At 52.2% G+C, this 69,836-nt stretch overlaps 1 protein-coding gene and 1 long non-coding RNA gene across 2 annotated transcripts in view; both read left to right on the forward strand.

Moving 5' to 3' along the window:
* SLC39A11 (solute carrier family 39 member 11) overlaps positions 1 to 3,116 on the forward strand; it is a 60,051-nt gene extending 56,935 nt beyond the window's left edge. Inside the window, exons 8-10 of the mRNA XM_042832800.1 lie at positions 239 to 337; positions 1,463 to 1,621; positions 1,832 to 3,116. Of these exons, the coding sequence (XP_042688734.1) occupies positions 239 to 337; positions 1,463 to 1,621; positions 1,832 to 1,910 (337 nt within the window). The 3' untranslated portion in view covers positions 1,911 to 3,116. The remainder of the gene's footprint in view (positions 1 to 238; positions 338 to 1,462; positions 1,622 to 1,831) is intronic.
* A 10,338-nt stretch (positions 3,117 to 13,454) lies between these two features.
* LOC122168066 lies at positions 13,455 to 51,571 on the forward strand. The gene is made up of 3 exons (XR_006171151.1): positions 13,455 to 13,693; positions 18,536 to 19,046; positions 50,766 to 51,571. It is a non-coding gene; the product is annotated as an uncharacterized LOC122168066 (long non-coding RNA).
* Positions 51,572 to 69,836: the final 18,265 nt, after the last annotated feature.

Raw genomic sequence — 69,836 nt, forward strand, 5'->3', positions numbered from 1 at the left:
CTGTTATAACCCCCTTAAGCCTTTTATCTTTTGGGCCTGAAGAAATGGTCCTTACAGCAGTCTGCATTCTCCTGCATTACTTTACCAATGGACAGACCAATCCTCTCCTCTCCTCTCCTCTCCTCTCCTCTCCTCTCCTCTCCTCTCCTCTCCTCTTCCTTTCTCTTTTTCTCTTTCCCAGTCTGTCCTTTCCACCCAATATAGGTATAGATATCTACATGTTCTTTTCTCTTTGTAGGAACTTAGCTATTGGGATTGGCATTCAGAACTTCCCTGAAGGCCTTGCTGTCAGCCTGCCTTTGCGTGGTGCAGGATTCTCCACGTGGAAAGCGTTCTGGTAAGCAAAGCTCTGCCAGAGCAGGGACCCCTGACCTACAGCTCCTATAAGCAGGTTCCTGTGACTTGCTGCCCTGCACCCATTTGCATTGCCTGCCCAGGACACTGGTGGGGTCACCGTTCCCAGAGCTGTGGCCCTGAAGGACATAGTTTAACAGGCACAGTGGGGATAGGTTGGGATGAGACTTGGTGATCTTGGAGGTCATTTCCAACCTTAATGATTCTTCGATTCAGTTGTTCTATTTGTGATTCTACTGGGCTGCCTTTGGGATGGACTTGTATTGGCCACGGACTCCATGGAATGCTCAGCCTGCAGGCTGTAGACCAGCAGCTCCTGCAGCCAGCACTGCCCACGGCTGAGCCTGGGGCTGCTTTCCAGCTCCCTGCAGTGGGTGCTGCCCCAGTGCCCTGAGCTCAGAGCAGGGCTCAGCCCCGATCCCTGCGGTTCGCCCCATCGTGGCTCAGTGCCTGTGGTTAGCTCCCAGATCCTGCACCAAAAGGGGATTTTTACTTTGTTTTCCATTTTTTTTTTTTTTTTTTTTTAAATTCTCTCACTTCACTCTGGGCTGCATTTCAAACCCACTTTGTTTTTTTCCTTTTCCCTGAGGTGAAAAAGCCAAGGCCGTGAACTCTGCAGGCACAGGGCTGCGTTCCTGCCTGTGCACGTGTGCTGCGCTTGGGTGATGGATGGGAGGGTGGGGGGGCTCACAGGCTGCTCCCTCCAAAGCTTTGTTTTCTTATCCTCCCACCCATCTCCATTGCAGCGAGTGCTGGGGCTGCACCAGGGCTGCTGAGGAATGAGTTCCCATGGTCGCATTCAAACGATCTCAGAAGGAAAGAGAACTGGGGAAAAGAGTGGGGAGGTTGTGGCCAGATGCCCCTTTTTGAGACTGAGCTACACTGGTTGGAAATATTTCCTCTCTTAGCTGCTCCTGGATTCCCAGATCTCACAAGGGGAAGGCATTGGATCATGTCTGAATTCCCTTCCTGGACAAATCGACATGGTTTGATCATATTTCCTTTGCTGCTCAGTGATTGCTGTGTGTGGAGTGAGCTGTGCGGCCCTGGCCTCAACCCTGGGGGAATCAGGGGATGCCCAGTGACTTTCAGTCCCACTGTCCCACAGGTATGGGCAGCTGAGCGGCATGGTGGAGCCCCTGGCTGGCATCCTAGGAGCCTTCGCCGTGGTGATGGCAGAGCCTCTCCTCCCCTATGCCTTGAGCTTTGCTGCTGGAGCCATGGTCTACGTGGTCATGGATGATATCATCCCAGAGGCACAGACCAGGTGAGACCCCCAACTGGCCCTAAATTCAAGTGAAATATTACCAGTCTGTTCTCAGAAAGAGCAATCAGGCACTGGCACAGGCTGCCTAGTGTGAAGTGGTGGAGTCACCATCCCTGGAGGTGTTTGAGAATGGTGGAGACATAGCACTGAGGTCAGTGGGCACGGTGGGATGGGTTGGCAGAACTCACGGCCTCCCCTTTCTCCCTGCAGTGGCAATGGGAAGCTGGCTTCCTGGACCTCAATACTTGGATTCGTGGTGATGATGTCCTTGGATGTTGGCCTTGGGTAGGCAGCTCACTGCTCCCCAGGAGAAGACTTCACAGCAATTCCCATGGTGGCATTTGGAACTGGACATGTGTTATGCTTTAGACTTTTTTGGTATATATATATTTTTTTGATCTGGTTGGTGTTGATTTCCTATAATTTTATATATCTCTTCCTCATAACATCAAGCCGATGGTTTTCAAAGCACAAATACGGATGGTTCCTTGCAGGTCCTGGTTTCCTTTCGCCACCAGATTTTTTTTCTCCAAGGTTACTGCGAGACGTGCTGGCCAGGCTGCAGATTTTGCTGCAGTTCTGGGGTGGTTCCTCTGATTCAGGTCTCTCTTGGTTTTGATCATCCCTGTAGATGATTAGAAATTCAGCGTCGCGTGCTTAAGCTGGTCTGAGGTTAAGGACCAAAGTATTTGAATGCAGTAAACTCCTTAAGAGTCTCAGTTTCCACTCCAGGCTTTGAATGGTGGAGGTGTTAGGACTGGGATGACACGTGCAGCACCCTGGGGGCAGCAGGTCTGGTGGATCCTGCAGTGCTAGGAGTGTGTCACAGTGTTGTTGGTTGTTCGAGAAGGCAACGCGTGTTCATCCACGTTGCTACATGATGGTTGTATGGCACAATGCATTTCCACCTGGGCTCATGGCTGTGCTCAGCACTACCAAGCAGCTGCCATTCTCCAGCTGCTGTGCTGGGTTGTTTGTCACTCTGAGCACAGTGCTGTGTTACCTTGAGCCAGCTCTCGTCCTGCTGAGCAGCACTGGGATGAAATAACTCATCAGTGTGCATTAATTACCCCCCCATGCACCACGTTTATCTGCCTCTTCATCCTCTTCCTTTCAAGCATCTCCTATCCAACAACCACGGGGTGGTTGAACCCATGCTTAAGGGGGGAGCAGAATGCAGGTGTGGGGAGGTCCACACTTTAGGGCTGCTCTGTTTTTCAGGAAGGCTAATGAGGCTAATGAGGCCCTCCAGAAGGAGTAACTGGATGGCCTGGCAGCATCTCAGCTGTACCTGCACCCAACAGAGCTGCAGAAAGGCAGCAGGGAGATGGGTTGGGTGAGCTAAGAGAGAGCCACGCACTTTTGTTTGGTTTGTTATTTCGGTTGGATTCCATTTGTACTTCATTTGTATGTCACTCTGGATGATACAAAACTACTGTTTGCCAATGGATTTGACCTTTTAACTGTGATTGGTTTCAATAAATGGGAAATTCAGCGTTTGCACTGATTTATTTTAAGGCAGTAAATCCGTACCTTTTCTTCTCCTCCCTCCGTTTCACTGCATTTCTTTTTTAATGGTTTGGTGGTTCTCAGCTTGCCAAATGTCCTGCCTCTCAACCAGGAAGGCAGCGAGCTTGGGGAAGAGAAATAACAAAACAAGAGCCAAGGAAAGGCATCTGCAGTGCATGGCACCCATGGGTTTGTTTCACTGGGTGTACCGCAGCTCGCCCTGGCTCCAACCCCTGACACTGGCTCATGCTTTATGACTCATTAAAAACTAACCACAACAAATCGCTCAGGAAGAAGAAAGCAGCCCTTGGGGACTCCTTCTCTTCAGCTGAGCTGTGATGGCCATGTCCCTGGGGCCACAAGGAGCTGGGACAATGGCCCTTTGTCCATGAGCTGCAGGTAGGTGAGCCCACCTCAACCCTGTTGGGCTTCAAAGCCTTCCCCTGGAATGTGGGATCCAAATCCTTCCTATGGAACATGGCAGCCCTGGAGGTGCCCACAGGTTGGGTTTTCTCGTGGGCTGCAAGTCGTGTTTTCTTGTTTGATTTCTGGCGTGCGGTGTAAGTTGGTACAAAAAAACACATTATGCATTTAAAGGCAACCTCGTAATCAGATTGCTGAGAGATAATATCACATAATGCACTTAATCCTGCTTAGATGTAGCCAGCCGAGATAATCATGTACATTGGACCTGGAGGGGAGGGCAGGAAGGTGATGCAGAAAACACAGATGAAAATCCTTCTTTTCTGTTTCTACCCTGGAGGTGAATGAAATTATACATCTGTGTCTTGCCACGACTGAAGAGCTGGCTGGGGGCCAAGCCTGGAGTGACGTGTGGGAACAATAGCTGCCAATTAAAAGGTGGAGCCGGGAGCAGCAAGCAAGCAGCCAAGCGTGGGGCAGTGCTGGGCTGCAGGCACTGGGCAGGGGAGACAGGAGCACTGGGGGAATTGTCCCACCTTGGTTCTGCCCCGCATCACGCAGCTGGGGATGGAGAGCAGTGGGATGGTCCCTGCCCACCGTAGGGTTGCTGTGGTCAATGGCTGCATCCTCTGCTTCATACCAGTGTGAGATAGCAGCATCAGGGCTGGGGATTTCCCCCTCTCTAGTTCTTCAGTAAAGCTCCACACGGACAGAAATGCTGGATTGCTGAGTTTTATCCTAAAGTAATAAAGGCTTCTTGTGCTGGCTGCAGATAAACTTCAGATGTGGCCCCAGTCCATCCAAGAAGCCTCAAAGCCCGAAAGGCAAAGATCTGTTCCTAAACAGCACGTGCTCTTGCTGTCTGATTTAACAGTAACCCCCAATACAGCTCTGTGGACTGCTTTCTGATAGCATTATGTGTAGTTTTGGGTTTTGTAAACTGTGCTGAAGAAGGAGAGGTGTGATAACACCTGAATTCTTCCCAGCCCAAGGGGAATGTGTTTATCAGCAGGTGAGCTCCCAGTGTTAGGAGGGTGGGGGTGTGAGCCCAGCTGAAGCCCAGGTGCCCCATTGGGAGCTCTGGTACCTCTGCTGAGCAGTGCTGCTGCAGAAAAGCAATGTTGCATAGTGTATTTTGCTGCTTTTCTTTCAACCAAGAGCAGATGCTGCCTGCAGGATGCCCATGGCACGGTGTACAATGATGCCAGTGAGCAGCTTGCAAGAAGATGGTCTGGGAGTTTGTGTGGAAGCTCTCCTGCAAAGAGGAGCTGTGCTGGGGGTATTGCTTGGGGCACAGATGGGCTGCTGGTGTTCAGGTGTATGGCATTACACGTGCCTTGGGATTGGGGCTTTGAGGTGGTGGTGTATGGGGTTGTGAGTGCAAATCTGCTGCTGCAGGCACTCAGAGCTGTGCCAAATATCGCTGGCAATTTGTCCTGCGGTGGCAGCAGCTACTGTGGAAATTTATGGAGTTTGGCATGGCAGAGCCTTCCCACCTGCTGCCTGTTGGGCTGTGCGTGGCGTTGGGCTTCTCCTCTTTGCTCCAGCTGCTCCACAGCCGTCCCGAAGTTGGGGTGCTCAGGGGGATCCCACCTTGTGCTGCTCCGAGCAGCTTGGGGGGGGGGGGCGCTTTCCCCAGCAGTGAGCAATAGGGAAAGCTGTGGGAAACACGAGTTTGCCCCCTCTCGCTGGTCTTCAGATGGGATACGGGGATGATTGTGTAAGAGGGGCAGGCACTGCTACGCTCACCCGGTGCCGTGTGGCTGAGTCAGGGAGCAGGAATGCTGCGCTGGGCGCTCGCCGGGCGCTGGGGACGTTGAAGGCGATGGCGGCTGCGGTTTGCAGGGCTGGGCGGGGACAGCAAAACCCCGAGCCGAGAGCTTTGCACGCAACCGAACAATAATCCCATTATTAGAGCCCCGTGCCGTAAAACAAAACACGGTGCAAAAACGCTCTTCGGGCTTGCAGGGATGCGCGCCCAGGGGAGATGGCAGCACCTGAGTCATTGCTTAGAAAGGAATGGATTTCACCTCCCTCCTCCCCACCCCTGAGGAGAGAAACAATTCAACCCTTAAAACAAAACGACTTCTATTCTTTGTGTGTGCGCTTTGTTGTACTTGGCAACGGGGCTGCAATTAAAACTGAGACTCCCTCATATGCGCACACATGCAGCTGCCATCCCAGAGCTCCAGAGTGCACACGCAGCCATTCCTGTGCTTCCATCAGCTCAGGTGCTCTGATCCATCCAACCACATCCACCCCGGAGCCCCAGGAGCCGGTTTGTTTGGAGGAGATGAGGGAAAAGGAGAAATTCCAGCCCGGCTGCCCCTTTCCTGGGGGAGATGCTATGGGGCCATTGAGTTTCTCGCTGAGATTTAATGCCGGTCCCTTTTTTAATGCATATATTGGTGCTCTAAGCGTGCATTTAGTCTTGCATGGTCAGCCAACTCTTGAGAACTGTGCCATCGAGTGCTGGGCTGTGACTCCTGAATGTTCCCATGGCTGCAATGCAACAGCTGCAAGCAGTGATGGGGGGTGTGGGGCAATGGTCCCTGTGCCACCTATGCTCCCCATGCTGCTGTGTGTCCTGTGAAGTGCCAAGGGTTGGGGTTAGGGTAAAGCAATGTCAATCCAGCGTTGTTTCTATTGTAAATTCTTCTGACTGAAGAGCAATTCCAAACGGGGAAGGAGAGGAAATGGAGCAGTGTGGGCTCTGTGCGTGGCACCGCTCTGTTCTTAGGGCCTCTTTCCTTATTTCAGGGCTCTCATAGCAGTGAGGGGAATGCAGTTGTGAAGGGACAGGGAGAGGGTATCCCTTAGGCTCTCAAATGTCCTGAGTTAAGATGTCTGGGATGCATTTCTATGCTTTGTAATCCAATGAGAGGGGTTCGTGAGAGCAGGAAACTGAGCCTGTGGGTTTATTTTAATACAATCTTACAAATTGCTGATGATAACTGAAAAGCTTTTGTGTCCAGAGCTGGTTTGCATGCGGGAATTGCTTAAATCTCTCTCGGCCTATTGCATTCTCATGTTCTTATGCAAACAATGAAACCATTACAGAGCCCAACACATGCTCTCTCCCCATCTCATCCTGTACAATCCTTCTGCTGTGCCTGAAGCAGAAAAGAGAACCTCTGCTCCATGTGAAAATCTTGGGGAAGAGAATGGCCTGGATCTGCTTTCCTTTTCCTGCAAAATAATTTCTCTGCCATAAATTTGTCATTGAGAGCCAAGGGAAGATTAGCTCATCTGGAAAAATGCGTGCAGGGAAACAGTGGAGGGAGAGACTGGAAAGGGCTGAGGGGACAGAAGGACCAATAGATGGACAGATGGATGGATGGACAGTTGGCTGGACAGGTAGACAGATGAGTGATGGATGGATGAACAGTTGGATGGATAGATGTGCCAGGTAGATGAATGGTTGGATGGACAGACAGATGTGTGGATGGAGGGAAAGCTGGCTGGATGGACGGACAGACAGACAAACAGACCTACATCAGGAGCTGGGGTCTTTCCCATGGAACAGCCTTGGGACAAAGGAGGAGCTTTGGGAGTGATGCTGATCACCTGCCTGCTGTTCCTGGGCAGTGGCTGCTGTGCTGCTGTGAAAAAACCTTTCTGAGAGCAAGGAAATGTATCCAGACACCAAGGGGGCTCCAGGGCTTCTCAAGTCATTAAACAAATTAAGTTATTTAGAACATGGAGGCCCCAGATGACTGGGTGTGAAAGCCCTGCAGGCCTCTGTAATTGCTGTGTGGAGGCAGCCCTGGTGGGTGGGAGGGTGTCAGGGGATTTTGCCTTCTTCTGGAGTAGTCCCAGCCAGGTTTGGCTCCCTGGGGCTCTTTGGGTCTTGGTGGCAGCAGCACCCTATGCTGGGAGGCCTGAAGCGATGCTGTGGTCCAGCAGGTGCTGCTGTCCCTGCCCTCCTGGTGTGCTGTGCCTTCAGCTGGGCTCCAGTCCCACGGGGGCTCGCTCCCTCTGACACCTGACAGCAGCTTTCCAAGGAAAGATGCAGAATTCCTGAACTTAGCTGCCTCTTCCTTTACAGCGTCAGACGTGCTCTGTGTTTAGACAAGATGACAAGCTGATAAGGCACCGCTGCAATCTCCTTTGGTGAGCTGTGAGCAGGAGCTTCCTCTGGGCTGGGATTGCACAGCGTCCTCTGGACATGTTCTGGATGGACAGAAGCATCCCCAAATGTGTCCCCAGATGTGTCCCCACACTGTGCCACCGCGCTTTGATGGCACCTTCACCTCTCCTATCTTCTGCCCCCAGGATTTTGGGCAGATGCTTCTCGCACCGCCGCAGCCCATTGATCTCACTGGTTCTCAGCAGGTGACTGAAGGTGCTCTGAGAAGTGCCACCATCTCCTAGAAGCCATCAGCCCTTCGTGTCCTGCTGGTCACGACATCTCCCGGTTGCGTGCGCTCATTTTTCCTATGGGGCAGCAGTGCTGTGGGAGCTCAGCACCCGAAGTGCAACCCAGCAACGTGTCCTGCGAGTTGTGCTTTGCCAAGGGTTAAGGGCCAGGGGATGGGGTTTGGCAGCATCTTGGCCACAGCATTCTGCCCACACCCTGGGCAGCGTGGAAAAAGCCGGTGAGAGCAGAGAAGTGGCCGAGGTTCCTCCTCCACGGGGGTGGCTTCTCTCTTTTTCTTTCTCCCTCCCCCTCTCCTCGAAGCTCTCAGAAACAAGTGCTGTTTTATGGCAGATAGTTTACCAGCTGCACAAAGGCGGCCTTGTGAGGCTGAGCTCCAGATGTTTAGCATTTCACAAAAATCTCATCGTCAGGAACCTGCTTCGCCGGCGCACCAGCTGAGCTGCCTGGGAAGAGCCGAATCGCAGAACCACAGCAGCCTTCTCCTCTCCTTCCTCTGCAGCTGTTGGCAGATCCTGGCCTCGTGGTCCAAGATGGACCGGGCGCATCCTTGCTGATGGGCAGCCTTGGGTGGGAGATGATGCAGGAGATAAGGGTTCACATGTGGGGGTGAGGGGTGCAGGTCTGGGTGCTGGGCTGAGTGCTGTAGAAGAGCGATTGGCACTGCTCCATCCCCACCCCATTCCTTTCACTGCAATCCCTTAATTGTTTTGGGGAGAGAGGAAAAAAAAAAAAAAAAATCACATGACAAAATACAGGGAGATAATTACAGTCAATTGCCTTCCTCTTATCTCCAGGGAGAGCACGTATGGCAAATAAAGCCCAGGGAATTAATGCTGGTGTTGACCGAGGCTCCCCGGTCCAGGCAGTGAATGGCAGGAGGGGCTGATTTACTGCCACTCTTTGCAGCTATATTCGGTGTTTTATTGCAACTCTAATTACTGCTCCCGTCAGGATCTCGCAGTTCCCTTTGCCACATGCAGAGGATGGAGCAGCCCTGGTCACAGCAATGCTCTGCACTCTCCCTGTCCTGCCCTGCCATGGTGCCATGCCCACAGGAACGTGTGGCTGGTTGGGTTCACTTGGCTGCCTCCCCAGACAGTGGGAGCTGGGGGAAACGAGGCTGCAAGGTGCATCCCTGGGTGCAAATATCCCAAGGACACGGTGCTTTCAGCAGAGCAGGGCTGGGGGAGATGGTGATGGGCAGAAAGATCTCACCTGGGCAAGGCAGAACCCACCCCTAGGATGTTCCATCTTCGGGATACAGCATGAAGATGTTGGAGCATGGGGACAACTGGGGAGTGCACGCCAACTCTAGCAGCCCCCTGTCCCCAAGCAGCCCCGTATCCCCAGCATCCCCTGGTCCCCAGCAGCCACTCATTCTCATGCAAAGCCTGTAAGGAGGAGAGAAGGCACCCAGCCACTGGGGAGCAAAGACGGGCAATGAAGTAATCCTCCCCCAGCACTCGGAGCACATAAAGCACCGTGGAGCACAAGTGCCTCTCTGTCCCCTCTCTTTCTTCTCTTTCCCTTTAATGCTCTCACTCCTTTGTCCCCATGCATTTGCTCCTGGTGCTGCTGGTCCCTTTGGGCTGCTCTCTGGCTGCCCATCCCCACAGGACCCTCTGTGTCTCCCACTGAGGTGCTCCCGGTGCCACCTGTTTTCTCCCTTTCCTTTTCTAGGACACCTGATTTATTTATTTTCTTTATTACTATTATTATTATTTTGCCACTGGTTTAGGGTCTATTAAGTTTACTCCTTCTTCCCCTTGCCCTGGGAGACCTGGTTAATGAGTAACCATAGCGTGCTTGGAGGCAGCTGTCTCAGACAAACTGACGGAGACTTTTTTGGAGCTGCATAAGGGAACGTTTGTTCTGCAGCTTCTCAATAGATCCTTGTGCAGGAGGCAAAAAGTGTGGGGAGAGAAAGAAAGAGACACTAAATCACGGGGCTCCTTGAAAATCTCGCTCAGTGTGTGTGTGTGGTTTTATTCCTCGTTATAATGGATGTTCAGTGAGTCACCTTTTCGAGCTCAAATCACGAATTTCTCTGGCAGAGAGCGCAATGTACTTCTAACAGCATTTCAGCCTTAAAGGTCTTATAAATTAAATTAAATACAAAACACAGCCCATAGATACGCTGGCACGGGGTCAGCATCGCATGGGTTGGTGTTCTTTGCCCCACTCCCTGTGTGGATTTGGCCTCGTGTTCCACCCAGACCCTCCCATCACTTCCATAGGGGGGCATTTGGGAGCTGAGGTTGCTGGGGTCAATCAGACCCTCACCGTCCCTGTGTTGGGATGCCCAGGTGGGAGCTGGAGGATCACTGTGCCACAGGGCTGCTGCGTGCCCTTGGGAACAGCATTTAAACAGCTCTTCCCTGCCTGGGCTTTGTCACTGTGCAAACAGGTGACGGCTGTGTCCTTTGTCCCACAGCCTTTCTTGGAGGTGGAAGGGATGTTGAGTGTGCAGAACTCACAGCAGCTGCTCTGGCATCGCTCCCTCTTCCAATGGCTCCTTCATTTCCCAGACACCCACGTTTGCTATCAGCGATGATTTTCCCCCTCTCCCTCCCAGCTCTGTGCACAGAACCCATTGATGCTCCTCTTGTGGTCACCCAGAAACAGGGAGAAAACCAAACCCACGTCACAGCACTTTGTTACAAAACCTCAAGTTGTTTTATTTTATTTTATTTTATTTCTTGAACTTTGGGGTTGGTTCAAGTTTTGGGCAACGATTCAGGTTGTTTTTGTTTTACCTGAAATGCAGCTCGCCGTTCCCTGGAGCAAAAGCTCTTTATTGGCCCTCACAGACATTTGGCACTCTCGGCGAATGAAATAAAAAGCTTTTTGTTCCCATATTTCAATATATCACTATATACTTAGCCCATGTGGGGAGGGTATCTGGAGGGCAGAGGACTTGCAGAGGTTTCAGAGCGCGTGTCTGATGGGAGCTCATTCCCACACCTCCCTTCCCATTTCCCCTTCATTTAATCCATGCTGTGCCCATCTCTAACCGCCCTCCCCATGTGATGCTGGTGCTCTGTCAGCCCTGTAGTGCTGCAGCCCCAAAGCCAGGCTGAGAGCACAGAGCACCATATGCATCCCCAGCCAAAATCCCTCCTCTCCCCATCTGCACAGAGGATTTCCTGCTCTTAAAAGCTCTCACAAACAACTCCCAGCCCCACGGATGGAGGCTGCAGGTTGCACTGATCCATGTTCTGCAGCTGTGGGGCCAAACCCCTCCCTCCTTCCTCAGGTGCCCTGCAAGGATAAAGGATGCTTTCAGCTGGGAAAGCACTGGTCTGCTGTGACTTGGGAACATCTGGCTGACATTCTGAAGCCTGCAGGCTCTCATGTAATGATCCTCATTCCCTGACCTGCAGCATTTTATCTCTCTCTATGGTGACTCCACTCCCTGCCCACACCACCCGTGCAGGGCACTGTTCTAATTAAACCTCAAGGCTTTGCTCCCTTCTCCCCTCCCCATCCCAGCAGCTGCTGAGGAATGCAGGGCAGGAATGCTGTCCTCTCACAAGGAGCTGGGAAGGGGAGGTGGTGGCTCTCCCATAAAACAATGTCTTTGTGTTGGCAGGATCACAGGAACGCAGGGCCCTGTTTCACGCTCCAGCCCTGCTGGGTGCTGGCTCACCTGGCAGCAGCACACAGCATTCAGCATCTCCCAAACCTTTTGCACTTACTTCACACTCTTGTAAAACTGGAGTTGGGATCCTCCAATAAATCAAAGCCAAGCTCTGCTGCAAGCAAGTTGCTCACCTCTGTGCCAGCCCTGTGCTCAGAGCTGCATGGAGCTGGGTGGGCTGTGAGCAGAGCCTTGCCCATGTTTTACAGTGCATTGCTCCATTAGAGTGCATCACTCTTGTCACAGTGCATCACCCTGCTACAGTGCTTTGCCCTGTTACAGCATACTGCTCTATTCCAGTGCTTCACCCTATTTCAGTGCATCGTGTGTCCTGTACGCATGCTTCTGGAGGCAACAACAGCAGAAAAGGAAGCAAAGCTTCCCAGTGAAGCTACCAAAATGGCAACTTGCCTGGAGAAATCCAGAGCCATCTGAGCAGGTGGTTCTGTGCCACCAAGCTCTTGGTCTTCCTGCTGATGTTGGCCCTTCAAAGACACAGCTCCAGTTGAGAAGCCTTCTCATGGACTCCAGAGGACGTTGGGCACTCATCCTGCCTGTGGGCACCATATGAAGTGCTCCCAGCACATCCTGCCCAGCTTGATGTTACTTTGCTCCAGTTCTGGCTCTGTCTTTCTGTGCATATAGGACCAGGGCTGCCCCATGAGCAGGGCTGAGCAGGGCAACAGGAAGGGACACCTGGGGGCTACAGGGGCTGCTGCAGTGCCACGCATAGGAGCTTTTCCCAGCACTGCTCCTTGCTGCTGGTTGCACTCCGCTGCTTGCCAAACAGGTTTTAATTTAGAGAATGCGAGGAAGAAAAAGCAGCACAACCCCTCCTCCACAGCATTAAAATTTATATATATTTTCCTTTTAATATACCATAAACGATGACCTTTTACCTCCCTCAGAACGCAGCCAACACAAGCACAACAATGTGATTTGTGCAGCATTTCAGCTGCGGTTTCTTCAAGAAATTCATCTGGTCTCCAAGCAATTAAGGGAAGGGAAGCATTTCCACTCCAGCTTTGGGCCCTGAAAATCTGCCAGGAGGTTTTCCCCCTCCCTTTTCTCGTCCTCTTTCTCCCTCAGCCCCTTGCTCACTTGTCCTACAACACTCCTGCGGTTTCACTGCTGTGGTTTCCCTCCTGCAGCAGAGGATGCAGCCCTTTGCAGTGCAGGTGGGACGTTGGCTCCCAGCCCCTGTGCAGCCACTGGCTGGGAGATGGCTCACCCAGATCAAGCCTAATGGGATTTGGGGGAGCATATGGTCACCCCTCCCCCCCCCCCCAACCAACACCTTCTGTACTCTTCACCCTCTCCTTTGCCTAAAATTTGTCTGCAAAAGGGCTGTGCAAAGCTGTTTGTCCTCCCATTGCCACCTGCCTTCTTGAGGTCTCCTTTGGGGTATTCTCCTGTACAAAAACGGGGACTGAAGTAAAAGTGGTTGGGGGGGAGCACAGAGCAGAGGGGAGATGCGTGGGGAAGGATCAGTCCCACGAGGGCATACAGGACAGGCTTTGCCTGCATGGAGCACGCTCACAAGGATGGGCCTTAAATCAGCCTGCACGTCAACAGTACAGTTAATTGCTCATTCATCCCACAGACGGGTTAATCATTAATTTAAATTAATAATTGGGCCAATCATTAAACTAAACAATAACTAATACACGGGACAATTGAAACGATCACTCTCGGTGCTGAGAGCTCGCCGGCGTTACTCATTGACCCGCAGTTTATGGGATGGATCCGCCAGGGGACGGAACGCGGTTCCACCCCCCCTCCCCGGACGCACGCATAGACGGAGGGAGGGAGGGAGGAACGGGGGGAGGCGGCTCCCGGCCCGGGGGAGGAACTACAAGTCCCGTGAAGCCGCACCGCCCGCCCGCCCGCCGCCAGCGGGGCTTTATAAGCGGGGAAATGGCCCGAACGCCGCAGTCGGAGCATCTGTGGGCGCGGTGGTGCGGGCTCTGTTCGGGCACGGAGCGGTAGCGATGCCGGACCGATTCCCCCCTCCACCCGCATCTCCCCCCTCGACCATCTCGGGATCGTCCCCTCCGGGAGATGTGAGCGCGGATGATGGTGGTGGGGTGATGCGGCGGCTGGGAGGCGGCCCGCTGAGGTAGGCTTCTCGCTTGGGGTCGGGGGAGGGGAGAGTGGGGCGTCGGAGGAGGTCCCGGGCATCTCCTCGGTGGTGCCCACTGCCCCTCCGATGGGCTCCGGCCCTGGCTCAGCCGCCTTTGTGTCCGGGTGGCTTTGGGGTCTGCGGCTGGGGGATGCTCCGAGGCTGGGAGCCAAGGGGCTGGGCTGGCAAGGATCTCTGTAAGAAAAACCATGACGGTATTTTTATTTTTATTTTTTTTTTAAATGTTTTTAAAAGACTTTATAATTTTTATCTTATGACTTCTCCCTTTCCCACCCGTGGGAGAGCCTCTGTAGAAAGGGTCTATGCTACAGAGGGGCTGTGGGCAGGTGCCTGGGTGGGGTAAAGGGAGGCCCTGAGGAGCCTCAATTCCCCCTTCCCCGCCTCTATTGGGGACCCAGAGCTCTCCTCACCTTCTCGTGCTGTATACACGGAACTGGGAACACTTGATGAGGGTGGGTGATGCGAGGTATCTGTGATGCACAAGAGCACTTTTGTGTGAACGCTGGAAAAAACATGAATGAGTCCCTTCTCTTGCTCACTACAACAAAAAGACCACACCGGTCTAGACCTGCAACCAATAACACACAAATTAGTGCTGTCTGCTCTTGGGGATGCAGTGCACTGAGGACAACGCCAGCCCTTCCTGTTGGAGCCCACTGATCTGTATGGAGGGTGAGGGATATGTTTGGGGAGAGGATTTTTGAGGTTACTTTGATATAAACAAGAGGAGCTTTTATTGCCCAGACATTGTTAGTGTTGATCTTTGCTGGATTGGAATGCATTTCCTCTGAAGGGTTTTGAAATGGGAGGAATTGCTCTGCTCTCCTGCTAATTGAGACATCTTTTTATAATCGCAGTCCCAGCTGGTGGGATGGAAGCAGGGGGGAGAGGGGAGCTGCTGAGTAGTGACTCAGGCATGGGGAAATGCTGCCTGCTTTTAGAAGGGCAGCTTTCAGCTTAGAGGTGTATGTGAGGGCGCCTTCCTCCTCCCCAGTTTGTTCTGTGCTGTCAGACAGGTGATGAGATCATTGATGTCCCAAAGCCACCATGTAAAATTATGGATGGGTGGGAAAATCTGCACGCCTCCATCCTCCCACAGATGTGGGGTCACACCTGTGCTCATGGGGTGGCGGTGTAGGGCACAGGAGGTGTTGCAATGCTTGGGCTCTCCTTCCTCAAAGGCTTTGGTGCTAGTACTGCTTGGGCTTGTCTTTCCTATTGTGCTGCTTGTTTGCTGGTTGCTTTCCACGTGCAGATCTCTAAACCAACCCCTCAGGTTTCATTCCATGGGTTGGCAGGAACCTTTCCTGGGGAGCTGTTGAATGGTTGAACCTTAGCAGCCCTCTGACAACGGGGAAATAACTCCTTGATGAGAAGAGGGCCTGTAACCCAAAGTGTGAAGCCACACAAGCATAGCATGTGTGAAGAGAAATGCAATCCACGTCTTCATTGGCAGGGGGAAGCTATAGCTACCGTTAGAGCCATGGATGTTCCCTTCATGGTGTCTCCTGAGCAGGGAGGGTTGTGCTGCAGGAGTTGAGTCTCTGCAAGGTAGGGGCGTGGGGAAGCTGCTGGGCATGGGATGTGTTGTGCTGCTGGCAGCCACCTGTGGGCTCAGGTGGGGTTGGTGCTGATTGGGATGTTGGTGCCACAGCTGCAATGTTGCCAGCACTGATTTACTGGCTCAGACCTTCTTACCCGCAGCAATGGGGAGGTAGAAGCCATGGTGGAAGTGACCTAAATGGTTTAAACTATGAATCTCCTGGGCTTTGCTAGGGCCAAGTCCCCCAGGTTCACCCTGCAGCCTGAGCTCTGGGGAAGGCAGCTTCACCCTTTGGGTATGGGAGAAGAGAGCTGCCCTGAGCCGGAGAGGATTGGTGGTCACAAACACTTGCAGGGGATGTAAGCAGCTATAAATTAAGCTGTGGGTTCAGTGTTTAGAGCAGCTCACCTGTACCTGACTGCTTCAGTGCAATGCAGCTCTGTGGGCTGCAGAACAGCGAGGGCTCAGAGGACATTGGGACCAAGGTCTCTGAATGTAGTGAAGAACAGCAATGAAACATAGGAGCCTGGGCTCTGAGGGCTGGACATGGGTGTGCATTCCTCTTGTGTTTGGTTTCAAATACACTTAATATAGGAGCATTGCTTCCCCTCAGTGGGACGGGTGTTTCCTAACAGCAATTGGCTCATCTTTACCAGAGGGTTTGAGATGGTCTCTTCTATCCAGGAGAGCATCCAGACTTCCAGTGATCCAAGTGCCTTCAGTGTGGGGAGATCAGATGTCTCAGATCCCAGACAATGGGGGGATAAGGCAGCAGCACAATGCAGCTGCTGGGGGCTCTTCTGTTTGACCTTCCAGTAGAAGGGAAAAGCAACAAAAGGGAGGGTAAGGAAAGCACGGTGCTTTGCCATTTACCGAAGCCAGCCAGAAAGTTATAATGGCATTACAATGGGCAGCCTTGTTCAGAGTGGCTTATTTCATCAGAAAGATGAATTTAAAATAATAAAAGGGGCAAATGCTGGCTAAAGTCCCCACTGTTAGTGTAAACACTGCAGGAAAACCCTTTTATTAGGGACTTAAAGGAGGTAGTAAATACGGTTGGGTTTTGATGAGAACTCTTAACACAGGATTAGGGTTTACGGGGCGTTACCATATTAGCCCCTGGGGACGGAGCTGGGTTTTGTGTGGCTTCGTGTCCTGCTCTGCTTTTAGGGCTTTGTTTTCTCTGCTTTTCCTGCTGGGTTTTCCCTCCTGTGGTGGCAGGCAATGCAGTTGGAGGGCTAAAACCCAAGCCTTGAAGTAAATGTTTGATTCTCTGGGTAGTTATGGAGCTTTCCTGCAGAAATGGAGCTCAGGGTGGGTTTCAAATCGGGACAGGCTCTCTGAAGGCCCTTCTTGCTGTGGTTTTGTTCTTGCTTCTTGCCCCTGGAGCTGTCAGTGGTCTGGTATAGCTGCAGCAGAACTGCCAGTGCTCCCACAGAAGGCATTGCCCAGTGGTGGCTTTCAGTGGAACTCAGTCTAAGACAACCTCTAATGCACTGTGACAGCAGGTTGCTGCGTGGTGCGCGCTACTGCATGGAGGCTTTGGGTTGGGAGAGTGCTGCAGGGAACATTCCTTTGGGATATGTGTTAAATACTGCTTTCTGGCAGGTGGAACTCTTCTGCTCATCTTCCCATGCCGATGAGCTCAGTGCTGGGGTTGGCTCATCCCTGGGTAGGCAGCACCTCTGGGAGGGAGAGGAGCAGCACCTGGGTGCTGCTGACACCAAGAGGCAGCCTGGCTCACTCAGAGCTCCGTGCCCAAATGCCTATTGGTGGGAAATAAGCTCCAGGAATGAAGCTGGCAATGACTTGTCTGTGTTTCCAAGACAAGAAAACACTGCTTGGCTGCTCCTGGGAGCCCCCCAGCAGAGCCTGTGGCTGAGTGCTGGCACCTCAATGAACAGCAGGAAAGCCTGGTGACTATGGGCAGGTTTTGCTTGCAGGGGGGGTTGTTCTCCATCAGCCCTGCTTTGAGGCCAGCTGTGGCTTTGTAACATATGCTTTATTTGGAGCACACGGTGCCAGCATCTCCTCTTTCCTGCATGTGAAGGAGGGCACGGTGCCCCCCTCTGGGGGGACAGTGATGAGCAGGGCTAATTTTGGGATGGAAAAGCAGCCACATTTGGGTTGTGCTGCAGTGCAACCTGCGGGTGTGTGCACTAAGCATCCTGCTCAGACACAGAGGGCATCAAGAGCTGGATGTGGGCACTGGAAATGTTTGGCATACAAGCATTTGATGCAGACACTGAATTTTGCTGTGAGTAGAATTACCTGGAGCTCATCAGCCAAGCTGCAGTGGCATCACAGCTCCCTTGGAAAAAAGGGAACTGGGTGGTGATGGGTGGCCCCAGGTCCTGTGTGTCCCAATGGCAAACATCACATCTGCCCAGCTGGGGGGGAGGGAGGGCTTCCAGTTCAGCAGCCTGGATGGGAAATAATGATCCCTTTTCTATAGCTTCTCCAATTGTTCCCAAAAATCCTTTTTAAAGGGAGGAAAGTTCCTTCCTTCCTTTCAGCTCCCGGTATCTTTAAGAATTCACTCTATTGTGGCCCAGGACAGAGACCCTTCTATGAGGGCTGCATTAGGCACTCTTCAGAGGCCCCCTCCCCTGTGCCCCCCCGCCCCATCCCAACAAACCCCCATTCTCCTCTGAAGAGGGTCCCTCTGTCTAACGCCAAGTAACTCTTAAGGGTAGCATTTATCCCCGGGCACTCAGCACACAAAGAGTGCCGGAGTGTCAAATAAACTCACTCCAGCCTGCAAAGAGAAGAGGAAGAAAATACAAAACCCCCTTTATTTCCACCCCTGCAGGGAAACAAATACGGACTTTGTGCTGGAGAGCAGCAGCGCCCTAACGAAGCGGGGCAGTCCCAGTGTATCCCCATAAAGTGCTGTGCATGCTGCAGTGCTTGGGAGCGTGGAGCCATCAGACAAGTGCTAAATCAAAACCCCTCCTAAGGAGTCCTGTGTGCTGCAGTGACGGCGTTCCAGTGACTTCTGTTTGTTTTTGAGGGAGGATGATGCTGGGTCCCCTGCCAAGGGGCAGTGGGGTCTGCAGACCCACAGAAAGGCTCAGCATAGCTGCTGCTGTGCTCATTTCATCAGGGCATCCTAGCAGTGGGGGAATTCTGCTCCCTGCCCCACTGCAGGGTGCTTGGCCGTGTTGTCCTGCCAAGGAATTGTCCTCTTTCTGTGGCTGGGTTGTTGTTTCTTGTGTGTCAGACCTGCTGCAGGTCACTGCCGTTCCTTCATCCTGACACGTGTTTCTCTGCAGGTTTTGGTACCTGCCGTCGCTGATGGGCAGATGGATGTGATGGCTGTTGGAGTGTCCTTTGTACCTGGAAGAGAGAAGGCACAGTCAGCCTGACCGTGTGTGGGTTTGGGACTTTTTCCCCCCTTGGCCAAGCAAGGAGGATTTACCTTGAGACTTCTTCTGTCTGCTGGGATATCGCACCTGGAGCCCTCATGGACTGCCGTGGGTTTTGGATGCACCCTTCTGCCTGTAGCTGGAAATGCGTGCTGCTGCCAGGTGGCCACAGACACCTGCTCCTCTAAACCTGCTGGATTATTTCTTTTGGCATCACTCAGCCAGCGTGGCAGCTTTTCCTCAGCTCGTGCAACTGCCTTTGGTGTTTGAGATCACCTGACTTGCAGATGTAGAGAGCTGCAGTTGCAGCCCAGCCTGCAGACACCTCTCCTTTTTGGGCTACTATTTCTCAGTGTTGCAGCACTTTGGGAGAAGATCCCGTCCATACACATGTGTGGGAATGTCCTGCTGGTCTGAGGTGAGTCAAGGATTTGATTTCCTTCTTTTCCTTTTTTTTTTTTTTTTTAAGATATTTTTTTTTTTTCCTACATTTTTGGGAAAGGAGGCGAAATCTAGTTACCTACTACTCAGGAGCAGTGGAGTAGATAGAGGTTTGCTTTGGAAAGCTGACATGGCTTTCATCTCCTACTTCAGTTATCTTTTTAGCATTGTCTGAGCCTGAAATCTCGTGCTTTCTTTCTGAGGGTACTGCAGAATAATGGACAAAGCAGTGGGAGTGCAGCATCCTGCAGGCAGGTTTCTCTTCCTTTCCCTGGAAAGGGGGAACCCTGCTGGCTTGCTGTGCTTGTAAGTGTGTCATAGAGGGTGGTGAGAGCTGTGGGGGGGGTGCTGCCACTTGTGGGGCTTATTGGGAACAGTGTGGGGCTCATCTCAAGGGGGGGAGCGAGAGCAGGAAGGTGAGCTGTGAGTGAGTGGGCAGAGGGAGGTGAGCTGTAAGCCTCCTTGAAACAGCAAATCCACTTTGGAGAAGGCAGGGGAATGCTGGAAAACGATGCCAGGCCTTTGGTGTGTGTCTTTATTTTTCCTTTTGGGCGGGTTTGTGTCGGCAGTGACCTCAGCAGGATGCTGAGATGTGCCCAAGGGGCTCTGCAGGAGGAGCTGGGGGTGGGGAATTAACACAGGGATTCTGGTTGTGCTGGTGACTGTTGTGCTGGGGGAGAGAGGCTTCTCCTGCTGTCCTGGAGAGCATTTCCTGGGGCTCTGTGCCCCAAAGCACCTCAGACTCCTGTGCCATCCCTCATGGTCCTTTGCTTGGGCCCTGGTCCAGCCTTCTGTGCTGCCCATTGCCAAGAGGGGAATGCAGTTGTCTTGTTTTGGCTTTCCTCTGAGATCAACCCGCTGATAGAACATAACTTTCATGGTTCCCGTGTGCTTTGGGGAGGATGTTCCCCTTCAATCCCTGTTTACTGCACAGGCTATAAGCCTGCAGGTGCTCTGTTGCTTTGAGCTGAGGTGGATCCCATTTATTTCTGGGTTACGGAGCAGAAATGGCTTTCTTGAGACGATGCTGTGGTTCACCCTGCCTAGACTGCTTTCTGTCACGTGTTTTCCTGTAGTGAGCTTTGGTGTGGGAGAAACAGGGCTGAGAAATGTGATGAACAAAGGGAAAATTGCTGTTGTGACAAGCTTCTTGAAGTACGCTTCTGTTTTGAGTTAGAGCTCATGTGTTGTTGGTATTCAGCCAGGCCAAAAGTCTGATGCAGGCTGGTGAGAGTGTGAGGTCTGTGCTGGTGTCCATTCGGGGCAGTGCAGCTGTGTGTTCTGCAGCAGCTGAGAGGTTTTCTCCACCCGTGTGGATGAAGGGAAGCAGGAGATGTAAGGATGCTGTTCTTCCAGCTGAATGCAAATACAGGAGAGGATGTGGTGCGTCCTCCCCAGAGGCAGCTCTGCCAGCTGGATGCTTTTCAGTATGGATGGAGAAGGCAAATGCAAACCTGAAGAGGCATCTGGCTCATGCGCACGTTGCACTGCACGCACCCAGCTATCTGAGCAGAGCTGGGATGCTCCCAGCTCAGATGTTCCCAATTCCTCTGTTGGCATCTGTCTGGTGCTGTTATGTAGCTCTGTCTCTTCCCAGAGCCTTGTGGTTGTGGCTTTTCCCAATGAGCATCTGAATGTACCAAGCACTTGAGTTAATCTCCTTGCAACGAGTCCTTTGGCTTTCTGTCCCTGAACTACAGGGAGGGGGGATGATATCACGTATTTCCTTTTGTTGGTAGCACAGCAGCTTGAGACCAGAGCTCCTTGGGGTAAGGCAAGGCGGAGACTCCACCCCAAACAAGCGTAATGCAGCTTGGCTCTCTAACAGCTTGTGCAATAAGGGGCCAGGCTGGTACTTCTGCCTTTGTTTTGCTACCTTCAGCTGTTTGAGAGGCGAACTGTAAAGGAGGATCTCCACTATCGGCTTGGCTGCTCTCTCCACTTGTGTAACCAGCGATGCACCAAGCCCTGCTTGCCCCCTGGGGTGTCGCCCTCCTGAGACGCCGCGTGTCTCGATGGCTGTCGGTTCTGTCTGGTATTGCGCTCCCTGGGAACTGCAGGAAGGCTTAACTGGGATCTCCCTACAGAAAGCCTTACCTCCACTTGCAAGCAGTGAAAACTCACAGACGTTAAGTCGCGAAATCCCATCGCTCTCTCCGGTCTGCTACCGACTCCTTGCGGCGGAGATAACTGAGCCTTTCCTCCGTCAGGATCCGTCCCCGGGCGGAGCGGCACAACGGGGTCGATCCGGAGCCGCGCTGCCACCTGGCGGCCGCGTTGGGCAGAGCCGCGCTGTGCCCCCGGCGATGGGCGCTGGTTTGACAAGGGCTGCCGGACCTTCTGCTCAAAGTTAAGGAAAAAAGCCCGAATTCTACAGTTCCTTCCGGCTGAATGGCTCTGAGTGTGGGCTGCTGGGTTCCAGCGTCCTCAGCTGTGCCTCCGTGGTTGTCTGTTGGGGCTGCGAGGACCAAAGTGGGCATCCTCGTGTGTTGTAAGCTGTGGTGTGGCTTCTAGGATGGTCTGGGAGGAATGGAGCATAGAGAATAAGTGGTGTGTGTTTACCTGGAATAATGATCTGTGGGGATCTGTGTAGGTTTAGGTCACCATTGCATTTTGGGTGCTTCAGATAGTGAAAGAGTGGCTGTGGAAAGGATGCTGTGGCTGCAAAATGCAACTGTGACCATGGCGAGGGAAGGGCAGAAAAAGAAATGTGTTTAGAAGTGCACCTTAGAAATCTGTTTTGGATAAAACTGAATCTCTGTTCACAACAAACTCTTCTGCTCCTCTTCCCTTAACAGAAGTCCAAACAAATAAAACAGAAGTTAAGAGTAAGTAACTCTTTCTGATGCTCATCGGTGCTTTGGGTGTGACAGATGGGAGGATTTCTCTTGTTCTCTTCATCAGGTATCTCCTCTTGGCTTTGATTGGGAAGTTTGGTGCTGCTACTGCTGAGGCACAGCTGTTAGCTTTGCAAGGAGCTGCAGATTCAGGTGGTGAATGCCCAGATTCAAGGAGGGGCTGGACATGGGTCCCAGCAGGGCAGTCCCTGCCCTGTGCCCGAGCATCTGGAGAACATCCCTGGAGCAATCTTGGTCCATTCTTTTCCATTTCTGCTTTGAAGAGGTGGGAGCCCTTTGCCCGTGAGGAGCACGGATTGGTGCAAGAGCACAGAGCTGCAGGAGGAGCCTTGCTGTCTTCTGAGATGCTCACTGGCAAAGCAACAAAGAGATGGGTAATTACATGAAAGGGAAAAGAAATACCCTCGAACCTCGTGTCGCCATGCCGGTCTGCTCCCTGCAGATGCCAACGATGCCCTTCTCTCAGCTGCAGAACACCGGGCCGCAGCCCGAGACCTGCCGGGCGATGCGAGCGGGTGCAGAGCAGCGGTGACCGCTAGGAGGCGCTGTGGCCCCGGCCGCCGGGTGGCGCTGCGGTTTCGCCGCTTGGTGGCGCTGTGGTTCCGCCGGTGGCGGACTCCGCTGTCCTCGGGCTCGGAGCCGCGGGGTGGATCGCAGCGCTTTGGGTGTCTGCCCTCCTGCTCCCCGAAGTGCTGCGAAGCTGTTCTGGCAGTCGGGTTTGGATGTGGTTGCAGACAGAAAAGATGTGGCAAACGGCTTGTTGCAGTGCAGGAGAAGAGGGAGGCTGGGTAGGCCTGGGAGCATCGTCGTGCCCCGTGCTGGCTCAGGCACAGTGGCTCCTAGGGAGTGCTGGGCTGGTGGCTGACCCGGTGCTGGGTGGTGCTTTGGACCTGAACTGAATGCCTCACGAGTCTGCAGGTCCCAACATCAAGGTGCAAGGCCCACGTCTCTGCTTCCTTTCCCCAGGTTTTTGTGGCAACCAAATTCACGGGGTATGATGGCAGTGCAGGATGGGGCTGGGGAGCGAGCAGACTTAAGGGGGGCTGTAAGTGTGATCTCTGTGGATCTGGCTTCAGCCAAAACCAATTGATGTGTACAGCTTAATAGATTTGTCTGAAAAGCTTCAGCAGAGCCATTCCTTTGGTGTCCTCTTGAGCATGCACTGAGCAGGCCCCCACCTCCAGCACTCCTGGACTTGGGAGGGTTTGATGTGTTGCTTTCCCCCTGAAAAATACATTAGGAAGGCTGCTGCTCTGCTGTCCCTAACTTCTGTGGCCTGACTTCCTCAGGTGAAGAAGGGCTGGGAGTGCTGACTGGCTCAGCATTTCCACATTGTGCTGTCTGGAAGCGGGTGAATAATTACAGGATAAAGCAGCGTGTTTGGCTGCCTCAAAAAGCACTTCCAGATCAGTTCCAGACTGCTTGGTCGGCACCATTCACATTGAAAGATTTTACTGTCCAGGCTGCCTCCTCCATAGCTGGAGCCAATGGCAGATTCCACTGGAGCTACCAGCCTGGAGCTGGGTTTCCATGGTGAATGCATTTGGATACTGCACTGCTTCCCAAAAACTCTGGGCTTTTTGTGCCATGAGTGTCACAGCTTGCCCATGGTGGCTGCAGGAGGGCTGCCTGGGGGCACGGCTGCTGAGCTGGGATGCTCTAAAAGCCACCAACAGCTGGAAGCTGTACCCTCAAGTCAATGAGTGGCCGCGTCCTGCTCTGCATGGCAGCGATGGGAGCCCTGTGCTGGGCACCCCGTGGCACTCTGCCTTCCATTGCCTTGTGGGGGAACTTATCTAGCTCGCTGTGTTCCCTTGTGTGCTTTCCTAAGGCAAAGGAGGTTCTGAGGTGTTCATCTGGCCCACAAAGACACCTGGGTGTGCTGGGAGCTGTGCGCTGTGGTCCTTTGGCATTCTCTTCTCACTGATATGTTCAGCAAACAAAACCGCCTGCTTTGTATCCTCCTCTGCTTTCCTTCCCCACGCAGAAGGGGGAGGGAGAAAAATGACTAAAATATTTTCTTGCAACAAAAGGCTGAGGGTGAATCTGGATCAGCCGTTTGGATCCATCTGAGGCCAAATCTCCAGGGTTCTCAGCAGAGGAATTAAAACACTGAGGCTTTTCTCTTTTCTTCAGAAGAACAAACAGGAGCGGTTACCACTTCCTCTCGCTCATAAACAAAACCAGTCCGACGTCTCCAGGAGAAGCCCTGCCAAGAGACTTTCCTTCCTAATTGTTTGATATTTCTTCAGCTCTGATTAGTATTCACAAGTGCCTGGTGCACGTGGGAGGTTCCAGCAGCAGGTTGGGGATTTTGCTTCGGTCGGAAGCCGCTCTCTTTTTCCAGCCCGTGCCCTCATCCATCCCTCTCCCTCCTTCTGTTCTTCCAGTTGTTTCTCTTCACCTGTCCTGCTTGGCTTCATCCAGGGCTTTTGATGTTGTTGTCTCTTGGCCACCGACCTCCATGGTTTTGTCCTCTTGAAGTTTTTATGGATCTGCAGCAACTGCACCAATCTTCAGCAGTTCCTCTTCTTCCCTTTCAGCCTTTTCTCTGCCCTGGGGAAGGAGTTCTGCTTGGAGCAGCTGCAGGAGCAGCCCCCTTCCATTGGGGGAAAGGGCAGATTGGGCTTTGCACTGAGCTTTGGTAAACCCCAAATAAATGTGAAGAGGGTATAACTGACCAATGCTTGGCTGATGTCTGGAGTCTGAGGCTGTCCCACCTGCCTACAGCAATGCCTCCTGCTTCAACCTTAGGTGAAGTCCTTCCCATGGAAGGATGGGGCTCCAGGTGCCCTTAGAGGTCCCTGCAGGGGTCCTGCCTGGCAATTGGCAGCACTTGATGGAGACAACCTGGGGGGGAGCAGGGAGAAGCAATTTGTATTTTTACCTCCCACCTTGGCATGGGGCTGCGCCTGCTGCCAATGCTCTGGTTGGAGGAGGAGGACTCGCTGCTCTGGTGCTGTTCTTCCCAGTTAGTTACTGTGCAGAGCTTTCCCAAATCTCCGCTTTGTGGCCGGGTTTTAATATGTGACATTGTTCCAAGTTCTGTTCTTGCATCATGTGCTGGAGATTAGGAAATCAGTAGCGATAATAAATATCGCTGAATGAGTGGGTGTGGGCAGAAGGAAGGGAGAAGAAAAGGATTTAAAGGGCAAGGAGAACTCTGAGCCCCCACTGCACAGCTTTCTGCAGGGGTGAGCTGAGCTTTTACAACTTCTTCTGCGGGAGCTGTGCCAAAGCAACTTGTTTTGAGTATATGTGGTTGGAAATGGCCATCTGGGATGCAGATACGGTTCACTTGAGCATCCCTGCAAGGGATGGTCCCAGCATGGTGGAGGTGTGCTGGTGGAACCTCGAGGTACCCAGCCCTTGTGCTGCTGCTTTGGGAAGTGGTTTGGTGCCTGGTGTGTGCTCCGACTCTGTGACTCAGCTGGAATTTCTTCATTGCCAAAGCAGTTCCATGTTGTGATGTTCTCACACTTTCTGTGCCATCGGATGGAAGTGTTGTGCAAAGCACTGGTGGATGCAGCCTCCTTTTGTGGGCATAGCAATGGCCCTTTTTTGTTACTCGGAGGGGAAACTGAGGCTCTGTGAGATGAAGCCATTTGTCCAAAGTCATGGTGAAAGGTGATGGCTGAGCACAGGGCCTGAGGAGCTGCACCTCTGGTCTCCTAGGACTTCCTCAGCTGGGATGCTTGGTCTGCATTTCCATCTGTGCAGTAGAAGCTGAAGCACACCCCTTCATTTCTCATGGCAAACAAATCAAATCATGATAAACATGCAAAATGCCCCTAGGAGGCAGTGGCTGCAGTTTTCTGCAGTAGCTTCAGCTTGGCTGTCTGCTCTGCCCCTTGTCTGCCTGATGCCATGACCTTGGCTGCTGCTCCTGCTCTGGTTACTGCCAATATCCCTGGGTGCAGTGTTCCCCTCTCAAGAGCCACGCACCCCTTATTGCTGGGCTAGAGGACAGCAAAGGAGCTCAGCTGGGGCAGTTTGGGTGCAGTTCCTTGCACAGCTCCATGCTCGGTTCATTCCAAGCTCTCACTGCTGCTCAAAACTGGGTTAGCAATGTTCCCATGGAGCAGGAAGGCATGATCCCCTTTTTGCAGAAGGAAGGGCAGCTCGTACAGCACGGAAGGATTAGGAATGGGATTTCCTAAAGCCACCTGATTAAGAACACTGGGACTTGCAAGTCACTTAGGTTACTCAAGAGTCCATGTGCAAAATCTCTGGCCTGGAACAAAGCATTGTGCTCATGTCTTATGACAGTGCATCCAAGCTCTTCAGCAGAACAGTGAGACACTGTGATGATTATGAAGCCATTAGGATGCTTGTTTTTGGAGCACCATTTTTTCCTCTCTGATTTCCACCTGGCAAGGTTTCCTGTCTCTCTTTTTCCCCTTTATTTTTACTGCTGCTTGCCCAGAGACTGAGCTGAGAAGAGTTGATGGGACACGATAAGCAAATGTCTGAAAATGAAGTTCAGGCACAGGTATGGCTGAATGGGGAGCAGGTTCCCTCACTGTAGCATCTGGGAAGTGCTTTGCCTTTGGGGGCACTGAGCACATCTGAGGATGGGTGGCCCAGTCTGTCACTTCAGGTTTAAGCTTTTTGTCCTATAGTCTTGATGGGACTGTGCAAGAGGAAGCAGCTGCTGCTGGCAGCACTGGAATGGAGTACCTGGCAAATTACTGCAGACTGCATGGTTATACCAAAGCAGATGGACAGCTGAGAGCACTGCTGCTGGGGCATCTCACATCTGATGCTCAGGTTGGCTGCATAAGAGCTGTGTTTTGTTTCTATGTTCTTTGGCATCCCTTGCAGCAGGGATGCCGTGATGTCAGTACAGGTAGAATGAGCTCCATTCTGACCTCCCCTTCTTGGCCCGGGTTCATCCGGATGCTCATAAAACTTGCTTTCTGCAGCTCCTGAAACTTGTTCCAAAGAGGTTTTGGCTGGTTTGGGGAGCTGTGAGCATTTGCAGGATGACAGGGTGTAGTGGCTGCAGGGTGAGAGCTGCAGGGAGCTTCCCACCCTCTGTGCAAAGCCCTCTCAGTGCCCTTCTGCTGCAGCTCTGCCCAGCTGCTTGCTCAGCCCCTGCCCTGTTTACAGAAAGAAATTCAGCTGCAAGCTGCTTCCCTCCAGCCCTGCAGTTGGCAGCCCAAAGCGAGGGCAGAGAGCTTTTATAATGGATCTAAATAGAGATGCCTTGCTCTTCAAGCATGTTGAGGCCAGCCAAGAGCATCCTTGATAGGATGCAGGTGGAGGAGGATGGGACCACCTGCTGGGAAGGAGCTGGGATCCCACCAGGAACCCCCTTGGAGCACAACCCAGTGCTGTGGGACCGTGGGCTCTTCCAGTGGGAGCTGTGTGACCCACATCTGATGGGGCTGCTCTGTTTTCTGCTTCTCCTGAACACCTCTGCAGAGCTGGTGGTCGCCCTGTAGCAGAGAGCCCTGCTTGTGCAGAGCAGTGCTAACACAGGATTAATGGTTAATCGCTTGTTCATGGAGGGTTATAAACAACCTGTCGGGCTCTTTAACACCTTTTGCTGATGTGCTCATTGCCCTTCATAACACATTCCTGTCTGTCTGATGCAACCTTGTAACCTCTATTAATCACTCGTTAGCTCCTGCTGCCCAACACGACTTGGGTGGTGCTCAGCAGCCCGTGCTTCTCACCTGTGGGTCAGGATTTCCAAAGTGCTCGTGGGACCCAGCAAGGGAGGAGGGAAGGTGGACCTGAGAGGCTCACATTCAGTGCTGCATCATGGATGGATGGATGAAGCCTGCTGGGGATGCAGGAGTTGCTGAAAGAGGTTTCTGGGCAGGTGTGGAGGAAGCCTTCTGTGTTGGCCCCATTGAGTTATGAGGATGCAGTGCTGGAGGTCCATGAAGTAGCTGAGAGGTTGGCTGCCGTGCTGTTGGTGCTGTGCTCTGCCCTGCTGCTGTTTGGGATGTGGCATTGCCTGTCCTGCCTGGCTGAGCAAACATGCTGGGATATTACCTGTCTGTTAACCTGTCAGCTCTGGCTTGCAGCTCCGTTTAATCTTTGCTGGTGGAATTTCCCCTGCAGTTTCTACCTTCTCCCTGCTGCCCCTTCCCACGATTGGGGCAATTAAATATTGTCCGAGTCCTGTCGCTTAATGGCCCACTTGTTTGCTAACGAGAGATAACCTGATGTTTGCTCTCTGCAGACCAAGGACGTGGGCAGCTCGTGCCCAGACAGGGCATGTGACCGAGCCCTGGGGTGACACCACAGCAGGGTGGTCCCTGGGGATGGATGGCAGAGCTCTTCCCACGGGTCCCAGCCAGCACCTGCTGCTGGCATTGGGAAGGGATGTGCCTGTAGCAGCCTGTCCCCTTCAGATGGGGCTCTGTTACTGCGGGGCACTGGCACAGCTGCCCAGGGAGTGGTGGGGTCAACGTCCCTGCAGGTGCTCCAAAACCAATGGGATGTGGTACTGGAGGGATGTGGTTATGGGCACGGTGGGATGGGTTGAAGTTGGGCTTGGAGATCTTAGAGGTCTTTTTCAACCTTATTGGTTCCATGATTTTTAAGCTGTGTTATTTGGTTGAAGCATGAGGCTGTCGGGGAGCTGCTGTGCTCCTGGGTCTTTTTAAAGTGCTCTGTGCTTGGGCAGGATGGAGAGCTCTGCAGAGCTGCTGCCTTGAGCTAAAGGAAAGGGAGTCTGAAGTCCTGGAGGCCCAGGCTCAGCCTGCCCAGGAGGTGGGGTTTCCCTTGCAGAGGGTTTGGGATCCTGCTGGCACGATGAGCCATATATGTGTTGGATTCAATACATATTTAAAGCTGTCTGTGGAAGCCAACCTTCTTAAGCCAGAAACAAAGTTTTCTAGTGGAAAAGCTCAGAAGGAAGAAAACTCCCAAATGGTGATTTCTGGATACTCTTTAATTTTAGGGCTTAAGAGTCCAATTCCTCCATTTCTCCAAGGTTACAGTGAGCACGGTTATAAATTAAAATTGCTGCAGAACGGAGTGCTGCTGCCAGAGCTCTCCAAGTCTGGATGACGCTTGGCTGCAGATGTCCTTGCTTCACCTTTCTGCAGAAAAGAGAGGAAAGCGTTCACACTTGGCTGGAGAAAAGCGTGTAAAGAAGTGAAGGAGGACAGCCCTGCAAAACCCATCACGTAGGCGTGAGTGTGGCGCTGGGGCTGAGCTCAGTAAGAGGCAGTGATGGCACTGAGGCACCGCTTGGCATGGAGCGTCCCGGTGTGTCCCAGTGTGGATGTGGCTGGGGAAAGCTTTGCTTTGGCTGGGATCTTGGTGCCAAAGCCTTCCCAGGCCCTGCGCCCATAGGATGATGTCACTGCTGTGTGATGGTCACGGTACTCTGCGTCTCTCCGATCCAGAGTGATGCCGATTTCTGCTACTTGCTGTTTAGCCCCTGGCTGCTGGGAATGCAAAGAGCAGAGGTGCTGCCTGTCCTGGGACAAGGTGACATACCATCAGAGGTGACATCTGGTCATCGGAGGTGTCCAGAACCTCTTAGCCACCCCAAGCAGCAGCTGTCAGTCTGGGCAGTGCTGGAGCAGGCTGCAGGGCTGCTCTGATGTACTGTGCTCCTGCCCTCCCTCCCCAAATCTCTGAAGTTTTTTTTATTTTTTAAGCAGCAGGTTCTGTCTGGGGCTGGTTTAGAGGATTAAGATCCCTGAGTACATGCTGCTCTGGTGTGGTATGGGGTATGGGAAGGCTGCAAGCCAGGCTGCCTGCCCTATAGCAGCTCATGACTGGGGACAGAGAGCTGTGGGGCTGCTCTTGCCCTCGGCCACGTGAGCAGCCTGGCTGGCACTGTAAGATTAAATTAGTTTCTAGGAGAACAAATCCAGGATTAGAGGAGCCATTTGCTGTGCTGAAAGCGGAGCCCTGCTAATTAGGTTTATGTAAGTGATTCACATGGCGTTCCGCGCGGTCCTGCTCGGGAGGTGTGCTGTGGTCTGGGGAGAGCTGAGCTTCTGTGTGTGAGAACTTGGTAACGTTGCAAAGCATACCAAGAAATGTGTGCTGTGCTATCAAACCATGCTGTTCTCCACTTCTGGGTGCAACTGGAGGTGTTCCAACTCCTTGCCTTGTGGCACTGATGCTTGGCCTTGGGGAGAGCTGCTGCTGAAGCTGCTGCTGGCTGTGTGTTCCCTGCTCAGTGCCACTGAGCAGCCCCTGTCCCTCTGCAGGTGGGCAGGGAGGTTGGCATCCCATCAGCATCTCCTCCTCTCACTGGGTTAATATGAGCATCCCTGGCAGCATGCGCAAGGTGCCCATGAGCAGCAGCTGGGTGCAGTGGGACCCCCTTCATTTGTTCAACCTTTGGACTGGGTGAGCTCCCGTGGGCTCTGCCTGAGCCAAGCTGTGGGCAGTTTTCTGCAGGAGGTGCTTTGTTTGGTTTCAATTTCCTGGCTGGGTTGGTAGCGTGCGGCATCTGGATGGTGCAGCCAGCCCCCTCCCTCCTGCTGAACGAACCCCAGTAAAAACTGCCCAGTGAACCTCAGTAAAAATTAATGGAGTAGTCAAAGGCTAATCCATCCCAGGGAAACGGCAGACTAAATCCCTGCAGCAATGGGAGGCTTTCCTTCCAGCTGTGGCTGAGCTGCGTATTTTCCCTTTGGTTCTGTGGCTTTTCCCCGTCCTCTGCAGGTGGATGGTGGCAGGAAGGGACACCACGTGTATCACAGCAGTGGGGACGCTGACCCGGTAGCTTGGAGAGATCTCTAGCATGAAGTTGGGAATGATGGAGCAGGAGGTGGTACTGCTGGAGCTGTGTCCCACACGGGGCAGTCCTGGTGGGCAGTGGATGTCCCAGGGGCACGCTGAGGCTTTTCCTGCTCCCTATGCTCCCACATGCATTCATCCTCTGCGTTCTCCCCGTGCGTCCGGCGCGCCACCAACAGCACTGCAGAGCTTTGATCTGCTCCGAGTGATTAAATTCATATCATCCCAACTGACAGCTTAATACACCTCAGCGAGGCCACGCTAAATTGGTTGTGTCTGCCTCGCCCAAAGCTGGAGAAATGCTTTCTGACAGCTGCAGACGCTCGATACACTTTTTTTTCCCTTTGTATGCAGTCAGGGTTGCCTTTGCTCCGTTTGGAGCATTCTTCAATGAATTTTGTGTGAGCTGCCCTACTGTTGCTGGAGCTGCACGGCCACAGGTACGTGATGTCTGCATGGGAGAGGGCTCACTGCATGCATGCAGAACCCTTTTGTTAGATTTACATGCATGCTGTCGTCATGTTTTTTTAGGTTTATATGCGTATGTGTGGATATATGACTTAAGAAGATTGGCTTGAAGTTTTGCTTTGGGAACCAATTGCTGGTGGAGTCCCAGTCAGATGCATCTAAACCCTCCCTGTGCCCACAGCTCTCCTGGGCATCATTGCTGGGGCTCCGTTGTGCACTGAGCCACCGTGGGGTTATGTGAGCAGTGCTGCACTGAGATGTATTCAGCTCTGACAGCTGCTCTCCTCCATCACCACCACTGGCTCTGCAGGTGGATGTTCCCATCCTTTGTGCAAGTTGCTGCTGGGGATGTGCTCAGAAGGGGAAAAGGAGACCGGGATCCTCGTTGAACTGAACTGTTTGAGCCAACCTGGAGAAAATGTTTTTCTTGCCAAGAGCTTAAAGGGAAGGAAAAAAAAAAACAAAAACCAACAACCACCCTTCATAATTGCCACATTTAGAGGAAAGAATTCTAAATAAAAAGTTAATCTCCTCCGAGGATTAGCAAAGCATGCGGCGTCTTGTCAGATGTGGAAGTAGAGCTGAAGCCTTAATTTCTTAAGACAAGGGCGACGTTGCTGTTGGAGCCTGTCTGCATCGTGTGCTGCCCAAGTGACCTGTGCAGGAACTGTGGCTGAGGAAGAGGAGTCACTGCTGGGGCTGTGGCAGTGGGATGAAGGCCTCCTTCAGGTGGCTGGTCCACCTCCTTGGTCTCCTCCTGGCTTGGGCTCTTCTGTGCAAAGAACTCCTGTTGGCAGGGGGTCCCTCCTGTGGAGGTTGGATGCTGCTCTTTGTGTGCAGTCCCTGTGGCCTTTAGGAGGGGAGGGGTGCAGCACTGTGTCATCCTCAGGAAAGAGGAGCTTCGTGCATCAGCTCTGAACTTTAAAGAAGTGACCACTGGCTTTGGGAGCTGCTTTTTTTTTTTTCTTTTTTTGGCAGCTGGGCTTTGAAGACACTCGTATGGTTTGGCTCTAGCCTGAGCGCGCAGTTATTAGTTACTGTGAACTGTGGTGGAGGGTTTGGGAGCTGAGCATGTTTGGATGCCTGGATGTGGATGCTTGGAATTAAGTTTCCAAATGTGGGACCCTGGTGTGAGAGTCTGGTGGGGCGCAAGAGCTGCTGGATGATGCTAATGCCTCCTTTCTAAAAAGCAGCACTCGGCCTTAGGTCTGGCACCTTCCTCCCCTTGATCTTTGCATCCATCCCCTTTCTGTTTGCAGGGTGATTTGTTTGCAGTTTGTTGATTATCTGCTGGATCTCAGCTTTGGTGCTGATAAGGGCGCATGCAAACCTCAGGCTTAGCTTTGGGGACACCAATAATGCAAATGGGATGCAGCTGGTGGGAACACGTGGCCTCCTGGGGGTTGGACCCACTGCTTTGCAGCATGACTGCCCAGTGCCTATTTCCCATGCAGTTTCCCATTGCACTGCATGCTGGCTTGGTGCATTGGCTGAGCACTGCTGAGGTGATGCTTCAGCACTGCCCCATCCCTACTGCTGGCTGCAGAGTGAGATGGAGCAGAGGAGCTGCAAGAAGAGGGGCTGCTTTGCTGCTGGTCACTTACGCCTGAGCCCTCCTCGGTGGGGAGAACCTCTGTGACTGCAAGAGGTTAAAACTCTGCCCCTGTGTTTACTTTAGTTGGCTGCCACACTGCGTAATAACCTGTCAGCACTTCAGGTGGGGATTTATTTGTGCATTAAAAATTGCCTGGGGCGGGCGGATGCAGACACTCTGCAGCATGCTGGAAAATGTGCCTCCAGCGTAAAAACAGCCTCTCCAAATATTTCACCCTTTTAATAAGTGCATTTAATTAAAGTCATATAACTTTTTTTTTTTTATTATTATTATTAAAAAGGAGGGAGGGGAGGGGAAAAGAAGTGGGGCCTGCTGAGGCTGCGAGCAAAGGCTGGAATACAAAGAGGGGGTTTAAATGTTTGTATTTAATGGAAAAGTCATCAACAACATGTTGTCTTTCTCTTTATTTCCCAGCCTCGCTTTTGATTGTGGATAGAAAGTTGAAGGGAGTTCCTGGATTTCCACGCTGCCTTTTCTCTCCCTCTTCCCCTCTCCATCCACTTCCATTCTCTTAAAATGCTGCAGAACTATTAATTTTTCCAAACAAACTTGCCAGATGATGTTGCTCTTGGACCGGCTCTCCACTGCTTTCCCTTTTCTCATTTAACCTCCTTGTTTCTCTAAGTCGGATCCTTGTGAATCTGTGCGGCGCCGCTCAGTGTGAGCGTGGAGGTGGGGAGCGGTGTGAGCAGGAGCAGCTTCTCTGTGATGTGCAGCCCCAAACCCGGGCTCTGTGCTGGCCCTCCAGCTGAGAGCAGGCTGGATGTGATAGAAGGGCATTGCTCAGCCCGTCCCGTGCCTGGATGCCAGCACCCTTCGCGTCACAGCTGACATCTGTGGTCAGAGGGGTGGAGGATTTCAAAGCTCCGCTCCGATAAGTCCGATGTGATCAAATTCCATATGGGAACGTGCTGAGAGATCAGTGTTACACAGAGCTCCTTTATCCTGGTGCAGATGGCACTTACAGGAGGTGTGCTGCGGCGTGGCTGAGGGTAGGGAGAGCATTCTGCACTGGGTTCACCTGCACTGCTGTCAGCATCGCTGAGATGGGTGAACAGGGTCAGGGCAGAGATGTCAGTACATCCCAAGTCACGGTGGGATGTGATGCGTGCTTTCTTCCTCCTTCTGAGGAGCATAAGGCTTGCAAAAATCCCCAAACAACCAAAAAAAAAACCCAACCCTGAAGGCTGTATTCACCACGGGGCAGCCTGGCTCTGAAAGTTCCAAATGCTCTGGAGCTCTGTGCTGTGTGGTGGCTGTGTGCTACGTTTCCAACCCTACAGCGTGTTTGCAATGCATGGCTTTGCATTGCAGATCTGTAGGGTTTTGGTGCCGCTGTCTTGTTTGCTTCTCCCTGCCTCCCCTCTCCGTGGTGCAGATTTGTCCTTGCTCTTTGAAGACTGTGTTTTTTTCCCTAAAGGAAAAAGGTGGATCTGAAATAAAAGGAAGGGGTTGAGGGATTGGCTGTCCCCACACACTGTATCCCCAGCATGAGCACCTGGGATCAGTGTGGCTGTGGTGCCACCCTCCTGCACAGTGCTGTGCTGATGCCATTGGGCAGCAAAGAGCTGCTGACCCAACAGGGATACGTGGTGGGCTTGGGGCTTTTGGCTGAGCTGTGGAGATGGGCTGAGAGTCTGCACCCACTCCAGTCCTCGATCCAGGTCCTATGAATCTTTTATTTCCCCTTACCTCTCCCCCCCAAAGTTCACTCTGTTCACTTTTGTTTTGAGCAAATGAACGTGCTGTGAAGGAGACTTGCATTCCTCTGGATAATCTTAGGCAAACATGGCCTGGTTGTGGTTTTTCAGTTAATCGGAGTTTCTCTTGCCTTTCATCCCCTTTCCCCTGGCATCCCAACTGGAGGCTCTGCGTCCTGCTCAGCAGTGGGACGTGGTATGGGGATACAATGGGGACAGGGGTGGCTTCAGTGCAGGTTGTGCTGAGCCACTGGTGTGTGCTGTTTGCCCCAGGGTTCCTTTCAGTGCTGGGAAGGAGCTCAGTGCATGCCATGTCCTGGCTGCTGGGCTCATGTCAGTCCCATTGGCTTCACCCAACATCTCTTCCCAAGGGGAGCATAGGTGCTGTCCTGGCAGCCTGTGCTGCTGCTGTGCTTTTAGCATTACACCTTGTTGAGCCCTTGCAGTTTGCATAGGAGATTTCTGCAGGGCCTGATTGTGCTTAATAATAACGGGGTCTGTTCATTCCCTTGGCAGCTCTGCTGGAGGGGATGTTCTATGGCACTCAGCAAAGTTTATGGGACTTCTTAAGTTTCGCCCAAGCCTTTTTCTTCCCCTTCTTCCCTCGTTTTATTTTTCCCCTTCTTTTCTGCTAAACAGAATTTCGAGTTGGAGCCACCAAAAACAGACAGTTCTTTTAAAACTCAGCTTTGCTACAGTGCTAAAATAAACACGGGGGAACTGCAGCTCGCATGAAACCACTCTCACCAGCCATGTAAAGTGCATAGAAAACATGGATGTCAGGTCTTGGAGTGCCTGGGGGTGCAACAGTATGGCATCAAGGGGCATCTGTCCAAGCACACGGATGGCAGGTCCCCCCCATCACCTGCAGCTGTTTGTTTGCAGCAGTCGCTCACAGCCCATCAATGTTCTGCCTCAAAACTTTTGGGTTGGTACTAATTCTTGCTGGTGTTTTTTTTTTTATAGATATGTTTGTTTCACACCAGCAGTTTTTAGCCCCATTCACACTATCTCCAGGGTGGGGGTCTTGGTGCCAAAGCACTGCGCTGAGCTGCTGCTAGAGGAGAGCAGTGGAGAAGATGGAGGTTACAGGGTTGCTTTGCGGTGCAGGGGGTGGCAGCACATCCACGCTGGGCCCTTCTGAAGGGATGGGGCTGTACTTGTAGCATGCATTATCTCACATAGGCATTTTCCTTCCTAATGGGAAGTCCCAAGGGACTCCAAATTCCCCACAGCTTCTCAGATTGTGGGGAAGGACAGCGGGTGTTCTGTTTGATGTCAGCACGTTGGATGTGGGCTTGGGGAGTGCACAAGGGGACCTCTGCAATTCAGCTTTTTCCTGCCCCAAAGCAGAGATCATAGAGTCATTAAGGTTAGAGAAGACCTCTGAGGTCCCCAACCCATCCCACCATGCCCATAACCACGTCCATCAGTGCCACATTCTTGCATTTCTGGAACATCTTCAGGAACATGGACTCCCCCACTCCCTGGGCAGCTGCGCCAGTGCTCAGCCACTCTCGTGGAGAAGAAATGTTTCCTAATACCAAGATGAAGTGATGTGTGTGTGGTGGAGCAGGAGGTGGGTGGGAAGGACAAAAGGGCTGTGAAGTTTTAATGCAGTTCTTGGGCCATGATGCTGGGAATGAAGGTGGCAAAGTGGTGTAGGGCATCTGTTGTAAAGTTTTCTCGAAGGCTATGAAGGTTGGAAAGCCTCCACAGGGAGGGATGGTGTTGGGATGTGTGTGGATTAGATGAAGGAGCGCAGCTCACAGTTGTGAAGTCCTGCCTTCCCCTGCACCCTGCTGGGTGCTGCAGGAAGATACAGGGGTCAGGTGGGGCTGTGATGCAGGGAAGAGTAGGAGAGTCCAGCCCTGAACTCTAGATGGAACTGGAATGGGCTTCTGAGCCTCTCCACGGTGCTGCTGTGCAGTCCCAGCGGTGTCTGCAGGACTGTGTGCAGATCATTGGATGTGTGGGTTTGGGATCTGCCTTCCCCACCATCCCACACACCCAGCACACCACTAACAGGGGTTTATTATTCCTCCTCCAGATGCCAGGTAAGCTTGGCCCTGCCATAAAACTCCAGCAGGCGCTGGGAAAACACGGCGCTGCCAGGTCTGTTTGCCATGGGCGACGGCAGCTGTTTCTCCTCCTTGGCCCCATCCAGGCCCCTTTCCCATCAGCACCTCTGCAGGGAACTTTTTCCCACCTAGAAAGCTGTTGGAGCTCTTGGAGACGGGGGAGGAGGAGTAGGATGGAGGGCGCCCATGGAAAGCAGAGCATTTCCCAGGTGTGTCAGCGGGTGACTTGCAGAGCCCTTGTCCATCACACGGTGAAGTGCTCAGGGTGGGATTTGTGGAATTTTCCAGATTTGCTTGGGAAAATCCGTGATCTGACTGGAGCAGGAACTGTGAGCATCCCATGCATCCCACCAGAGTGACTTGTGGGGTGTTTGTTGAGGCGGCATCCATCTGCTGTGCATCTGCAATGCTTGCATTCCTCAGTAGTGATCAGGAGGTGATGCAAATATTTTCACTGATTATGGACTTGGAGAGAACAAGATCCGTTCAGGTGATGGGAGGGAAAAGCATGCGTGTGCCCACTTCTGCTGCTCCGGATGTTTGCTCTCTGTTTTAGAGGGTATGGCAGCTAGAACTTAGCTAATTGATTTAATTGCCAAAGGGGGCCGGTTGGGAACACAGTGCTGCAGCAGCCAGGTGGGCAGCGTGTGGTGTATGGTAGGGTTTGCTGCCTGAGTCAGGTGAGGAGTGCATCCCACACCACAGGTACGGACATGCAGCTGTGGGGCTGGGTGAAAGGCGCGTGCAGATGTTCCTGGAATTCCCAAGCCAAGCAGGGAACAGGATGCATTGGGAGGAGCTTGCCAAGGGGCTGACAGGATGAGAGCTGCGGGTTCTGTCCTTCTGATGGCTCTGGGGCTCTCCGTGGGGTGGCTCTGGCAGATGTTGGTGGCAGTGATGCAGTGGTTGTGCTCCTGTGGGTTGTTGCCTGGGAGGTTCTGTGCTGCTGAGTGAGGCTCAGTGCAGTTGCCGGATCCCGGAGGTGATGCTGTGGCTCAGTGTCATCCCTGCTTGTATGGGGCCAGCACCAAGGCCATCTTGGTGGTGTCCACCTTTGGAAAACCAAGTGTGGCAAGATGGAAATCCCACAGACGGAAAAGAGCCTGCTTTGTCCAGGGGGTTTCTCTTATGCATGGCTTCGCTTACAGGGACTGTGTTGGAAGCCTGTTGTGTGGTTACAGGGCTTCAGAAACGTGTTCAGCCAGAGCCTGTGCTCTGGAGAAGTTTCCTTATGACCTCAGGGAGCACACGCGTGATTCCTGCCAAGAACTCAACATCTGCACTATTGATACTTGGCAGGAAGCTTTAAAATCCATGCGTGTTCCCTGAGGTGAGGAGGGAAAGTGCCTGGATCTGCAGCTCCATCTCTGCACTGCCTCCAAGCCAGGAAGGAGCAGGACCAAAATCCAGACCCCTGAGGGCAGTGGGATATTCTGGGTCCTCAGTGCCCCATACTGTGTGTGCAGGGAGCTGGGGAGCCTCTCATGGGTCCTTCTGCCTCCCAGACTGGAGTTTCCTCTGAGTTCGGAGTGATGACAGCTAGTTGGGCAGATGCTCGTGTCAGAAGGGCAGCAGATCTCATTGCACATCACCAGCTCAGGGCAATTGCTATGCTTCTGCAGGGATGGAGAGGACTCTGGGGACGTGTGCTACAGTATTGACACTGCAGTGGTGCTGGTGCTGGGAACCGTGGGTCTGCTCTGAGCAGTGCTGTCTTTGGAGGATGCAGTGCCTTTAAGAACCCCATTGCTCCCAGCTCGAAGTTGGCAGCCAAATTGGGCTCCTGGGTGTTGCAAAGCAGATGTTTGGAGACTGTAGAGCTGTCCCCTCTGTCTGGTGCAGCAACTTTTGTTTCCCAGCTCATCGGTTCCAGAGACTTTAAATGCAACAAGCAGCTTGTTCTGCTGCTCTCTTGCCCTTAGAAAAGCCTCTGACTTCAGCAAGCAGGTGAATGCCCTCTATAGGCAAGAGGTTTGCTTTATTCCTCGTTGGTCCTGCATAGGACTGGGGCAGCTGCATGGTCCCCTTGCAGAGGAGCAGTGTGCGGGGAGGCAGGTGGGATTTCTGCCACGCTGTCACCTGCAGATTGCCATCGTGATAATCCTCCCAGAAACAAAAATATGGAGGAGAACCTGTTGGACAGAAAGTGGAGGGTTGGACAGAGAGTGCAGCTGCGTTGGGGAGCAGGAGCGTGGCCAAGGGCACACGAGTATGCATGGGGCTGCTGCAGCTCTCAGTCAAGTTGTAGCATTTAATTAATGAGTCGTTATTATTGTTGCTCTCATGTGAGGGATTGGGCTGTGTGCTCTGGTGAGCAGAGCTGTCTGACTGCTTGAAGTTGGGTAAAGTCAGGTAAATCCATTACTTGGGGACAACACAGCCACAGCATGCAGGGCTGCCGAGCTGCCACTGCGTCCCACATCCATGGCAGATCTAAGCCTCTCTCTGTGTCTGCCTTGCTTTCCCCATCTGAGTAACGCTGCATTGGATACTGCTGCTTCATATGGCAGGGAGAAGATTTATCCCTTGCTCTAGTGAAGACATGGGGAATTTGGTGACAGGAGCGTTGGTGTGAGGGGACACAGCTGTCCCCGTGGCACTGGTGGCTCTGTGCTGTGCAGCGTTGCAGTGTCCCTGTGCCCCATGTTCTGCCCATGGCAGGCTGCATGGTGGCCCCAGCCACTTTCCCCCATGCCAGAATAAACAGAGGTGAATGGCTTTGCAGGCTCTGCCGATGGCTTTTCCAGCAGTAATTAACTGGTCTGCAATAAAAGTCTGAAGGTTTCTGGGCCGTATGGCTGCTGCCCTGCTCACCGACCTGATGCATCACAGTGCAGTGACATTGTGGCTGCAGGGCACATAGCTGCTGTCACCTTCCCAAATCTATCCATCCCAGAGCCTGGGGGTGTGGATGGCTCTCCCAAAGAGGAGAAAGCACATTAGAGCTGCTTGGTCCATGAAGCCGGGTGTCCTCAGGAGGCACCTCGCTGTCCTCACACTACACTGGGGCAATGGAGGCATTTGCTGGGCAGGGCTTGGAGCATGTCACAAGGGCATATGCCAGGGTTTGTCCCTATTTCTCTCTTCAGGCTTTCTCGGGGAGGAGAGAAAAGGGGAACAAGGGACACAGTCACCTTTGTCCACCTCATGCGTCTCTGGGGATGCGAACAGAGTCGTACAATCCAGGAAAAATCCTCTTCCCCATCATGGAGCCACGGCTCGTGACTTGGATGGTGCAGAGGGGCTTGTGGGTTTTCTTCCTCTCCCTCCTGGTTGCCTTCCCAGCGTCTGTCTGTCCTGGCTGGCTCGGATTTTGGGCCAACCCCAAGAACACTGAGTTTACTTTGAGGAACGTCCCCCTTGGGTGGACCCTGCGGGAGGAGGATGGTGGTGAAGGGAACTGTGCCTCTCCTGTTCCCAGAGCTTGTTTGAAGGTTGCTGTGGTCAGCAAGGAGGCTGCCTGCGAGGACCTGAGGATGTTTGGTGTGAGCTCATCTGGAGGCTTATTTAGGGACCACCAGCGAGCTGCCGCGTACCGCAGGAATTGGGCTGCGGACACCTTTTGATATGGCAAAGGCAAATATTGAGAAACCCTTCTGCACGGGGAGGGGGCTGGTGGGCACCGCCTGCAGGCTGCAGCTGGGATGGAATTTGTGATGGATGGCAGTGGGGTGGCACATGAAAGGTGCACAGAGGTTGTTAAAGCGGGGACCCAGAACCCCCGGCTGCCTCTGGGAGACCACCAGAGCTCTGTGGGGTTGGGACAGAGCAGCGTGTATTCCTTCTCCTCCCTTCATCTTTAAATACCACCCCGCAGATCGAAAGGAAAAAATAAATGCACTCAAAATGGCATCGTTTTGCGGTGCCTCTACGCCTATTTATATTTTTATTGCTCCCACCGTTTTTAGATAATAACTTTCTTCATGAAAGCATTGCTATGTATGTGCAATTAATTCGTGCATCATCTTCAGAAGGCAGTTTTATAGCTGGGCGTAGGGTGGGGGCTGCGGGTTCCTGGATGGGCTGATCTCGAGGTTTTCAGCCCCTTTGGGGCCAATCTGACCTCCCGTTCGTGAGGCTGTGAGCTCTCCTGGTTGAGCTATTATGGAGCACGGTTGCTTCATTCCCACTGTGTCGGGTGAAAATACATTTCCCAGCAGTGAAATGAGTCAAACATCCCCAAAAGTTGGTGTGCGGAGGGCTGAATCAGGCTGACATCAGGCAGAGCCCTGGGACAGGGCTGGCTGCTCCTCCCCCTGGCAGCTCAGCTCTCCCATTCCCGGTGGAAAATGAACCAAATCTTTTGACTTCCGACCGAAACGTAAGATGTGAGATAAGTGTTTACTGGAAGGTTCCTGCTGCCAAATAGCCTGGAGACCCTTTCCTTCCTCCTCTCTGAACAAGAGTCCAGGTGTTAACCGCCTCTCTGAGATATGTTCCTTAGCACATCCTGATGTGAAAGGAGATTTTTGTGTTTGTCAGAATGGTTCGGAGCCTTTGAGCAGCACGCAAAAACCACAGGCTCTGATCAGACGTCGCCATCCCCAGAGGTGTTCCATCCATGAAGGTGTGGGACATGGTTATGGGTACGGTGGGGATGGGTTGGGGTTGGACTTGGGGATCTTAGTGATCTTCTCCAACCTCAGTGATGGTATAATTTCTGCTCACCCCCAGCTATCCGTTACAGATCCATTGCAAAGCTGGCACTTGGTGCATGGAAGGATGAGGGGTTGTAACGCTGCTGCAGGGTGGGGTGGGCACAGGTGTGAGCCTGCCTGCTGCTGCTTCCTATCTGTGGTTGAAGTGCAAATGGAGCAAGCTCCAGCCCCACAATGTTTGTCTTGGAGATTAAATCTGGAGAGCCCACGGTCTCCAAGTCCGTGCTGGAAGGAGTAGGGAGGGGGGCTGAGCCCCGCAGTGCGTGCTCTTCTTTAACCCTGCCTTATAAATGAGGGGTTAAAATGAGAAAGGGTGAAGAGGTGCAGGGCTTTGAAATAAGTGGAGGCAAAAAGATGAGTGCAGCCTGAATTGTCCCACCTGTGTGTGGGTTTTGTGCTTTCTCTTGGGGAAGAAAACACAGAACTCAGTGATGCTGAAGCTGGAAATGTCTGTCCCACAAGTAAGGACACAGAGCATCTGCTCCTTGTGTGTGGCCAGCTTCTCCCATAGCTTTGGGCCATATCAGAGCTTTTTCTGCATCTCTTCCCCTCCTCAGAGTTCTGAGTCTGCTTGTTCCATTGCATCCCAGCTCTGTGCCTGCCCAGCATGATTTGTACCATGCACCCCTGCCCTGGTAAATGTGATCCTGAGCTGCAGCCTAGCATCCTCTGGGCACTGAGCATCATTCTTGTGGCCAGCAGGGAGATCTGCTCCAAGTCTTTAAGGCTGATGCATGGGGCAGGAGAGGGGGGAAGCATCTACCTCTGGGATACGTTGCAGTAATGTTCCCAAACACTTCATCTCGTGTACAGTGCGTACTACAAGTGTTCCTACAGTGCTCAGGGCTGTTTTTGCAGTGCTGTTTGTATAAGAGATCACGCATGGTGCCTGCATGCTTCTGGCACTTATAAACCCAGGTAGGCTGTGTTTATCCTGGGGATTGGCCCTGGTCGCAGTCATCTGGGGCCTAGCCAGCAGCATAGCTAGACTGATACATACATGCATATATACACACACACATATATAGATTATTATTTTAAAGAGCCCTAGTTGTTGAGAGGCCAAGCCTGCTTTGCTTGCTGTGCTGATGAAAAATGTGGCTGCACGCAGCTCTACTCTGTCTGAGCTGGGGTAGTTGTGCCAGTGGGCAGGGGGAGCATGTGTGGGATGCAGCAGTGTGACAAACGGACTGCTTGGTGCAGATCTAGGCTTGGGACTGTGAGGTCTGTTCCTCCCATGGGATGGGTTACTGGGTTGTGGATCAGCACCAGTAAAGCATGTGGACCCAAAGTTCTCAGTCTCGTCCAAGAGCCCTCCTGGAAATTGGGTCAACCTCCAGCATCTGTGTCCTCCCTGGGAGTCCAACCCCAGTATGCTGGGGCTGGGCTGAGTGCTTGATCTAGAAGGCAGAATTTAATTAAATGAGATGTTGATCTCATCCACTGGGAGTTCTCCTCGTGGGCACTGTGCCCTGGATCATGCCCAGGGCATGGGAGGTAGGAAGGAGGAGGGTGGTGGGAGGAAGACTGGGCAGATGGGGGTACCCAAGAGCTGCAATTGGTTGTTGAGGGATGATTGCTTGTGATGGTCTCACGCCTTGAATCATAACATCAGACTCAGCTTCACGTGGCTGTGCATAGGAGAAAGTGAGTGTGACGTTGTGGCACATTCAGTGGGGTTTGTCGTGATGCTTGTGAGCGTCGGGTGAAGATCAAGAACCCTTGGTCTCTTGAAGCATTATGAGTGCAGATCACTTGTTTGGGTTTCTTGGAGCACTGGTGCTATTTCCTCTCTGAGGAAAGAGGATGGGTTTTAAAACAACGCCAAAGTGAGCGTGGCTTTAGAAATGAAATCATATTTAGTGCCTGTGATCCTCCCAGTATTACATGAAAATATCTTTCTTGGAAACTTGACATCTGCCCGCACTGTGAGCTCGCTGAGATCTGGAGAAAAGAGCTGGGAGCTGCCTGCCAGGCAGGGATGTGCAGGGCTGGGGATGGGTTGGCAGCTGCAGGAACTGGGGTTGTGCTGGTGCTCCGGCGAAGGAGAGCCTATTAAATGGGAATGGGCCGATTAATAAATCAAGACACCTGAAAAATGAAACCAGGGGGTTGAAAGAAGGTTTTTTGTTGGCTTTTTTTTTTTTCTCTCCCCTCTTTTTTTCAGACTATTTTTTTTTTTTTTTTTCTTTTCCCTCGGTCCTTTCTCAATTAAAGCAAACAAACATAAAGCTGCAGAGCGTGGCCGTGTTGCGCTGCGGTGAGCTCAGTGCCTGGTGCGGGTGCCTGCGTGGTGGGCGCTGAGCACAGCGCTGAAATGAGCCCCATAAATTACTGCTACAGTGCTGGGAGGTGTTGAAAAGGGATCAGTGGTTCCCCTGGCTCTGGTGGGCAGCAGTGGGGAGAGGGTTGGGGGCAGCCTGAGTTCCTCTCATGGGTAAATCATCTATTCTGGAAGGTGGATTTTCTCTAGAAATCCATCTTTGTGCATCTATGGTGTTGAGCAGCAATGAAAGGAAGATGTTGATGCTTAGGCTCCATTGGTACCCAGCCATACAGGTATGGAAATCACTTGGAATCACTGGGACATACATAGAAATGGTACAAAGCCCTGTGTCCAGCAGCAAGCCGGGGTGCTGGGGAGAGTGAGTTACAGGGAGCTTTTCACTTGGACAATTTCTTCCTGATCTACATTTCTATAATCCTGCATAAAGTTGAAGTTTCAACCAATTGGAGTTTTCCAAGCGAGAAACAGATAAAATAAAGTAAAATTCCTGCCTGGTTGTAGGAATGGCTCTGCTGGCAGATCACTGGCGCAGCCCCATCCCTGTGCTTTGCCTTCTGCTGGGAACGCTCTGTGGGGACATACAAAATCCCCGGGGTCATCAAATGTGCTGTAATCATTCCCAGTCCCATAAGCGTTCCCAGTCCTAGGGCTGAGTTCTGGAGCACTAAAAGAAAGAAGACCACAGCCAGTGCAGGTCCAGTGCGGGGTTGGCTGTGGCCATCAGCCATCACCACGTCGCGTTGCCTTGGAGAGATGTGGCGCTGTGCGTCAGGGCTGTGCTAAACCTGGATAGCTGGGTTAAAAGCAAGATGCAGAGAAGCAAAAGGGATGTGAGAAATGCCAGAAGTTGACCTGCTATGAATGTGACAAGGTTTGCGAGGGGCTGGGTGATGCCTTTTGCTGGCTGCTGCTTGGGTTGATCCCTGCGCTCTGCAGCACTGTGTGTGTGATGCTGCAGCGCTTTTGTGGCTGCAGAGGTGACCGTTGCTCCCAGTGGGGATTCTCAGCTGAGAACTGCAGGGCCCCATTGTTTTATGGCCATTTTTCATTCCTCTTACAGGGAAGTTTTATTTAAACTTAGTAATAAAAAAACAAACAAACAAACAAAAAACACCCCAATTTTGATGCCTTACTACTTGAAAACCAAAGACCAGTGTGTCCGTGGTTCAGAGCTCTGTGCTGAGTTATGCACATGAGGAATTTTGTGTTGTTGCTCTCCACTTTCCTGCTCAGAGACATCTGCCCAGCTTCTCCAAAAGCCAACACAGGACTGAGGGCAGCTCTGCAGCATGCCACCCTGTGTCAGCAGCAATCCTAATCCTGACCTGCGATACCATCTCACTGCAGCTCACAGGTAATTTTACCCCTTGATCCAGAGTTGAAGCCCACTGTGTGAATTACGCAGCGTTCTGCCATGCTGATTTACTGCAGCAAGTTGCATAGTTACCATTTTATAGGGATGGGTGTGTGGTGAGTTTTCCTGTTGCCCTGCAGGAGCCCTGGGGGGTCCCCAACAGCCTCAGTTTTGCAGCCTGCCCAGTTTCTCCCTCAAAGCACAGCCCTGATGTTCAGCATACTGCTTGCTGCTGTGAGTGATGGTGCCTGGGAGAGGGCTGCATTGTACCAGGGCTCTCGGATGAGGCTGTGTTCTGTGGCTGTGGTCCCGCTGTGCCCACCCTGTCACACTTCGTCGGTGCACGATATCCTTGTATTTCCTTGCAGAAGGAAGGGGAACACAGAGAACTAATCAGCTTTGGGTCAGCACAGGAAAAAACGCTGCTTATGTTGATAATCCCTGGGGATAGAGAGCAGCTCAAGGTTGCAAAACAAATGTGTAGCATGGTCATACTGTCAGGGAAATGGGGCTGGTGGAACAGATCCTGTCTCTGGCACAGGCTGGGCTCAGTGTGGGTGCTTTGCCACCTGTGTTTGGGGATGCTCTCTGGGGCAAAGCTTTGCAGAAAGCAGCCTGACCCCGGTGTGAGGACTGGGGCTGCCCTGGCTGAGCCCAAGCGAGTAGGATTTGCTGCACCTTTCTTACCCTTATGCTCCATTCACAGGGTGAGGAACAGGCTGAGGGTGTGAGGATAAGAATGGATACTCCTTTAATCCTTTTATCCTGGGAACACATCCCTGCTCGCCTTTGCTTGCAGGCAGGAGGTGCTGCAGAACTGGAGGACGTTTGCAGGTATGGAGAGCCCAGCTCTCCACTCTCCATCGTGCAGAACCAGTAACCCCAATAAACCCCAGTCTGCTTTGGGAATGGCATTAATGCACCCGGGCTGGTTTTGCCGTGCTGTCCTATCTGAGCTGGCCTGGCCAGCAGCCCTTCTGTTTCTTCCTATGTGTCTGAGCCTCCAGCTCATTGGGTAGAACCCAAGAGTTGGGTGGGATCATCAGGAAAAGGCAGAAAGCAAAGACAGCTGCTTGGTTCCTGCCTGCGGTGGGGGAATGCTGGAGTCCCAGCAGCAGAAGCAAAAATGCAGGGAGGCAAACAAAGTTCATGCCCCGGTAACACCGTGCTGCTGCTGTCAGTCTGTCAGAGGGTTATCACTTTGGGGATGCTTTTAATAAAGGAGTCTGAGCTGTCATCGGGTGCCAGAACCTGCAGGAAACCTCCAGCCCCTCCTGGGAGCGTGTTTTCCAAGCCTCAGTTTTGCTTACCACCAAAAATGAAGGAGGATAGGACTTTCTTCATTCTTTCATCTGCTTGTCAGTCTTAATGTGACACTTTAAAGAGTGTCATTGCTTGAAAGAATTAGCAGGGCCAGACAGAGGTGGAGGCCCCCTCATCCCACACACACAGCAGGTGGAGGTGGGTGCGCTGAAGGAATTTCTATTGGGGATGATCGAAGGGATGTTTCCAGTCTCACTTGTTTTAGGGGTGAGTGCCTATGGCTGTGGTGATGTTTGGGCTGTGATGCCCCCAGTGGCACAGAGAGCATCCCCCCTTGAGGAGCTGTACTTTGTGGGACACACTGCAGCCGCAGCCATTCCCTTTCATTCCTCGGATTTGAGACCAGCAGGTTGCTGCCATGCTGGAAACAGATGAAGGTGCTTTCTGCAACTTGTGGCTGCTGCATCTGAATGCTGTGAGTATTTTGGGCGTGCTGGATCTTACACCAAGCTCTTGATGTAAACAGTGAACACCCTTTGCTCTCTTTGGGGTGCCCAGCCCTAGAACAAGGGGCTCTCGTGCATCCTGACCCCTGCAGTGCAGTGCTGAGCATCCTGTTCTGCTCAGCCCCGGGTTAGGGAGGAGCACCCTGCAGCCATGAGCACATGTGAGCATATGTTTGGTTCCAGGCACTGTCTGCCCGTGATTCATGGCTATCTGCACTGTGTCAGGTCAGTGACTCAGTGCCGTCCCAGCAGCAGCTCTGTGGCAAGGCTGACAGCACCTGTCTGGGATGCTGTTATTTATTAACATGTTACCAGAAAGGGTGGCATGGGAACAGAATGGCTTCACTTCCTTTAGCTGAAGGAGTTTTAATGGCATCTGAAGCCTTCTGGGATTTCGGCAAGGTTTTGGTGTCTGATGCTTAGGTCTGTAAATGAAGGTAATCTCTCTGGACAGAATCTGAGATTGAGATTGGCTCTTACAATGGAGTCTGATGCTTAACAAGAGCATGCATTTGCTTTGCAGCATTGTCAAAAAGCTGCTCCAATGGAGTTGACAGCAAAGCCACAGGGCAATGAGATGCTCCAAGAGATGTGTGAGGAGGTGGGATGGGAGGTGGATGGACGTCCAGCAGGGGAAGCACGTGGCCAGACAGAGCTGCAGTTATCCCCTCTTCAGATGGAACACATGCAAATGAGCAGAGAACACAGGATGGGTTCCTTGGCAGCACCAGGGAGTGATGGGCTTTCATCCTTCTATGATGTTCTGTGGGGTTGCTGGTGTTGGGGACACGGGGTGGCGGTAGGCTGTGCTGTCACCAGTGCTGGCAGAGCCTGGGAGGGCACCATGTGCTGGCAGAGCCGTGACTCACCGGCTCTGTTTCATCTCTCAGATCTTTTGCTTTTTTTCCTTTAATCCACTTGCCGCAACGACTTTATTTTACAATCCATTGCTGGGTTCACTGAAGAGCACTTTGGTCATTAAGCACGTTGGGGCATGTGAATAAATCTGCATCTCTCAACTGCGGATTGCTTTCAGGCTGGTATCAAATCGCCTTCCGCTGGGCTGCGGGAGTTACAGCACAAGCTCCCTGCGCTGCTCCATGTCCACCACCTCCGTGCTTTGAAGGCCAGCTGTGTGTGCAGGTCTGCAGGTCCGATTGGTACAAGCCCAGCTCCTTGCAGCTCCTTTCCCATGCCAAAGCTCTGTTCCCCTCTGCAGATCCACAAACTGTTGATCTTTCCTTTCTCTTTGCAGAGGTTTGGGTTCAGGCTGAGCTCTGCCTGGGCGTGCATGCAGGACCCAGTGTGAGGAGGTACTGGGTGTGCTGGGACCAGTTGCTGCAAACAGGATCTAGCTCTCCAGCTGCATTTTTCTCAGTCCAACCCATAGGATGGGAAGTGTTTCAGCAATAAAAGCAGAATTGGGGCATGTCTGAGCAGGGCAAGGGGTCTGCAGGAGGGACAGGCGGAGGGAGCAGCACGGAGGTATTTCCAGCTGATGAGAGCCGAGTGAGCCATAACGCGAGCGCTGCCAGAATCGTTTCCCTGTCTGTTGGTTTCCTTTCCTGTTTGGCTTCGCTGCCTACACAGTTTGTGCTCAAGATGTCTGTAGACGCGATGCTCTCATCCTCCGTAGCCAAAAGCCTCATTTTTGTTCCTACGCTTTGCTCGGCTCCTTGCAAGCCCGTGGCAGGGGGTACAGGGCAGGAGGCAGCTCCCCATGCAGAAATGCGCATCTGATTGTCATCAAACTGCACTCTCAGTGCCTCCTGTTTGCTCTGGATGGATGCGCTGTCTTCCCCGGGCGGCTGCTGAGTGCGGAGGCAGCCCCGTGCCCTTGCTCAGTGCCGGACATCTCTGCTCTCTGGGGCTTTAGTGGGCTCACAGAGAGGAGAAAAACAAGGCGGGGGCTGGAGGAGCATAGGGCTCGCGGTGGGTGGCCAATGTGTGCTGCTGTGTGTCCTCCTGTGGCTGGAACAGCAAGGGCTGGGGAAGCAGATGCTGCTGGGTTGGGGAGCGTGGGGGCTGTGGGAGGCAGCGGTTTGGGGTAAGGGAAACTGCACCTGGAATGTGGTCCTCTGTGGGGTTCATGCTGGAGGATGTGCAGATGGTGGGGACAGGGGGAGGTGAGTTGTGGGTGGGTTTGGTCATATCCCCAAGGTATGGGGAGGATGGATGGGCCTTCGGCAGAGGGCGTCACGGGGACAAAGTGAAGCACTGTCCTACTGTGCCTAGTGAAATGAGGGCACCTGTGGGGTGGCAGCTGGGCTGCATTGCCAAGGATGCCAGCAGTCTGCGTGGGGAGGACAAGCTGAAATCCCAATGGGCCAGAGAACAGGATAGGAGGACATCCTACAGCAGCAGCCACGGCAGGAAATGTGATCTGCAGCGTCCCCATGCCACGGTGTCTCCATCCCGCCATGTCTCCATTCCTCAGTGTTCCCATCCCATGTCCTCATCCTGCAATGTCTCCGTCCTGCAGTGTCCCCAGCAGTGCCGGCCGGCGCCCTTGCAGGGAAGCGGAGCGCATCAGGAAGCGCCTTTGATCTCGGGTTGCTAACACCTTTTCAAATGAGCCGCACAAACAAGTGCCCTCCTCCCCTGTCCTGGCCGGGGCCAGGCTGATAACACATCAGAGCGTACGCACACAGCTGCGATAGCGTTGTTTTATGGTGCTTTGATTGCTGCCAACCACGCCGCTCGCTCGCGGGAGCTTCAAAAGCAGCTCTCCATCCCTGCAACGCCCTGTGCAAAGAGTGCAGCGCCGGGCTGTGGGCACACAACGTCGATGTGTGTGCGTGTGTGTCTACGCCCAAATCTTTTTGCCCCGTCACATTTTTGCTATGGCAGCAGGGGTGGGTTTGGGAAACCTCCGGGGTTTACAGAGCTGGATGAGTACGCTGAGGTTGGATCTTTGGGCATGCACTGGGGTGCATGGATGGGAGAGCTCCCAGAGGTGCAGCGAGGGGATTTGCAGCCACTGGCCATGTGTTTGCCAGCGGCGTGGGAGTTAACATTGCAATGGGGGCAAAGAGGAGGAGAAGGGCTCAGACCTCCCCCCCCCGTCCAGCCCCCCCCAACTGCTGTGATTTCATTGAGGCTGTGTATTGGCCTCCCGAGAGTCAAGCAGGGTAACACCACAACATAAACAGAACATCTGGAAGCTCTTAAAGGATTTTATTTTTTAACACATTTACAAGAGCCAGGGACTCTCTGCAAACTTGGAGATGCTGCACGGCTCCTTTCCCCCCGAAGTTGACTGTCAGTGGGTGTGGGGCCGTTCCCCATCTCTGTGCAGTATTTCTGGGGGGCTCAGTGCTCGGCCAGGAGGTGCCAATCTGGCTGGCATATTCCTTGCGAAGTCCAAAGCAAACAGATGATAAGTGTGGTGTGATAAGCGAGCATAAACCTATTCCCGTCTTTCTGCGTGCTCCTGGCTCATGTTGGAGCAGGATGGGGACTTGAGCAGGGTTTGCTGGATGGAAAACCTGTTTCACGGAGCAGGGGGGGCTGAGCCACATGGGAGCTGGTGGTGTTGCACGTAGCAATGGGGTTTGGATCCTCCATACTGTGCTGCTGGGCTGAGGGACCTATAGGGGAAGACCATGTGCAGCAAAGCCAAATGGGATGATGCATTGCCATGCTGGTGACAACATCTGCTGTCAGACTGTTTTCCTCTCCCCATCTCCATCCAAGTGGCGGCAAGAAAAAGTCTAAAAAAAAAATAATAAATGGCTGGGAAAGTTGTCAGCCTGCAGAGCAGCTCTTTGGGGTTGGGTGATGTTTCCAGCCTGTGTCAACCTTGTGGCTGCCCTGCATCCTGCTCTGCACAGTGCTGCAACGTGCCACTGTCCCTTCATCCCTTGTGCATCCCTTGCATGAATACAAGCAAAATGAGCTGGTTCCCCTTCCTATGCACTCACATGTGTAGTGGTTTTGTCTCTTCTATGGAATCAGCCATTTGATTTCCTCTTGCCAGCCCCCAGCCATGTCTCCTGCTCACCTTTATGCTGGGTGTGGGTGTTGGGCTGCAGTGGGTCCCCGCTGGCCTTGGTGTCAGGCCTTGGAGATGACACTGAGAACTGCTGGTGTGCCTCCCTCATCCATCACCCCAAAGGGTAAGAAAGAGGAATGTCGATTTCCTCCATCACAACCCACTAACGCTGGATTTTTCCTTTGCAGGGCCAGCAGTGGAGGCTTGAGGTGCACCTGAGAGGAGAGCCGATGCACTGCAGCAGGAGCAGCCACCAGGACCTCACCATGGATGGGAGGGAGGAAGGACAGAGGCAGCACAGTGCCCGGCACCCGCAGGGATTGGGATGCACCCGGGGTCATGCCGTGCTCCTTCCCCAGCACTGACGTGGGAATGGCCCCAGTGCAGCCTCCCACCATCGCCACTGTGATCCGGGGTCCTGAGCTGACCTCGCTCTCCTGCACCCACGCAGGGCAGGGATGGCTGAATTACTGCTCCCTGCTGCACTCTGCACATCCTCCTCCTGGCCGGGTGGCCTCAGGATCTGTGGGGCTGGATGGCTGCGTGCTCTCGGGTCAAACAGTAGCTCCATTTTTTCCCTTGTGAAGCACCAAGAGCTTGCCCGGTTCCAAGGAAGTGGCTGTGGATTTTTGTTTTATTTTATTTCTTCTCTCCTCCGTTGTTCTTTCTGAATCTTTTGGGGAGTTTTGGGCTCTTATCGAGGATGCCCAGACCTGCACTGGGTGCAGCCCAATGCAGAGGGGCGAATGCCTCTGGAGAAGCAACGGGAGCAGCACACCAAGAGCTGGCAACTGCAGTGCCTTGGGACTGAGACTGTCTGGGAGCTGTGTTCCTTCACATTGCATAGCTGCATCCTCCCCAACACATCTCATAAGGGTGAGGTGGGATTCTGGGGGGCACAAAGCCAAACCGCAGCGAGGGGGACGTCAAGAAGGGGAAAAATGTCACCCTCAGAAACAATTAAACTGCTTAATAAAATCCGTTGCCTCTCGGAGTGCTCGCTGTTCTTTTCCGTTTGCCTTGGCTCAGCCACACTTACATCATGGCCCTATCGCGGGGCTGCCGAGTGGACGGGTTTGATTGCACAGGAAACCGGCGCTTTGGCAAACTTTTCTGCCCCGGTAAAGCCAGGCCAAGAGCTTAATGCCTTTGCTTTGCAGAAAAATTCTTCCCTGTCCTTTCCCTCTTTCCTTTCTGCAACCCCTTAACCATCACCTGCCAACTAGGCGGCCTCCCCTCGCATGCCTCCTGCTCCAAGAGCGCCTGAGATGCAGATTAAATCCCCTTAAATCGTGTTGTTTCTTGTCCATGGACTGTGTGTTCCCTCCCACCCTGTAGAGCTGAAGCACTGGAAGGTGCTATATGGAAACGTAACATAAAAAAAAAAAAAGGATGTTTATGTCATGGAAATGTCCTTTGATTTTTTCTTTTTTAAGAGTTATGTCTTCAATTACAAAAAAAAAGAAGAAAAAAAAAAGGATGTCCTTACATCTAAAAAGCACTGTAGCCTTAGGCACGTGTATGAATGTGTCAGGTGTTCAGGTGTGGTGGAGTGACTTGTGGTCTCGATATTGAGCTGGAACAGCAGAACCTTGGTCAGGAACATGGAGTTCTGGGCCCTTTCCTTTGAAAATATTACTTGAGTGTTTTAAGAACCATGTTTTGTGCTTGGGAAAGCTATGGCAGAACAGCAAAGCCCAGAAATGTGTGGACACTGCTTGGTGTTTGGTTTGGTAATGATGGATAATGGTGATGTCAAATTTGTTGTCATTGGTGAAGTGTCCTTGGAGGCAGAAGCCAAGGTGATGCTCAGCCCTTTGCCACTGCTCATGTTTGAGGTGGGACTGATGCTCTTTTCTCCTCCTGGTGGAGCGGAGCCATGCCTCATGGAGCACTGAGCAGGTGGTCGGGTAAATCACAGCATTCCCATCCATGAGCCAAACCTGATGGCACACCAGAGAAACGCTCTTCCTTGGCCAAGAAGAGCTGCACCACAGGATGGCCAACACATGTCCACGTTTCTCTGCAGTAGGATGCAAACTACTGGCACTGCTGCTGGAGTACATCTGCTTTTGGGATCCTTTCTCGCTGCTCTTCCCTGCCAAAGCTGCCCCCAAGACTGAATGGGTGCTGCCTTCCTCCCGCCCTGCTCTGGGGATGGATGGCAGCTCCCAGGACCCTTCCGAGTTCATAACTAATATTGACTTCAAAGGCTGTTTGCCTTCAGCGTCGGTCAGTCGTGTAATCCCGGCTTGTTTAGAGATGGTGAGCAAACAGAAAGCCAGGCCGTTAAAAGGGGAAGGGCGTGGGAGATGTATTGCTATTTACCTGTGGAACCGGGAGGAAAACTTGCCTGTCATTCTCGCTAATAAATATAAACTGGAAGCATGGATAAACCCAAGGGGATTTATTAGTTTGCTTTACCAAAGGCAAACATTAAGACAAGCTGGCTCAGCCCCAGGGCTGCCTTGGGCCTTTTGTGTGCTGCAGCCTGGCGCCTATGGGTGCCGATAAGGACGCGCTCTGTGCTCAGCCATATGAGCTCAAGGCATTTCTTCTGCAATATTTCTGTCTCCGTTTGGCTCGGGTCCTCCATGGAAATAGGCACTTGCATGGCCCTGCCTGGACTTTGGAGCCACCCCGGTGCCAAATTACTGCTTCCTTCCCCAGGGACATGGTTAGTCAGTGTGGTGGTTGCGGGTTGGTGGTTGGACTTAGTGAATTTAGTGGCCTTTTCCAACCCTAATGATTCTATGGTTCCATCTATCTTAGCACTCCTTGTTCACCCCAGGGCTTGTGTGTGCAATGCTGCTCAGGACATATAGACGTGAACGATGGACAAGGGGAGCTGGATTTGCTTTTCTAATGTGGGATCTCCTTTTGGAGAAGGCTCAGGGGCTGGGAAGTTTTCTATCCTGCGTGGAAAAGGGGGGAGCAGAGTGCAGCCGGGATGCAAAAGGCTCGGACATGGTGTGAGCTTAATTCTGTTTGCTTCAGTTTGACCAAAGCCACATTAGAAGCCATGAGCCATTGCAGGGGAAAAAGAAAAGGCTTTCCCTCATCCCAACCAACCATCCATCCATTCACAGTTCTCCCTTCTCATCACCATACCTCTGCCCCAATTCATCCATCCCTGCAGCATCTGGTGCATGTTTACAGGCAGCTCAAAATGCTCCTATAACTGTGATTTTTCCTCTGGGCCTCATAAACCCCTTCTGCTGGACCTGGGGGTGTTCAGGACCTTCTTCAGTCCCAGTACTGGAAGTAGGCAGGTTGGGAATGGGCTGCAACTGCATGCAGGATGCATTGGGCTGTGCTGGCTGCTGCATTGCTCCAGTGCTGGAGATAAATTTCCCATCAGTCACCATCTACAAAACTGTTTGGTTTGTTTTATTTGTTAAAGGGGGCACGAATGTTACAACTCTATCAGAAAACAAGGCTGTAATAGACCTATGAAAGGAGTATCGTTCCATCAACTCATTTGGTGCTAGGGCAAAATTTCTCCCCTCTATCCGTTATTTGGGACCTTTCAGCATCTCTCTCACACTGCTGTTTGTCTGATTTAGAGCAGAGAAGAGCAAAACAAGCACAATGAAAACCCTTTAGGGATTGTTTGGGCAAGGTATCAGCACAGCACAGCTCACTTCTTCAAAGAGGCACAGGTGCTCTTCATCAGCCTGCCCAGCTGGGGAGGAGATTGGGGCACTTCTCCCTTTGGAACTCTTGCCCTGCTCAGGTGCATCTCGTTGGTGCCTGGAGCAGGCGGGGGTTGTTCTTTAAAAAGGGCAGGGAGGAGGGGACTCAGGTTTTTGTGGTGGGATTTACTGGAGGGAAGAAGCTCTTCGCCATGTTCTGCTGCCTGGTGAGTTGGTTGATCTATTTTCTTCCTCTAAAATACCAAACTTTGCAGTTTTCTCTTCTGTAAGTAGGAGGAGGATGTGGCTAGCTTTGGTTTCTTGTTGCAGCTGAAAGAGTGATAGTGAGCTCCAGCATGGGATGTAGGCTGGGCTCAGGCTTGGTCTGAAGCCACCTACAAGGTGGGATTAGTAGGTGAGCCTGTGGGTATTGGTATCTCCATGCTGGGATTTTCTCTTGATCTATTTAGAGGAGAAACTGTTGTGTTTGGCCAACTGGTGTGTGGGCTTGTGTGCTCTAGCTACTGTAAGAGCTTAAAGAAGTTGGTTTTATCTTTACTGAAGTGAAAAAGCAGTAGTGTATGGTATTTCATCACCTGTGAGAAGGGTAAAGAAGGGTCCTTGCTTGTTTTGTGCTTTAAAGCTCTTTCTCTTTTCAAGAGTAGCTTGGGGGAATGTGAAAGTACCTGGGGACAGACTGCTCTGGATAGACCTGGTGCTTACAGAACTCCCTGTGGTCATGTTGTGGAAATGGTTGTGATTAATGTGTATTACTTCTCATTACCAAATCAGCCTGAAACAAGCCATACTTACGAGGGCTTTCTGTGGAAGAGCAGCTTTGGTCTCTGCAAGATGCATTTTTTGTTGTGTAGAGCTTTACTGGTTTGATTCCTATGGTAGCAAGGCTGAGCACCTGGGGGTGATTTTATCCTCTTGATGACTTGCCAGCTGTCCTGGCTGTTTTTGAAGCCCCTTTGCAGGTGTTCCTTACCTTCAATCACTGACCTGCTCCCTGCAGAAGCAGTGCTGGGCCTTTGCAGGAGCTGAGCTCAGCTCTGTGCTAGAAAGCATTGAGGGGAGGTATGTGCTGTTGAACCTCTCCTGGCTGTTGCATGGTGCTCTGTGCTCCTGGACTTGACTGATGTCCATGCAGATAAGCAGGGCTGGGGTTGCATGCCTCAGCTATTGTGTTGGTGTGATGCAGCCAAGGGATTTAGTGTGTGGAGAGGGCTGAACCCAGGAAAGAAATAGTTGATTATTGTTTTCTGTTCTTCAGACAACACAGCTGAGCAAATCCAAGCTTGCTGACTGTTAGTTAAGGGCCTAATCCTTTGCTTTCCCCTGGAAAAATCCTTTCCAGGCATCCTGAGATTTTTTTTAAGAAGGGCCAATAGGGGAAAACAGAGGCAAATATATCTCTCTCCCATTGCTTCAGGTATTTCTCAGCTGTTTCTTTAACTCTTCCCCTTCTTGCTTATCCTCATAAGCTTCCTGCCTCTTTCCTACCTTCTGCACAGGAACTTGCTTGCTGAAGCCCTTGTTGAGAGCAATGGTGATGCTGTCCTCAGGCAGATCTGTCTCTTCTGGCTTGCTCGTGACTTTCCTCAAACCCATAATCATAGCTTTATCATATCAGAAAGTAGGAATGGGCTGATGAAAGCTCCCTGCCCAGGTTGCAGCCACCCTGAAGGGCTGGGAAATGGGAAGGATGCTCTGTTCTGACTCCCTCAGCTTTGGGGGATGGTTTGGGAGTGCATTCTGCATGGTTCATGTGGGGACTCAGTGCATGCATTGCATCCTGGTAAATCCATGGGAGGAATAGCAACATCAGGGTGCTGCCAACCCCAATCCTGTAGGAATGCTGATTAGCTCCAAAGCTGCTTGGGAGCAAATGCTCAGAGCTAAGCTAGCTTTCCCCTCTAAGCCTTCATGTTTCAGTTGCCTTCAAGGAGAGGAAATTCTCCTGCAGGAAATACCTCCCTCTGCTTGCTTCTGGTGAACAGAAGTCAAACCTTCCTGTCACAGACAGGGCATGGTGGCCTTCAGGTCATGCAGGCTGCTCCTGGGGGGCCCTGCTCCCTGTGCAGTGCTGGTGGATACCAGCTGGGTATTGTAATGGCCAAACCTTCCTGGAGCGTGGTCTGGTGCCCTCCCCCTCCTCTTTAAATTAATGTGCCAGCCGTCTCTCACCCTAATTAAAACCAGCAAAGAGAGCTGGACCAGGACATAGCTTGGGAGGCTGTAAAATTCTAGGACAGTTTTATGTAGAGCAATTAAAAGGAAGGTAAAAAAAAAATTGTTAAGAAATTAAACACTAATTACTTTTTTTTGCCAGCTGAACTGCTTTGGCAGCAGGGCTGGAAGTGGGATGCAAAGACCTGGGAAGGCTGGTTCTCTGCTGCCATAAATCAAATTGATCAAATGCTCCTTTGCTTTTTAGCAGTGTAACTCATCTGCTGTCAATTAGCTGAAATCACATTTTTTCAATTAAACAGGCTTAGAGGCCTGATAGCAGAGTCTGGTGGGGAGGGGAAGGGAAAGGCACAGACTGGCTGTAGGCAGTGAGGTGGAAATACTTTTTTTTTTTTTTTTTTTTAAGATGTGATTCCATTTAACTGTTTTCCATATAAAAAGCAATGTTATTGTCTGTGCTGTAGGGAGCACTAGGAGATGGAGAGCCAGCTGAGCTGGGGAGGGGATGGGGCAAGGTGATCTATGGGGATCAGATGGGGCAATCCCAGCTGCAGGGATGCTGCAGGCAACAAAACTCCTTGGGATGAGTTCCAGATACTCTCAAAAACTCATGCCCCATGGTAGGGTGGAGGTTTGCAAGATCAGTGATGGGCAAATAAGTTGCCCCAGGGCTGTGGTATGACTGCATGCTTGTGCTCAAGGGAAGGTGAAGTCACCCCATCCCTGTGCAGGCAGCAGTGGGAGGAGGTGGCTTGTGTGATAAGTGGCATAGCTTGCCTTGGATGCTGGGGTAAATTGCTATGTCCTCTTATACACAGTCTTGCTCCATGTGTGTTTTCTTGACTGGACAAGAAAAACAGGCTGAAGAATTGGGAAGGGCAGGGCTTGGAGTGGGCAGATCCTTTATAAACCTTCACCCTGTGCCTTAAAAACACCACCAGCAAACAAAAAAGCCATATCAAACTCCTTGGACTGTGGGAAGAGAAGGAAGCAGCTGGAGTGGAAAGGTCAGTTCTGCCAGCAGGCAGAAATGGAGGTGTGTGCAGTCTGATAGTCAGTGAGTTGGAAGAACATGGGGACAAGATGTAGGCAGGATCCCTGAGAGCATCTGCCTGTGGCCAAGCAAGCTTCCAGCTCTCCAGCTTGTTTGTTCAAGGCTTTGCACAAGGTGATGCTCCGGGGCAGGTGAGGACACTGGCCCCATCCCACCGCCCTGCACTGGGGCAGGAGGTGTGTTGGAGTTCTCCTGGAGTCCCCGTGGCCTCATCCCCCAAATGCTGGCAGTCTGAAAAGGGACCAGGCCTCCCAACAAGCCCCTGCAGGTTACTCTGTTGGGAAAACCAGACTCATTTATTAATACACATCATGTTAATTACTGTAATTGGGAAGCTGGCTTCCCTCTCCTGGGGATGTGGGTGTGTGCTGCGGTGTGGAAATGTGCAGAGGAATGTGAGGGGGGAATTGCTCCTGTGGTTGTGGTGGTGATGACTGGTTTGTGTTGTGTTTGGGTTCATGTGCTTGCAGAACAATGGGAAAACCAACCGTATCTCCCCATCTTTGCTACATCATTATTGCAGGCTAAAAATACAGCCAAATGGATGTTTAAAAGTTGATAGTGTAATTCCCACCGCCAGCTCTGCAGGCAAGCCCTGATTCTGAGTGTGCTTCCTTCCTCCTGACTTCCCTCTGCGCTTCAGTCTCCAGTGATAGCTTTGCCCACCTGGAGGAGCTTGAGATGGGGCTGGGGAGGGAGCACGACCTGCAGGTTGGCTGTGATGTTACTGTGCCATCAGTGCCAAAGGACCTGGAGATGCGTGACCCAGACACCCTTCAAGGTTCTTGGGCTTTGCTAGGATGGCTGTACTGGTAAGAAGCAGAGGGAAGGAGGAGATCTGGCTCTTTGCTCTCAGCAGGACTGGTGTTTTCTGATCCACCTGTGAGGTTGTGGGATGGGTCAAGGCAATGCACTGTCTCTTGCTTGCAGATGTTGACTCAACTCCATCTGTGTCCAGGCAGTTTTAGCAACATCAAGTCCAGGGTTCTGCTGGAGGTAGATTAAGCAGCAGGGTCATGGATTGCTGAGATCCTGGAGTTTTTTTCTTTGCTGAGCTAAGCCAGAAACCCATCTTTTATGGCTGTGTGGCAATGCCATTAGAAAGCTTGCTTTGGGGCTTCTGCTCCTGCAAAGCAGTGGAGTGAGGTCCCAGGGTGCAGCCTGGAGCTGTGCTGTGCTCTGCCAGCAGCGCGTGTGTCCTCATGAGCTGGGTCTGCTGCTCCAGCTCTCCTGCCCTGTACCAACATTTGCTTTGGAAAAGCAGCACTGGTGGTTTCTGGAATGTGAGCCATCTCACCCGCCATCAGAAAACAACAAAACCAAACCTGTAATTGCCTTTGGTCTCGAGCAATTTGAGCTGGGTGTGAATTGGCCACGGAGGCTTGAAAAGTGCAATGTGCTGCCGGGTTGCAGAGCTGTGCAGGGATGGGAATTCTGCCGGCAGAATAAAAGGATGGAGCATGCAGATGGGCACCCTGCTTTTGCTGAGCAGCCTCCTTCAGTAGTGTTATCCCAAAGTGAAGCCCCCAGTGCTGGCAACAAACTCAATGTGATTCCCTGGCTTGGCTGCTGCCTGCCATGCTGGGTGAGCAGTGCCATGAGTTCTGCACCCAGCTGGGTGTTTGGAGCTCCTGTGGAGGATTACCAGAAATAGAGAATTAAGCATTGCATTTCCTGATTTCCCTCCTGTCAGCAGTCCTGTGTGATGCTTGTAGCCCTTCCCCCTGCCAGGCTTTCTGCAGTCATTAGAATTCCTTCTGGGAAAGGGGAGAAAGCGGTGAGGGGAGTAAATCTGATTTAATTAACGCTGCAACCTGCATGGCCCCAGCGGCTTGGTGGGTTTAATCTGATTTGGAGCAGGGAGGTGGTGCAGCGGCTGCTGCTGCCATGAGCATCTGCTGCACATGATGGGCTTAGGGCAAAGCCAGGTGCGGGCTGCCTCAGGTCTGGGATGGGGATGGAGGGCTCTGCTATCATTTCTTGATGCTCTGGAGGCAGCAGGGTCTTGGCAAGGAGGGGCTTCACTGCAGGTTTTCTGGTTTGAATGTGTGCTCAGGTGTTCTTCCAGCTATGGAGCTGCTCTGCATAAGCATGTCCTTTGGGGTTCTTGGTCCTGAAGTTCAGCAGACAGCCTTGGGCTTTCAGTGTAGTTGTAATCTATTTTGCTGTGTTCTCAGCATGGAGGAAAGTAACTGCTTCCTGGGAGAAGTACCTTGGGCTCTGGCCTCTGCCCACCTTGTGAGCTGTCACTCTCCTGGATCATAGTATCATAGGGGTTGGAAAGGACCTCTGGGGATCATCAAGTCCACAAGCAGGAAAAACACATGGAAAAATCACATTCAGTAGACAAACCAGAGTGAAAGAGGTGGACGTTTCTCAGCACCAAAGAGAGAACAGAGTTTCTGACAGGATCCAGAGAATGTAGGAGAAACTTGGAGGGACATCACAACAAGAAGTCAAGGCACCTACAGGGATGCAAAGAGCCAACAGCAAATGTGGCTGCAGATCTCCTGTCCTTCTCTGTGTAGCTGCCTTTGGGTGGGGACAAAAAGGATAGGGTTCAGTGGAATGAGTGACCAAAAAGAGAGTTGGGATGAAGTAAAGAGCCTTGTGTGGCTGGAATGCAGTTCACCTGGTGTAGTCTGTGCTGATGCACAGTGCGTGGTCCCAGCTCTCTATGTAACATAGGATGTTCTGGGCTGGTGGAGAGAATAAGAGATGTCTCATCTCAGCACCGCATGGTGACCTGCTGGGTACCTGGCTGGTGAGCTCCACCCTCTCCCTATTCCTTTTTGGGGAGCTTCCCTTTCTGCGTGGGCCATCAGGATGTGTTGGGTGGTGGCACTGCTGGTGCACAGGGGTGTCCTCCTCAGCGGCACTAGTGTCTCTCAGGATGTCAGGAGTTAACGGGCCTCTGTCTGTGATGCTCTCCCACCAAATTCCCACCCCTCTGAGCCTCCTGGGGCTGGGAGCAGGGCGGAAATGTCACCTCCCACCATGTCTGAGGCTTTGGCACGGCGGATGGGGAGGACACACCCGGTTGGAGGCGGAGGAGAGGCCAGGGCCAGATCCTGCAAAGAGTAAGAGGCTGGCAAGAGGATTTTGGATAAGGGCAGGAGTGTGTGGGAGGGGACTATAAATCCTGCAGAAGGATCTGGTGAAAGGTGATGGTTTGACAGCTCTGGAGTCCTGAATCTGCTTGGCCCATATGGTGCTGGCAGGGGCAGAGCCTTCTTCCAGGGCTGTGGTTTGCTTGGGCACCAGAGTGCTTTGCTTCCAGTGCATGCTTTGGTCCTTAAAGGCTTTTCCTCAAGACTAGAACAGCTGCTTTATGTAGTGCCTGGAAAAGCAGCTGGCTGCAGTGAGTTGTGTAGGAAAAGAAATGCCCTGAACCCCTCCTGTCTGAGCTCACCTTTCAAGGAGTGAGAGCTTCCTGGTGTTACCCAGCTACTGCACACTTCCAGGGATGGTACTGTGAAGATGGGGTCTGCAGGGATGGCAGTGGCTGCTGAGAGCTGAGCACTGCAGGAGCATCCCTGCAGGATGCATTGCGCTGCTGTCCTGTTTGCTGGCCAGGATGCACTTGGGAGGAAACAGCAAATTGCTTGTGAGAGCTGCAAGTGCCCTGCGGATGCATTGGCTTCTTGCTGTGATGTACCTCAGAAGTTTCTCTTACACCTGCTGAGAAAACCCATATTCTCCTTCTCTGCTGTGAAATCTCCATCTCTTTCACTCTGGCTCCTCTGCTGCGTGTGCTTCTCTGTGAGCCTGCCGTGTGCTGGCTGTGACTTCCAAAGCTGGACTGTCACTGTGTGGGGACAGCCTGGGGACATGTGATGGAGAGGGGTTTTCTGAGCAGCCCTTGATGTCTCCACTTGAGCAGCCTTGGGAGTGCTGCCAGGTGCAAGGACATGGAAATCACAAACTGAGCACTCCAAACCATGTGGTTTGAAGGAGAAAACCCATATAACCCAATAATATAGTTTGAGGTTCTTTTTTGTTTAACTTCTGGGTTTTGAGCTTAAAGGGAAGATGCTTACTTTTCTGTGCAGTCAGGAGATCTGGAGCCTTTCTGCTGAAGGGAAAAGGAAAATAACTGCCTATCTGTGCAAATTCTGCAGCAGCATTTGGAGAAATGCTGGGCTATGGGGTGGGCAGCACTTCCAGGGTCTGTGGGCATGATTTTAAGGAAGGGAAAGTTATTTTCTTTTTAATCAGTTGAGATGCATCTCATTTGTAAAGCAATGGAGGAAACGCAATGACCCAAAGTGAGCCTCATTTCCTCAGGCTGAAGTTTTACGTTTCTGCTTCAATACAACTTTCACAGTATGCCCTCCTGAGGGACACCAGCCCTACCCATCACCTGCTGCAGGCTGGGAAATGTCCTCTGCTCTTTGGCTGGGACCAATGCAGCTTCAAGCAAGTTTTTTTTCTTCTGCTGATACAGCCACTGTCTGCTTCAATTGCAGACTATCAAGAACTGCTTTCATTTTAAGAACCTGGCCCCTTGCTACAGCGCAAGTCCCCAGCCCTTTTCCTGCAGCAGCATGCAATTGAATTTCAGCACACAGCCCTTGCTGGGCTATGCTGGGGTTTGGGGAGCTTTCAGAGCACTCAATAACTCAGGCCAGCCTACAGCGCTAGTGAGATATTTTACACTCCACCAAGGCAGATAATTAATCATTCCTGAGGAATGAAGAAATGCTTCTGGATGTCCCCTCAGCCTCCTTTTTTAAAGACAAATAGAGATTTTGGAAATCTGATGCCCTTCTGATGTAGAGCTTTGGCATGAGAGCGTGAGGGCTGGCTGGCTTTTTGGGGAAGCAGTAGCAGGAGTGTGATGAGTTGGGGTTTGGGTGTTACATGGTGCCCATTAGACTTGCTAGGCTGAATATAGATGCTGAATCCCATGGTTGAGTCCCAGTTGTCTGTCAGGGGCCTTTTGCAGTGGACATGAGGCAGTGTGTCTCGGAGCTGTGCTCAGTAATGCCAAGTGATGCTGACAACCCTCTTTGGTCACCCTCAGGCTTCCAAAGGGTGATTCAGAGCAGGCTGGGGGATGTGGGCAGTGAGGAGAAGCCTCTTGGAGGAGTCCCCTGCCAGGTCTGCAGAGATGTTTCTCCAGCATCACCACCTGGCAGGGAGGTGGATGCCACATGTCAGCACTGCTGAGAGTGAGCCAGCCCTTTGTTTGGCTGTCTCCTTGAAATGTTATTGTGGTTTACTTAATTAAAAGCACAGAGTGTTATTATGAGAATGACAATGAATTAAAAAGATTAAATCTAGGAGGAAACTTATCTGGCTATCTAATCCAGCCCAATTCTGCTGTTCTGAGGTATCCTTCTGTGCAGTTTGAGCTGCCTCAGGTGATGTGTTTACTCCCTCTTCCCCATGGAAAGCTTTCCATGGCCTATTAGAGCCCTTTGTAGAAGTGAGCAGTCTGGTTTCCCATTCACCTCCCAGCTGTTTTTCCACCCAGCAGCAGTTTACTAACAAGCCTGGCCAGCCTGGCAGAGGGCTCAGCTCCTCCCAGAGTTGGTGCCCTTGGGCAACCTGGGAGTGGGATCCCTTCCCTCCCCAGCTGCTTTTCTCTAAGCTCTGTGCTGGCAAGAGTTTGGGTTGAAGTGGGAAGCACTGGCTGGTGAGCTGAGCAGCTCTTCCTGTGCATCCAGGATGTTGGGCTTCCTGCTGGGCACAGAGAACTTGCATTTTGGGGCAGCTTTTAGGCTGTTGGGTTGTTTGTTTTTTTGCCTACTTCAGTCCAGTTGTTCTGGAGCAGAACAGAACATTTGGGCTCAGTGTTGTTGTGGTGGAGCACCTGGAAACCAGGAGGAAATCCTTGAAAAGCCTTCCCCTTTTCTGCCAGAGAGAACCTACAGCTTCTGCAAGCCCAAACCATTCTATGATGTTATGAAAAGTGGGTGTCTGAGTGCTGAGCATGGGAGGGATGGGGGATCCACCTGCTCTGCAGCTGGGCTGAAGTAAAGAGAGAAGCACTCTATTAATTTAGGTGAACAACCAACACGCCAATCATTGCTGTGTTGCAAATGGAACTGGGAGACCTCAGCTGGTACACAGCACATGGCTGCTGTGAGCAGGCAGTGGGTGCTGGCTGTGTCCTAGGAGGTGCAGCTCCCCACTGAAACGCACCCTTTGCAAACACCACTGCTGTGTTGGGAGCTTGCTCAGCTGCAGGAGCAAACAGAGCATTCCAACTCCCTGTGCTTTCACATACAAGCAACAGGCATATAAAAGCAATGCAATTCCTTTCCAAGGAGATCTCTTGGAGTTTTCAATTTGCGTTGAAGCATTAGTCTTTGGGGGGTGCGCTCTGGTCACCCAGAAACAAATCTTCCTGGCAGCCTGTTGCAACAGAACTGTCATTTCCAGAACGCAAACCACGAAGCTGAGATTGTTTACTGCCACGGCTCTGGAGGCTGAAGCTTTAAGCAGAGCTGCTAGTTTTTGACAGCCCTGTATTAGTCATGGGAACTGGCAGTGGAGAACTGAAATTAATATTTGCAGAACCCCCCCCTCCCTGCTCCTGCTTTCTCCTGAATGCAAAGAAAACTTTCAACTCCAGCCCAATTTCCCAGTACGTGATTGAGAACATGTGAATCCACAGTGATTGAACTGCCAGTGACCTCTGGGGAGTAAGTGGGTTAATCAAAGCTGCACTCTTCCCTGCACTTCAGTCACTAAAGCTCCTGCATTTCCTCCTGATGGCTGATAAGAAGGGATTGAATTTATGAAAGAGATGAAGATGTTTGGATAAGCAGCAGCACCGCAGCAAGCCTGTCTGACAAGTCAGGGCCTGAAGGAAGCCAGCGGAGGGTTTGGTGGTGTTTTTCCCAGGTTCCTTCCCCCAGCTGTTGCTCTTGGTGGGGATGCAGCTGTGCACGGTGCTATGCAGGTGTCATGATGCACTTGCACACTGCAGTGAGCTCCTCAGCTGCATGGCAGCTTGCAGACCCTGGAACTGCAATGCAAGTGGTGATCACTGTCACTGCTGTCAAACTGATGTCACTGTAATGTGTTGCTCCTGTGGAGGTACTGCTGTGGCAGTGACTGTGCCATGAGGCCTAAGGGATCTTTGTGGCCTAGAAATGCTTCTGAGCTTTTCCTCACCCCCAGCCAAGAGTGTGTGTGGCTTTGAGTTGCGTTGGTGCTGTTGATTATGAGCAGCCTGCTGCTGGCAGAGCCCAATGTGAGAGCGCTGTGGCATCCGCCTTTGTTTCCATACTAGACAAAAAATGTAGGCATGTGTTATTGAATGCACACTTGATCATTTTCGTGCTCTTTGGGTCATGTGTGCTATGCCAGAAAGGCCAACAACTGTGTCTAGGAGATCATTATCTCCCCATATATTTTCAGACATCCCTTATCAATGCTGGAAGAAGGTGAATCATATGCATTGAAGGGAGCTGCTTCTGTTCCAGGTGTGTTTTGGGAAACACGGGGAGAAAGGGGGGGAAATGATGGCGGAGCAGGGAATGACGGCATAGGATGAGGCATTCCCTTGGCTGCTGTCCCAGTGGGGATGGGCTGAGGGCTGATCGGGGGCTGCTGAGCCCCTTTGCTGTGCTTTTGGGTTTCTACCCAAAGGGTGCTTTCTGTGGGAGAAGTCTTACAGCTCTCCCAGTGAGCAAGCAATGGGCTCTGCTCCCCTTGAAGCACCCAGCGTTTGCTTTTTCTCACCCCCCTTTTCCCTCTCCACCCCCCAAGAAGATGGAGAACCTGCATTTTACTTCTAAACTTGGAAAAATCCTCTGAAGGCATTTTGCCTTGCAGGTGGCATTGGGAAGGTCAAAGCTCCGGAGCTCTGGGGGCAATCATTGCCCCCTCCTTTGTTATCCCTCCACCTGTCCAGGAAAAAGCAATTTCGGGTGATGTCTCCATTAAAAAGCTGCAGGGCTGGAGTGGCTGTTTGTGCTAAGAGGGGAATGCCCACAGGTAATTTATCTTGACGTTTATAGAAAGCATAAGGGTTTACTCATTCATAAATGAAGGAACAGAGTGTTTTTCGGCATTGGCTGAGCTCTGGGGCTGCTCCAGCGTTATTGTAGCTGATCGTAATCGTTTCCGGACGTGCCCCAATATGCCTACAGGGGGGTTGCATGGGAACAGTAACAACGTGAGACAGGAGAGAAAACCTGTTGGGCAGGAACAGCCCGAGGAGGGCTGACAGCTCTTCTTCCTCCCCTGCTTTTCTGAATGGCAGTGGAAGGAGAGCCTGGGGAGGTGCTGGCACTGGGTGTGATGTGCAGTGGGTGCGTGGTTATTGTGGCTGTCAGCTGCTGTGTGGACAGCAAACAGCGGGGCTGCACTGCCAGGCAGTTACCTGGGTTTGCTGTCAGTGTGCTCTGGAGCAGTTGCAGGTTTTCTGTGCAAATGCAGTGGCTTGCAGAGCTTTCTTCTTGCAAACGGTGCATCCATTGGCTGCTCTTGGCAAACCTTGTCTAGCAGATGAAAGACTGGATGAGCTCTCTGGTCTTTGCCATTGATATGTTCAAATCTGTACTTGGCACTGAACCAGGTTCTATTGGATTATCCTGAAGGCTGCAGTGATACTCTGTGTTTTGTGGCTAACCTTATGGTATGGGGCTGCTGAGCAGCCAAAGCATCGGTATCATCAGGATCTTGGTAATTTAGCTTGTTAATGAGCTCAGTCTTCCTCCTGCTAAATGAGCAATTATGGCAAAACTACGTGTGAATGAGCAGCAGGTGAGATGCATTGAACAAGAGCTGTGGGTCTGGCTTGGGGTTCCCAGGTTCCAATCCTGGCTGCTGCCAGCAATATATTCCACGTTTGGGATTAGTGTTAGGAACCTGGTGCTTCCTGATCCACTGTAGCTGTAGACCTCAGAAAAATGCGGAAAGGAAAATGAAGAACTTTTCCATCCATCCATCTGGTGCTTACTCCTCACCGCCAGGACGTGGGCTCCATCACTGTGTCCCCAGGGCTGGTGGCAGCAGCAAAGTCCTCGTGCCCCATCCTCTGTCCCCAGCCAAGTTTTCCTCCCATCTCTTGGGAGCGGCCAAGCCTCCGTTTTGGCAACAGTGCCTCTGGGGAGTGACGTGGCCGGGTGTTTGAGCAGGTGAGCTGTGACTCAGTGTACCCAGCTGCCACTTGCACTGTGCCAAGGCCACCGGGGCTGCTGGGAGGGGGGGCTGCTCCTGGGGCTGGGGGCTGCATCAGGGTCCTGAGCTCAGTGTAGGGGACACTATGTGCGCGCGCACACACACACACACACACACTGCTTCTGGGGAGCTTGGGTTAATCTTGAGTGCACACAGTGCCTCATCCCTGGCGCAGGGTGAGAGGGCTGAGTCACCCGTTGAGTCACACGGTTCCCATGCCAGGCGGGGGACCAGACAGGGGACACTGCCTGCACTCAGATGTGTCTGAGCTGCTCAGTCCAAACCTTTGTGCTTCTCCTGTGTTAATCTTGTGCTCTCCTGGTGCTGCCACCTGTGCTAACTGGCAGTGTGGTCCCTGTCCCCCTTTCTTTCCCCTGTGGCTGTTTTCTCAGCAATGATTTCATGAGCAGTAAATCATAATTCAGCATCGTGCTGCAGCCCTGCCTGCATGGTGGCTGTTCTCAGTGTCACTGAGACTTTCCATGCTGATGCTGTCACAAAGTGGTGGTCTCAAGTGCAGTGTGTGACCCCTGTTCACCTGCTTGGGAGTTCTCATCTTCTGAGCTGACCAGAAATGCTCCAGACTTGGGGTAAAAATCCTAAATACTAGGGATGTGGATCAGCTTGGTGTTAACCCCAGCAAACTTCAACCTGATGATGCTCACTTGAAGCAAACGTGCAGCAGCCCTCTGCTGATGGGATGTGATTGCAGAGTTTTGGAGACTCAATGGCAGACTTTCTGGGGAGCTGCCCTGCGCTGCTGGCCCTTGCAGCAGGTGAATGCTTCTTTCATGGTTGTTTCCCCACTTTACTGAGTCCACAAATGAGTTTAACACAATGCACTTCTCCTGTGGGGGTGCTCAGGCCGCAGGGTCACTCTGCAGTCCCTGCTGTGGGGCTGGGGGTGAGGCCATGACATCACCTCCACTGCTGCCCATTGGCTGCCTGATGGTGATATCACAGCTTTCTTCACTGCCCATCCCTTGGTTTTCTTCCTTGCTGGGATGTGGTGTTGCCATGGAGATGTGACCCACCCGCACTGTGCTCATACAGCATTGGGTGATGAGTGTGCTGGAATGGGAACACTTGGAAATAAGTTTGCTTTTTCAGATAAAATAAAGCCTTGCGTGCGGATGCTTGGTGCAGGATGGGATCCTTGCCTGGATGCTGAAACTCAGATCTGATGCTGTGGGTCAGATTGCTGCCTTTGGGAAACTGTTTTTTTTTTTTTTTTTTTTTTTTTTTTTTGTTAAACAAGCTGAGTGCAGCTTATTTCCTGCCTGAAAGCTTGAAAATCTTTCACCAGCCCTGAAAATAATGCATACTGAGGAGCTGGAGAAAGTTAAGGACGGAGTACAGGTTTCAGGGGCACAGCAGTTGGAAATGAGCAATTTGTGAAGTGAGATAAAGCACTGAGTCTCTCCAAAGCAGCATCCAGGGAGTGCATCCTGCAGTCACCCAGCAACAGTCACATTGCAAACCCCTTCCAAGGGCAGAGCAAAGTCCCTTGCCCCCGAGTTCAACTTTGCCCTTGCCTCGGCAGGATTAGCATCTCATGAAGATGGACAGCCTGACTGCAAAGAGTTAATTCCCACCCCGCCTCCTTTCTCCTCCCCTCTGTTTTTTGCCTCTTTTCTTTCCAATTGGCCTGGCTTGCTGCTGAGAAATTGGGAAAACAAACAAAATAGATCTCGGCCTTGTGGGTGCTGCTGGCTGGAGGATGACGCAGGTGACCCAGCACTGCTGTGGCCAAGGGAGGGATGTGCTCTTGGGGCTTTATCTCCTCCCTGCTGCGCTGTGTCTCCAGGCTCTGCAGTCCCTGTTTACTTCTTGGTTTCAGAGCATCCTTCAGGAAGTTGGTTTTAGGGAGCCCAATGCGTGGATGCAAAGATAGAATGCTGTGCCAGGCAGGGCTATGATCCTGTGGGACATCCCTGGCACTGACCTGTTAACCAAGGGAGCAGTATGTTTCCTTAATGTAATCTAAGATACTTATCCTTTTTCCTATCCAGCCTTATTCCTTCAGCTTCACCATAAAAAGCAATGCTAAAGCCCTGCTCAGCTCAGGCTTCTCACCTGTGTTGCAGCAGTTGCCCATTGCACTGCTGCTGTGGTGAGCGGCACTGAGGATGCTTCTGACACCTTTGCAAAGCAGCTGAGCACCACTTTGTTCTGGAGAGAAAGATGTTTCCTAACCCTGGGCAAAGTAATACGTGGTCAAATGTTAAATAGAGTTTTAAGAGGTTAAAATAGTGAAAGATTGCTTTGATCTTCTAAAACCTTGCCTGTGCTGTGAGGCAGCCACCTGTTCTCCAACAGATGGAGGAATGTGCACCTTTGCTGCTGGTGGACCCTTTGCAGGAAGTTGGAGGGCACAGCTTTTCTTGTTCTGAGCCCTGGCTCCTGGCAGTCCCCTCTTCTGACACCCAGACAAATGCATTTTTCACCTATTATATAACAGCTGAGTGAGACTGGCATAATTAGTGAGGAGCTGGAGCAAACCTCCAGCAGTATCCAGGGAGGAGGGAGATGCCCTAAACAGCCCTCAGTCCCTCTGCCAGCCACAGGCTGGTGCCTGCCATAGCTCAGGGCCATGGTGCTTGCAGTGCTGGCATGGTCACAGTCCCTGTGCAAGGCTCAGGGATGGGTGGAAGCAGCTGTGTGTTCTAGAGGAGGGCTGCAGGCAGCAGCAGCACTGCCCAGACTGTGCGTCTCGGGTGATGCTGTGAAGTCAGGGCCAGATGGACTTAGGCGCCTTGCTCCTATTCAAGCCAGTGGGATCTGGACTTGGGGAGCTGAGGCTGTGCCAGACCATGCACTGAAAGGCTCCTGACCCCTTTAAGGCTGAGCCGAGAAGGATTGTTTGCCTAGGAGCCGGCTGCCAGCAGCTGTTTGGGATGCGGTGCTGGTGCTCTCCCTGCGGGTGCTGCTGAGAGCCCACAGGGACCTCTTGGCTGTGTCCTTCTGGGCTATGAGCTCCCTGGCATTCAAGTAGGGCATACAAAAAGACTTCTTTTGCTGCCTGTTTATGCCACTGGGAAAGCAAGGCTTGTGCAAACCCACACTCTCTCCTCAGTGGTTGTGCACCATGATGCAGTGCCCTTGATGAGCCTCTCTCCACTGCTCCACGGCTTTTTTGCAAGGAGTATAGAGGATGCTCAGGGATGTGGGGAGATGACTGAGCACTTCTGTAGCATGCACTTCCATCCTTCCTACTGCGTTGTGGGGGTGGTGGA

This window comes from Centrocercus urophasianus, unplaced genomic scaffold (genome assembly GCF_019232065.1).
Source record: "Centrocercus urophasianus isolate 14NV4802_14NV808 unplaced genomic scaffold, USGS_Curo_1.0 seq_40, whole genome shotgun sequence".
In the NCBI taxonomy this organism is placed as follows: Eukaryota; Metazoa; Chordata; class Aves; order Galliformes; family Phasianidae; genus Centrocercus; species Centrocercus urophasianus.